General features: G+C 46.3%; 2 protein-coding genes and 2 non-coding genes across 4 annotated transcripts in view; 1 reads left to right on the top strand and 3 right to left on the bottom strand.

Annotated features, from left to right (window-relative positions):
- Nucleotides 1-4102: 4102 nt before the first annotated feature.
- LOC146190759 (uncharacterized) lies at nt 4103-22239 on the bottom strand. Its single transcript, XM_084599837.1, has 3 exons — nt 21543-22239; nt 19334-19598; nt 4103-4312 (listed from the first exon to the last, which is right to left on the bottom strand). The coding sequence occupies exons 1-3, from the start codon at nt 22237-22239 to the stop codon at nt 4144-4146; spliced, it is 1131 nt and encodes a 376-aa protein (XP_084455963.1). The 3' UTR covers nt 4103-4143.
- An 18132-nt stretch (nt 22240-40371) lies between these two features.
- TRNAT-CGU (transfer RNA threonine (anticodon CGU)) lies at nt 40372-40443 on the bottom strand. The gene has a single exon. It is a non-coding gene; the product is annotated as a tRNA-Thr (tRNA).
- Nucleotides 40444-56742: 16299 nt separating this feature from the next.
- Nucleotides 56743-56814, bottom strand: TRNAT-CGU (transfer RNA threonine (anticodon CGU)). Its single transcript has one exon. It is a non-coding gene; the product is annotated as a tRNA-Thr (tRNA).
- Nucleotides 56815-57797: 983 nt separating this feature from the next.
- LOC146190762 (uncharacterized) overlaps nt 57798-72089 on the top strand; it is a 137671-nt gene continuing 123379 nt past the window's right edge. The window contains exon 1 of the mRNA XM_084601143.1: nt 57798-58293. The gene's annotated coding sequence lies outside the window, so the exon portion shown is untranslated. The remainder of the gene's footprint in view (nt 58294-72089) is intronic.

Genomic DNA, 72089 nt, shown 5'->3' on the forward strand with positions numbered 1-72089 from the left:
ACTAAGACCAAAACCAATTGAACCGGCTTCCCTAACTTTTCATGTCTTTCAACCTATTCGGTACCACAAGTAATCCCGGCTGCCGCATACTTTATGTTATGTACTCCTGTCTGCAGACTGCCGCAACGTTCGAATTTTTTTTTTTTCATTTCTCACAGGAGAACTTCTACCCAATCACTGTACGCTCGTTACACGACGTTCAAAGTTATAAGGCAATCTTCCACTGAATAGTTTCCTTTCTTGCCATCCATAGTGCCCGGTCACCAGCACGGGAGATAGCGGGGAGCTGCGTCTGAGACAGTTACGAAGGGAGAAAATAATCAAATAGCACAGAGTAGGAACAGAACCGAAGCTCTTCGTACTCTACTATCGCGCAGTTCCTTTTCCAGGGTTCTAAAACAGCTTTACAATTCTCGAAAAATCAAAAGCATACCCTCAGGGGCGAGCGGATGAAGTATTATGAAAAGATGTGGGGTCATTTGATACGTGGCCTAATGAAAACAGCACATCGCAAGCGAGACAAAGAACAGAAGGCACGTACACACAAAAACTGCGCTGACCATCGTTCACCACACCAGAGAGATTAGAGAAGTGCAAAAGGAAACATGATAATAATTCATCTACTTGCGACACGGAAGTAATTAACCGAATTCCACTGACTTGCTTAATATGTTTTGTGGGTCAGACAGGATGATGCATAAATGACCACTTAAGAGAACATGCTAATACTATTAAAGTGGGATACGGCAGCACGTTGATTTTTTATTGATTGATAAACTTTATTGGGGAAAATTGGGGTTAGGGGTTGTGGGTTAGGAAAGAGCAGTAGTCGGCACGAAGCACGTTTCGATCTTCAAGTGCATTCCACACTTTGCTCAGTTTTTGGGCGGTACAATAATCTGTACAAGCGGGGGCAGCGTAATGAAGCCTCTGCTATAGACAATAGATGTGCGAAGTACTTAAACGCTCCGTCGATGGTGCTGACAAGAAAGGAAAGTGGGTATCTGGACACTCATGATGTCAATGCATCACAAACAGAAACATTCACTGCTTTCTCTTTGCTCTTTGTGTTTGGGGTTGGGTAGCCGTTTTCTGGATTTCTCTTCTTCGTTCTTTTGTTTTTCTTTCTTCCTTCTGTTTTTTTTTTTTCATCTTTCTGGTTTTCCTTTTCGCTTTCTGGTTTTCTTTGGAGGCCTTCTGGTTTTATTGTTCTTCTTCAGATCGAGGAGTAAGAAGATGCAGTACAACCACCACTTGACAGTCAGCGCAGGGTTTTTATGTACATGTCTTCTGTTCTTTGTCCAGTTTATGGTGTGCTGCTCTAATTAAGGATAAAATATGTATGCCCTATATCACAGTCTTTCGATGTTATTAAATATTCCCTTCTTCGCTCCAAGCTCCCACTGTAATTTTCAGCCATCCCTGTCAATAGCCGTAAAGTAATAAAACAAAAGAAAACTGTAGCCACCAGCCAAGCCAACCATCAGAACGTTTACCACTTTGTATAACGAACGATGAATCGCCCAATCATGAGCATTTCACAGTTAGCGCACTTTTCGTAGGTAATGCTGCTGACGCAGAGTGCGCTGCAAATTTTGAAAAAATAAGAAAGAGACCACATTGATACGGCGAATATGATGGAGCCGAGCACGCATTTTGAATTCTGACGAAAGTTTGTAATTATTATTGGCTTGGTTTGTAGGGTTTAACGTCCCAAAGTGACTCAGGCTACGAGAGACGCCGTAGTGGAGGGCTCCGAAATTTTCGACCACTTGGGGTTCTTTAAGGTTCCCTGACATCGCCCAGCATACGGTTGTAACTATTTTTGGTATTCCGAACAACTTATGACCGGTCGTACCTAGCCTAAGCTAACCTTCTGGCCGAGAGATATGCTCCATTTTAGTTTTTTTCCTGTAGTGTTCGCTGCCTTCTGTGGCTGTGAAAACTGATTTCCCTACATGCCTTTCCAAAGATGTGACAAGCTAAAAAAGAAGGCAGTCGTCCGTTTTGATCCTTTTTACTACGCACTCGTATTGTAATTTATTTATTTTCTTTTGTTCCCGTAATTATCCGCGTGAAATATCCAGCTAAATGTTACTTCACACTCACGAGTCTGGTTCTAGCACCTGACTCTAGCACCTGGCTCTAGCACCTGACTAGCACCTGACTCGTGACATATGAAATGTCTATTGCTTCAATAATTGATGATGTTTTAACTAAGTAAAACTATTTTTTAATGTAAAAGGAAAATTAAGTCGCTATAATATCGTGTTACCGATGCACCGAATATTTGTGACATGTAATGTTTGCCTCGTTCCGATTGTCTTTGTGCGTGTGCGTGCGCGCGCGCGCGCGCGCGTGTGTGTGTGTGTGTGTGTGTGTGTGTGTGTGTGTGTGTGTGTGTGCGTGCGCGTGTGTGTTGCTAATTGTATAGCGCTACTGTGCCCGTAATCCGAGTTTGCGTCGTTATCGAAAGTGTGGCTCCCAAACCTCGAGTCATCTGATTGGTGGAAACGCCGGAACATGATTTTTCCACCTCTTCCGGTTCCGTAGTGGCAACACCCGGTCCCGGCGTTTCGATCAATCAGATGACTCGAGGTCACGTGAGATAGCGACACTTCGATAACGACGCAAACTCGGAACACGGGCCCTGATGTTTACTTTGTTTACAAGGTCGTGTGTTCTAATTTGTAACTATGCCAAAACATAAACAGATGGATTTTGATTTTTTTTTTCGTCCACCCTTCTGCCGTTGATATGCGACCCAGGGTGAGGCTTTGTCAGGAAGTGCGCTATTAGCTTCTTCCTTTCGCCTCATTCCGTGGGCATGTTTTGTGTGCACATGTTCATATCTGAATAAACTGATTTTATTTGGCTTCACATAGAAATTTATACCCGCGGAAACGCCATTTCATTCCTTGCACTGCACCCCCCCCCCCCCTTCCCCTTCCTCAATCCTTCGCTTTTCTCCTTCGGGAGCAATAGTGTATATAAACCCTGTCATTGATGATCACGCTGCCCAGACGATGGCAATCCGCCTTGTTCACAAAATGTGGTGCCCTCTGGGAGTAGTTGAACATTGGTCTGCTACTGGTTGAAAACGTCCTTGGGAGATGCAACCGCCAGCAAAATGACTGTATGTGTTCTTGACAGCTACCGCCATCTCCCGTATACGCCTGTCACGAATATTAACTACACATGGCCTCCGAGATCGGCTCCGGCTGCGACGATCACAGAGGCCAAGAACTGCGCATGCGCAGCTTGGGTTGGTGGTTTGTTTTCAACCAGGGGAGAGGCGCACATGCGCAGAGCGGCCTTGTGAAAAAGGCGGATTGTCCCCTTATCGAAGTGTTGGCTTGGGTTATGAACCGAACGCCATTGGGGTTCCAGATTAGGAGCTCCACCTAGATTTGTGAGAACCTTGGCCAATTGGGCCTGGGTCCAAACACTTCCTTGCACAAAATAACTTATAAATGCGTACCACCTCCTCTCCACTACCTCCTCAACCCTTGTTCGGTTCTCAACACAGCTGAAGGCACATGTGTTGTAGGATAAAATCCATGTCGCAAGGTAGCCTACAACTAGCAGATGTATGCTTATAGTGGGAAGCGAAATAGTATGACGTCCCCATGAACGACGCAAAGAGAACGGTTGCGTCACAGTTTCGGTCCGAAACCATGTGCGAATTTTTTGTACTTTTTTCAATTAGGGGTTACGGCGACCGCGAAACATTTTCTACCGACTGAGCTGCAGGTATACGCCTCGCGTAAGGCGGGTCTAGCTCTTTCTACACGAACACGGAATAATTTCCCATACGGCATATTTGTACGCAATATTTCTGCATCCCTTTCTCTTCCTGCTCCTCTAACCACCAAGAAAAAAAAAAACGCTCCATCGAAACGACTTCTACCAAATGATCAACATCGATGGTCTGGTTTCGGGCAGCGCAAAGTTGACTCATTAGATAACAAAAAAAAAGAGACAAAAATAAACTTTTCTTTTTAAAGATAGAAGGAGAAAGGCCTTTATTTCTTTCTGTTCGAACTCACAATTCCGTTCTTTTTCATTTTTTTTTTTCTCGCTAGTGGCAGCGATCCTGGTTGCAAAAGGGACGGTGTCCTCTGCCGGTCGGCGTCTGTTTGATCAGAAGTACACTGGTGGGTGAGTGTCAAAACTGGCCGGTTCTCCGTCGTCCTCCTCTTCGTCCTCGTCCGGTGTCGGAAATAACGGCTCACCGATGTCCCCGATGTCGCCGACCAGTTTGTTGACGTTCGGCTTTTCGTTCGACTTGGTCGTCAGTGGCTGGGACCCCCTGCGAGTCACGCAAGCGCGTAAATGTAAATTGGTTTACAGGAAATGAAAGGTGTTGAATCTGTCACACTTCTCCGTGAACACCTGAACCGCGCCGTGAGGGAAGGAAGAAAGATGGAAGTGAAAGATCTAAAGAAGAAAGAAAGAGGCGCCGTACGTACTCGATGACTCTGGATATTTTAGACCACCTGGGGTGCGTGATGTGAGGCTAGTTGGTAAGGCATTCTGAAGACATAAAACTACGCAGACTACGCTCGTCCTGCCTGCATCTTTTCTGTGTCCTGTCTCCTGCGTAGTTTTATGTCTCCACCTGGGGTTCTTTAACGTGCACTGACATCCGAGCGCTGTGCGATGTCAATGCACGCGAAAGAACACTATAAGCGATCGGATCGTCACGCCGTTATCACACCGGTCAAGAAACCGGAGGCCATTCCTTTCACGCCTGAGCTCACAGACGGATGGCGCATGTGTGCTTTCGTTTCAGGTAAAAAGAAAATATGAGAAGAAGTGACTCTTATGCGAATATTTTTAGCCAGGAATTTCTGTTTCGTCAAATACAAACTAATCGTTTATACAGAAAACACATATATTCAAGCTGTATCGTCGATCTATTGGTCACTTTCGGAGCCTCTCAATTAACGGAACTAGGCACGTTAGGCTCTTGCATCTCCTGTAACGTTGGCGATGCGTTACTGCAGCGATATTGTTGTGACAGTGTTTGTTAGAGAAGCTGGGCACTAGAACCAAGCGCAGCACGGAAGAAGCACTGCGAGGGTGGCACAAGTGTTGCAGAGGCCCTACAACATGGACGCGAGCACCGTGCACGAAATGCCACAGGAACGGCACAAACGCTAATCACGAGTGGTGCAAGAGTGGCACAAACGCCACAGGAGCCCTACATGAGCGTGACCAAGATACTACGACTCGCGAGAGCTCAACGAGAGGGGCACGCCCTTATAAAAGCGCTGCGAGAAGCTTGGACGCTAAAGGTGATTTCGCACGATGGATGAGGTCGCGGACGAATTGATGACGTCACGTAAAATCTGGGAACCATTCCCGTGTTGAAAGCATTTACACTACGGATGAAAACAGTTGATCACGAAGCGAAAAGAAAAATTGGACGACCCTTATGCTCCATTTTCTTAAAGGTATGATGCAAAAGCGCTAGTGGTTTCCGCTGCTGCTCTACTTGCAGATATTCTCTACAATAAAGTCGTAAGTATAGCATTATGTGGAATAATAATGATAATAATAATAATAATAATAATAATAATAATAATAATAATAATAATAATAATAATAATAATAATAATAATAATAATAATAATAATAATTGGTTCACAGTAAAGGAAAGGCGCTGTATCTGTCACACTTGCCCTGTGGACACCTAAGCCGCGCCGTAAGGAAAGGGAGGAAAGTGGGAGTGAAAGTGGAAAGAGAGAAAGATCCAGAATATTATATAAAGCCCCGCTTTAATCCAACTGTACTAACTTATGTGCCCGCATCGCTTAGAAGTAGGATGTGGTACATCGGAGTCCAACGATCGCGGTAAGTTTAATTCCTCTCTCAAAGAAGAGGCCCGATCAGGCAGCGCCTACCCTTTCGCCATGTCGTGTGGCCCAGTGACGTCACACAACCCACCGACCAATCAGAGCCCGGCAACGTCACCTACCAGCTACCATCTGCCAGAGGCACGTTTTCCATCATGGCGCCGATGCAGGTGCCGTCGCCTACGCCAATGTCGCTTTTACTATAGAAAACGGGTGTTTGACTCCATCGCGTTAATTTTTTTTTTTTTTTGTACGCAAACTTGCCAATTATGCACTCCTTTTAGTCACCAGCTTTTAGTTATCAAGCACGACTGCAATTACTATTACTGCAACATGATACAAATAATGCGTATACTGCTGCCAACGTCACACTTACTTGATTCTGCTGACTGTCGCTATCCACGCTTCGCGCCTCTGCTTCTCATATACCAGTTGTCTGGTAAGCGGCAAAATTTCACCGGGTTATCGGTTCTTCGTTTCGCGTAACTTTCTGTGCCACTCCCGCTGCACTGCAGTAAAGCCTACCTGCCAGTTGCAAAAGCTTGAATAATATCACACACGATGCATGTTTTGTACAGCTAAACGTGCCTCCGTATACCTGGCTGGACTCCGCTACTGGACCCCGACAACTTCTTTGAGACGATGCAGCACTACTGTGGCGTCTGTGTTTGTTTGTTTTTTCTTTCTTTTTTTTTTCGCGGGCTATGTGAGTGATCGAACTGGTGGTGATAGCTACGCTATATCAAAATGTGAGCCATCTTCAACCAAAAGCTATATCGAACTCAGAGTGGTAATCCAATCTTAAAACTGCGCAACTCTCATGTCCGAAAAAAAAAAACTTTTTTTTTTCCACTGACCATAGCGCAACCATAACAATGGATATTATCGTCATTATCCCCGGCCTGACTACACACTGGAGAGCAAAGGCGTCTCCGGTTTTCGTCCAATTAACCCGGGAATGTGCCTCTAACCCTAACCCTCGCACGCTTCCTTGTCTCGTACGCTCACCCGACATTCTGCCGCCTGTTGCTGCGTTTGCCCCCCCTCTCAATCCAGTCAATCAGACAAGGACATAGAAATACATATACACACACAAGCTTTCTCTGTATATGACGACAGTGCTGTTATCAGCAACAATATTAACACACGAAATGAAAGTAGATGAAGCAATTTCAAGAGCATTCTATAGCAGCAGCGCAGGAGTGTAATGAAAAAAAAAAAAAAAAAAAAAGCTATATCGCTACTATGATGCTGCGGATACGGCCGACATATGTTAATTTTCGGCAATTTGGAGCGTCCAAATCGAAGTCGTCATCCGCAGCAAAATCGCATGATGGCTTTGCGGCTTTGGCAACAGGTTTGGTGATGTCAAGGTTGTTCGATCGATTCCCGGTCGTGAGGACACATTTGGACAGAAACGAAACGCGAAACACCTGCGTTCTCTGAGATGTCAGCGCACGCTATAGGCACTGCTGTCGCAGCGTAGGCGGTCTAATTAATCCGGAGTCACCTATACGGCGTCCCTCGTAGCGCACGGGTCGAATCTGAACGTTAAACCTCACATGAGCCGCATTTACATAAGGACATTATTAGGACCAATGCGTGATTGCTTAGAGAGCGCTGATTAATTTCATGCATAACTGTACTTACTGAAGTGAATTAAGAGGCATCAACGTGCACGCGAGACGACTCGTGTTCTTCTCGACCGTGCGACTGCGCAGATAAAAGCAGAGGCACAGTGAGTGCTACAGGGCCACGCCATGATTGCACGCTAGAGAAATTGCTCCTTTTGGAATAAGGACCGTTCGTTCCCGGCCGTAAGCAGCAGGCTTTCGTATTAAGCCGGCCGGTATCCGCACATAATCTGCTTAACGGGCAGGCAGACCGCGAATCCGCATCGCGACCTCCGCAAGTGGGAATCGAAGCTCTCGGATTAATGTGTTAGAACCTATACTAGGCCTTTTTATCATTTTACTACGATGAAGAGGGCACACTGCAAGCTGAAAGATTTTTTGGAGGGAAGAAGGGGAGGAGGGGGGCGGGGGGCTAACTAGCATAAAAGGAGAAAAGTTTTTCGCGCTCCGTGTGACAGTTTTTCATTAAAAAAATTACTCTTTAAGGTATTAGTAACTTAACATAGTCGGTAAGATAATGTCTGATTGGTTCAGCTTTTGATAATCGCGGATTATCGTGTTCAATCATGATTATAGGCCTGGTTTTGCATGGCTTACCTTGACTGTCCATGGTTATACTTGATTTGCACTGAATTACCTCGATTGACGTATAATGGCACGCTTCCCAAGTTGGCAGCAGCGACACACAAAAAAGCCTCGCTTTAACGAATCTGTACGAATGGGCCTGCGTGGCATAAGAGCAGCGTGTCTGACTCCGGGCGTCAAAGGTCCTGATTAGTTCGATTCTCGCATCAAAAGAGTAGCCTAAGTTGGTAGCTCCTGCCAATTCGGACACGTTACGTTGTTTCGTGACGTCACACAACCCATCGACCAATCAGTGTCCACTGCCCAGCCATGTCAACTGCCAATTCATGCCAACTGCCAACTGTCATGCTCATGAGGAGGGCCGGACAGAAGAATTGGTAGACGGATGAACGCAAAGAGAGCGGATTTGGGAGTAGTAGAAGTCCGGTACTGGCGCACTAAAATTCTCTGTATATATTTATTTTTGTCTCTTCTCGCCACTGTTGCTGTAGACTGCGTGGCATCAGCGCCAGCACACACAGCTTATGTTCAACTTGGATGTTGTACGTAGTGCCGAACAGTAGTGAAATGAAAAAAAAAAAAACGAATAGCTGGAATTTAGCTTTAATTAAACCCGGTAGTTTGCGTAGGCAAAGCCGACGTAACTTCTGTTTCTGTTATTTCTTCTTCTCCTCCTTCTTCTTCTTCTTCTTCTTCTTCTTCTTCTTCTTCTTCTTCTTCTTCTTCTTCTTCTTCTTCTTCTTCTTCTTCTTCTTCTTCTCTTCTTCTTCTTCTTCTTCTTCTTCTTCTTCTTCTTCGCGGCGTGGCTACCGACCGGGCTTACCCGACGGCTTGAAGAGGGGCCCCATCTGCGGTCGCTCTAAAGGTCAAACGTGGCTACCGATCGGGTTTACACGACGGGCTTAAACCTGGCGTAGTATTGCTTACGCAATAAAACACAGAAAAATACAAACAAAATAGTGGTAAAATGTGACAATTCGTCTGCATCAGAGTGTTCAACAAATGACATTGTCCCTAGAGTGTCCAGTCTGCAAGACGCCATTCATTTTTTTTTTTTCAGTATAGTTCATATGCCTATCAGAAAAAAATCGATAAAGACTGAGGGTTTTAAAGTAGTTAAACCGAGTAGGACGGGCAAAAGCTTTTGCGCCCAGATGGAGGATAGTAGAGACAAGGAGGTGCAATGCACAACATGAGTGAGTCTGCAAGCGGGGCGATTGGCTGCGGCGAAAGCTGTGGCAGTTTTTGTTTTGTTTTGATTTTTCGTGAAACTGCGAGCGGACATACAAGCGTTGAGCGTTAGACGGTTTTGATATGCTCTGAACCTCCGCGAAAATATGCTCTGAACCTACGCCTATAACACTCAGCAGCAGATTCCTCCTGGAAGTGGGCTTCTAAAATAATCTTCAGTCAGTGCAGAGAAGTTTACCTCCCGCTCCACACGGTGGCGTCAATAATGCAGCTTACCGTGCAGTTTTCGCCGTTGAACGATTGGCAGAACCACATCGTCAATTATTTATCGTTTAAAGTAAGTTTCTGACGTCGCGGCAGCTTCTGTCATTCGCTCACATTAATATGAGCGTTCAGGAAGAACGATGCTGCTGCCCAAACAGTAAATACTGCATTCTGTCAAGGAACTGTGAATACCTTTTCGCATCTTGGATGATTCGTATAAAACCGCTGAATCAATAATTGCAGCTAGCGTGCTTCTGTAAGGTGTCTGTGACGCGTGATGTAAATGAGCGTACATGATGGCCATATTCTGAGCAACTGCGTACATAAGCAGGATTCCATACCTTCCTGCGGTTGTCACTTATATGTCGTTGTCGAAGATGCGCTTTTTCCCTCACCAAGCAGTGACTAGATTTTTACCACGTCAGGGTGGCTTCTTTACTCGTTGAAATAAAGTGGCATCTCACAATTTTGCTTGAAGAAAGCTGGCTCATAAGGTGATTTGTTGAGAGGAAAAAAAAAGGGGGGATCTGTAATTCACCCAGGCTTTAGAGATCAGTGTGCTCGCTAGAGAACTTAGCAGTTTTGTTCGTTTACGCCTTAACTTTCGATGAAAATTAACTGAAGTAGTCAACTAACTTACTGTCATTTCGGTAGCTAGGTAGCAGCTTTCAATAAGCACAAATGACAAAACAAAAAAAGCACTTTCATTGCATATATATAGTGCACGTCTCATCAAAGTTCTTTCTTCTCATCTGTAGTTTCTTTATCGTTGTTTTTCAAGTGCTAGCAGCCATGTCCGGGTCTACGAAATGTATATCATTACCTTTTAAGAAAACTGACGAATGAGACACACGAGACGGTCTTGAACACGCCCGAGCTGGTTCTATGCTCGCTAACCGCCTGTACACGGTCGCGAATGTCGTTCTGTTGAATGAAGATGGGGGGGGGGGGGGGGGGGGGGGTGCAATCCTCAAAACCCAGCGCGACACACCGCATTGCCGACAAACTTCTCGGTGAGAAAAGTTTTTGCGACGTAAAGGCGAGGGGGGATTCCTTTGCAGCCACGGCAGGGAAAGGGCAGCCTAGCGCCTCTTGATTGATCTGCGCAGCACTTAACGTCGGCCGTAATTGCCCGAGGCAGCGGGCTCTATGGGCCCGACGACGGCTTTATGCTCGCCTGATTCCCGGCCTCACGGCGATGAGTGATGGGCCCCGTACAGAGTCGCGATGCCTTATTGATTTTACATAATGAGCGCGCGCCGCGGTTTCCAGATAGGCCCTCGCCTCCGCCCGCTCTATGCCCTGGGCCATGGTGCGCGCTCCGTCAATACGTCCCAGCGCGCACTTTGCCGGCATGAGACGTCGGCACCTGCCACGGGCTATCTATGAGTGACCTTGTAAAGAGCACTGGAAGCGTGCGAAACATCTAAACAGTGGTGGTTCGTTTGGACGAAAACAGGGCGGTTTGTTTGGACACAGTTTGTGGTCGAGCTCAGGGTAATGAGCCGTGGTCGCTGTAAACATGGGAGTTGACAGCATCGGATCGCCAGCTGAGTTTAGGCTTTCGCTTTATGGTACAGCGCACTCACTCACTCACTCACTCACTCACTCACTCACTCACTCACTCACTCACTCACTCACTCACTCACTCACTCACTCACTCACTCACTCACTCACTCACTCACTCACTCACTCACTCACTCACTCACTCTCTTGCCACTCACTCACACTCACTCACTCGCTCATTCGCTCGCTCGCTCGCTCACTCACTCACTCACTCACTCACTCACTCACTCATTTTGAGTCAGTCAATCAATTGGTCGGTCGGTTTTATCACTCAGTAAGACAGCCAGTCAGTTTAACTGAGTCATCACTTTGCTTTTGTCCACTCCGTTTCAGTAATGTTCCACGGAATCAAACCTACCATCGGGCTGAAGGCTCACTATTTCAGGACAGACATGACAGTAATTGAATTACAGTAATGCAATTGCTCTAACCTTGTTACTTTTCATAGTAACTTCTAATGCAATAAATCGCTGACTGGTCTAGTAATGTAGTAGTGCAATAAATTACTTTAGGGCAAACAATTTCGAAATTACGTTTACTAAAATGTACCACTGCAATTTGTTAGGCGCAACTTCCTACAACCGGTAGGACGCCCCTATAGCAGGTATGAAGCATACCTGAAGCATGCTTCAGCGTATAAAGGATCGGCAGGAAGACCCAGAATTGGGTAGAACTGTGTGTTTGGGAGTCTCCTGCAGCCGGATAATTCACTGACATTATCCGGTGGGTACTCTGAAAGTTGGAAGAGCTCAAGCCTCAATTCGCGATCATTTCCGAAGAGAAAGATGGCGCGGGACGGAGTTAAAACTAGTCAGTAGCACGCAGTGATATTTCCTAGGTTGTTTCGGTTAAGAGCACTGCGGCGTTTGATTACACTCGTCGCTATGAGGTGAGAAGGGGCACAAGAAGTGCCCCTCCAAGCTGCTGTGGCCGATGTCTGGGACCAACGAAGTAGTAAATAACCTGTCTCGAGAAGTTCAGACGATGGAGTCATCTGCTGGCAGCAAGACGTTGGGTTCGCCGCTCGCTTGTGCTTGGTGCAATGGAAGTGACGATCGAGCGTTCGACCGTGTTTCTGTTTTCGTTGTTGTCGTGCTTTTATCTTATATCTTTTTTTAAATGATCGTGCAGCAGGAATAAAGAGGGAAGCAATATTTGGCTGGGACAGAATTTTGGCAAGGAGACGAAAAGATGAGAGTGTTTAGTTTTTGTGTGTATGGAAACCAAGAAGTAATCGAGAAGAAAATGCCCAACTCTTCGTGAGTATTTATAACCTAATGTAATTAAATTTGGTAGCAGTAATTTGTAATGTAATTTATTTATATCCGCGTGACTTTTAGAAAAGTAATCAGTAATATAAATTAGTGTTTTTAAATAATTACCTGCAGCGGCTTGAAAACACCATCATTTCGGAAACAGCGATACAATATCGGCTCTTTAGAATTATTTTGAAGCGCGCAAAGGTCCCTTTTCTCCTAATTTCACCTCTCAAGTTCCTGGAAATAAAATTCAGCACATACACTTAACTGCTTACTTAAGTTAAGCTTAAGTAAAGTGCATGAATGAAAAACCACTACAGTCCTGCTGGTGAAATGTTTGTAGAGTGAGGCTTTCGACATGTAGTAAAGCGCGTTCTACCATTTCGTATTCTGGTTTACGTATATTCGACTGTCATGCATCACGCATTCTCTGGAAGCCATATTGGCTGAAACCGCAGTTTTAAAGCATGTAATTGGAGGTATTTATGTCGTTAGCTCGAATTCCTGTCGCAAGCAAATCACAGACATGGTATAAAACATGTATGCTATATGCAACGAGAAAGCCTATGTTGACACCCAGAACACTCACAGAAAAAGGATTCATCAAATTTTTCTATGTTAATCTCGCAAAAACTGGCCCCACAGGGCTATAATCATATACGTCATGTATATGGTTGAGTGCAATGTGACTGTATAATGACGGGAACGTGGAAGCACAATGCGTCAGTAGCGGTGAAGACAAGGTAATCTCGGCAACAGCACTAACTAGGGCACGTCCAGCAATTTTTATAGCCTCGCTTATGGTATAACGGGCTTTGTAACGCTAGCCTTTTTTTTTTTTTTTTTGCATCAAGAACCGTCATTGATATTAGTTGCAGGCGGCTTTTGTTATATCTGCCTCACTTTCACTTCAATATGCGCTGTAAGTCGCAACTTTTATTCCACTGCAGTGATTGAAAAAAATTACGCCATAAGAAGCCTCAACTATTAAGCGGTTGCACTCAAAACCCTAAATAAAAAGGACCAATGACTTCCAACGCGATGCATTAGTTTTAGCTTCCTTGTGCGACAGGCTAGATTCAGTCCGTAGTAATAAGCAGCAGGTTTCTTGCATGTAAGAAACCCGGGTAAAAAAAGAAGAAAGAAGAGGCCTTACCGGCGCGCGCAATTTCGAAATGGCTCAGTTGCATATGACATAACTCGAAAGCGATTTAGACGGCTGGGACATCGTCACCAGGGAAGCTAAAAAAAAGTAGCGACATCAGCAACGCTGTGTCATATGCACACGCCTTAAATGATGAGCCTCGAAAAACAAAAAAGAACTGGATACGTGTCTCTAACGTTCCAATATAAACACCAATTAAAATAAAAAGAAAGCATTCCTGCCGCGCTTGAGCTGCAATTCGATTGATCGCGCTCGCTGCAAACAAGCCATCTGCTGCTGCTCTTCCGATTCGCCGGCGAACGCAGGAAGCCCCGCGCGTGCCGTGCGGTGCAGTACGGACGAGGCCCCGCATCCACGGAGACGTAATTTCGTCCCAAAGCCGAGTTTCAGCTGGATGTCGCTGTTGCTTCGGTGGAATCCGTCGTGCTGCGACGATTCTACTTCCGTGCAGCACTGCCGCTGTCGCACGGTACGCGAACGAAATTCGGTATAGGCGGTGTTTGGAGACGGTTCACTTTTAAGCATGCCTGGCGTTGGTCCTCGATGTTTTGACATTTAAACGGCCCGCGCCGATAACCAAGAAAGTTTGACTAAAGTTGTTTGCTCACATTTGTGTCACTGAAAATATCTTGCTCCACGATGTTCTTCAGAATGCTTCCTACATTTCTATTTTTTTTTTTTCAACGTGGCGAATTCATTAAGACTGGCGTTCGAGCATCTGTGTTTCTCCGACAAAGGTAACGATGATAGGTGTATAGTTAGAACACAACGGGCATAGCGAGAGAAAAAGAACGAGGTTCAGGCTCAAATAAAGGCAGCGTTATGAAGGCCTGCGCCAGAGCTATAAATTTTAGTTGCGGCTGAGTAAGCGGACGCTGTAGCATCCGTACAAAATGTTAGGCCGGGAATATCTCAAGCAGTTGTACAGAGTACGCGAGTGTTATCTTGACAGTTCGAGCGATGAAGCCGAAACCTAAGTAAGGCTTACTTTGGCAGCTCACATGAAGGTTTACGAAAACTGCACAATCAAAAGTGACTTGAGCCGACATGCCGCAGATTTCCAACGTGCGATTAAGTCGATTACTTGAGATTTCTAGCAGAATTTGGACCTTCGCATTTCCCTAACTAAACCTTCTCTGAATATAACGCAGATTACGGCGCCTAAAAAAAGGGCTCCAGCGGCATTTGTCGGGTGTAACGCAGTCGCAGGAGACTTGTTTTTATGGAAATTCTTTCTTTAATTCACTTTATTTACATATATTTAAAAAAAACGTACATGATAGATGTGTGCATCAAAATGCAAGATTGCGTTTAGTTGTGAAGCACTAAAAATGGGACCTCAACAGCAAATATTACTAGTGCTAGAGCAACGGAAACATGGATGCGGTAAAAGCTGATCACAGACCGTTCGCGATGCTTTTAGAGTGTCACAGATGATGGAAATCGCTGAATGCGGTCGAAAAGGGCGCTTCCTGTCTCGACGCTGCAGTGAACTATAAATTCTCCACCTCCACCCCACCCTCCTTCCATGCGCGCTCGCGCAGGCCTTCGGAAGCTCGGCAGCGTGTGGCGACCGGACCCCGCTGCTTCGTCGTGAGTTTGATTGCGTCGTCTCGGGATTCGCCGTGCTCCGCTCCACGCCGCCGCCGTCGAAGACGCAAAATCTAATATCCCCAGGATCTATCTGGCGGCAGCGGCGGACGCGCTGCAGATACATCTCTTTCGAGGTTCACCCCTAAGCAAACACAGACCCCCACTGCCCACCCATTCCTCCTCCATCCTCCCCCATTCCTCGATTCGCTGCTCCGCTTTTGAAAACTGGGTCAGAGAATGGAAAAAAAGAAAAAAGTCACCAAGCTTACAGATAGCAAAAGCCGGCAGTGCCTGTCTTTTTTTTTTTTTTTTTTTTTTAGTCGTTTTCTTACGCCAGATGAATTCTTCGGTGACTCGGACGGACTGCCCTTATCGGTTTGGCTTTCCTTCCAGAAATAAGTTTTTTATTCATTATTTTATTGCACAAGCCTCTCAATCGCCTAGAATCCTCATCTCCGCTCTGCTCCTCAGTCCCACCCCTTCCGCACTCGACGTTCCGAGTCAAGAGGGGGCGGGGCGTATACATCTTTTGCTACATAGTTCCCCTTCACATTCAATTGGGCGCGCCGTCCACTTGAGAGGAATTAATGCCGTTGTCCGTGCTGCGACGAGTCTGGGAGCAGCGAGCTGAAGACCCCTGTTCCTATCTACTTCGTACGTCTCTCTCTCTTTCTAGCTCCAACTGTGCGTGTTTGCTTGGGGCTGGTCGCTCTACACGTTCGTCGTCCGTCGCGTGAGTGGATTCATTTCCGCTGTTTGCGACGTCCCGGCTAACCTCGTGGATCGCTCCCCTTTCCTACCTGCCCACTTTCTTTGTTACTGCAGCGCGGACGGCACGCCACACTGACGCACACAAAAGTGCACATATAACCACGGCAACCTAGCAAGTACACGAGTCTATATGTGTTGCCTCCCGGTTCTGCCGATACTCTGCTTGTAACGACACCGCCCTGCAACAGCTTGACTCTAATATTTCCGTTTCTTTTGATACGTATATAATCTCGCTGCCACTTAAATAATTTATCTTGGCCCCTCCATCCGTTTATTTCCTTTTCTCATTCTCAGCGCGTGGTGTAGGTGCGTGGCGGTCCTCGAATCACGTGACCTCGAGTCACGCGATAATCGAGGGACGCGAAATGAAAAAGAATCTTTGTAATTTCAGAGCAGCATTCCCCTATCCTCTCTCGGTTTTGTCCTTTGGTCGTTTCCGTTCACGAGAGAGCTTAATAACGAACTGTAGGAGCGTCTCCGCTAATTAAAAAAGAAGAGTAAAAGAGGAAAATGAAGCCGCCTTAGTCTGATGCGTTCGATGTACTTCTGACGAAGACGGCTCTCGGTGATTGGGGACTCGCTTCTTCGAACGAAGCGGCGCCTATGTGCTCTTTGTAGCAAGTAGTACACATGGAGAAAGGAATGACGCTGTTATCGAATTTTTTCTCATTTGTATAAAATTGACCTCAAGCTAGTTATTTTCAGGAGTTGACAAAGTAGTGTTTAGCAAGTTTCTATCTGAATTAAAGTTGCCGCCAGCCTCAATGGTCGTTATTATTGTTATTTTTGAGCCGCATTCTTTGACGTATTCGAACTCAAGTGATAATAACGCATATATAACGTTCTTTTACTTTGGGTGGTTGGGGGGGGGGCGGAGGGAGTAGTTTTTCATTGCTCTCCTGGCGTGTTGTGCACGGTTAAGAGATTTGACTTGACTAGCTGTACACGCGAGAAAGCACACTGAACGCCCAGACCGTTGTGGTATCGCTCTTCCCAATTCATCAACGATAATCGGCTTCTAACAAGACCAACCACGAGAAAGATACATTCTTTTTTCGGTTTACTACTTTTTACGAGCAGCGTGCTTGTAAAGTAGTCCTCTTTATTAGCACGTCTTCCTTCTTACCCTATTCTCGCTAGCGTACGCCGTTGCCTAGTGCCGCACGGCTGGTCATTATTTATATGGCTTACGCCACCCCGATGAAATTGCTTTCTTGTGAAGAATACATATATTCTTTCTCGTTGTCGTTTCTTTTCATCGTCGCCGCTTACTCTCACGAGGCGACCGCAGCAAGCACAGCTTGCCGTTAGTGATGCACGTACTGAAATAAATCCATGACTACCGTAACGATTGGACGGCTGCTTGCCTCAAGCGCGGTTCACAAATCTAAGCTCACGAGAGTGCTGTAGTCTTTCGGAGCGGCTGTTGCAAATGTTCTCTCGCGGTTCCCTTGAGCAAATTGTTTGGAAAAAGAAATTCCATTCGCGCACTTCGCTGTGTATTTAATAAGGCAACATTCTAATTTAAGCACTGTGCAAATTGCGAAATTCTGTCGATAGCATACCGCGGCTACGCAGGTGTTTTATCTCGTCTCAAACACTGCTTCTTCGGCCAATTTGCATAGGACACTTTAATGTCCCATGACAATAAGAACGACTTCGCTACAGGGTTATAGAGCTCTCAAATGCAGTATAAAAGCTGGATTTGTTGGTGTGATATCATCGAGTAAAGTGCGTGCAGATCATCAAAAAACTCCAAAAGTGGCAGAGGTTAATTTTTATTAAACCTATTGCAGTATGAATCACGGTAAGCTGTAGCTTTAGCTGACCTTGTGACGCCGTATACCTGGAAGCCACCGCTTCAAATGGCGAGGTTTAACCGTAACTTCCGCGACCAGCTCCGGTGCGACGGCACGCTTGATCGCGGAAGCAACGGCATGAACCATACTGAGCAGCGTGGAAAGTTTGGCGAGTTGGTATACGTTTATGATTTGAAAACAAAGCGCATAATAGCGCCTGTCTGCGTCGTCTTTATGTCCTCGTGTTTCTTTTGCGCTTTGTTTTCAAATCGACACCTGCACCACCAGGCATTACAAGAAGGTCACAAAATAATCTACCAGAGGATGCCAGGCCATAGTGGAACTGTTGGCAACAACTTAACTGACGATGCTGCTCGATCGGCTCATGACACAACCAACATTGTCGAGATACCATTGACAAGACCCGACGCAGCAAGGTACCTTCGACTGATAACCCGAAACGTGACTAGACAATCATGGTCTACGCCTGGAGGCTGGACTTCCCGTCCCCACCACTTTGACCATTTACTTCAACTGCAGGTATCATTCGGCCTACCCCGCTATGATGCTACAATGTTGTGTCGCCTGTGGCTGTGAGTGGCGTTTACAAACGCCTATTCCGGTCTGATCCTAATGGCAAACTCTCCAGCGTGTGAGCAGTGCGGGTGAGTTGAAACTATTGCGCACATACTTTGTGACTACCCACAGTTTGAGCGTGAGCGTGCCTTCCTGGCTGCTACACTCCGCCGCTTGGACTGATCGCGTTCTTCTGGGCCCTTGGATGGCACCTTCATCAGAAAGGAAAGCAGTGAAGGCGCTCCTTAAGTTTTTAAAGGATTCGAGGTTGAGCTCAAGTGTACGTTATCTGCCCCCTTTCACTATACATCTCTGGACATGTGACCGATTCCTTTCCTTGGCTCTCTTTCTTTCCTTTGCTCCCTTTGTTCCCCTCCCAACGTGCAGGGTAGCCTACTGAGCATTCCTGCCTTTCTATTCTATTTTATCTCTCTCTCTCTCTCTTGTTTTCAAATCATGAACCATACTTGTGGCGCCATCTGTGAACCGCCACGTCAAATCACGGATGTTTAAGCCTACTTAAACCTGGCTATAACGGTGACTCAGTGGTTAGACGCTGGGCTGCTCAACTCGAACACCCGGGTTTGAGTCCACTCCGATTATTTTAGTTTGATAGCAGAGGCACAAATAAAAAGAAAGATCGGAGGATAGTTCTAGTCGGTGGTGGGGGAGAGCATGAGTGCTTCCGCATTTGCAATTTTGCCCTTACCAGGGCAGAAGTGACAGTTGATGGCTGTGCCGCGTTTCGTACCATACCATACCATACCATACCATACCATACCATACCATACCATACCATACCATACCATACCATACCATACCATACCATACCATACCATACCATACCATACCATACCATACCATACCATACCATACTGTACCGTACCGTACCGTACTATACCGTACCATACCATAATTCTGTACCCTTTTTATCCCTCCGTTCCTTCATCAGTAAGCTTGTATTCACAGAGTCAGAGGGTCATTCCATCTTTTCCTCTCTACCTCCTCTTTATAAGCCTTCTCTTTCACCTCATATACATTCCCCCGTACAACGCGGCGGAAAGCTCACCAAGGCTGTTTGTCGTGGAGCGGGTCCATATCAGCGGGAACTGCCCCTGGAACCTCAGCCACGGCCACCAAGAACTTTAGAGGTCCTCCGATCACGTTTCGCACACTGTAGAAGACGCTCTCTTGGGGCGCTGACTGGGACTCAGGGGGTGTCGCGGTGAGGTCGCCGCCTCCGCTGCCGTCGACTGGCGGAGGGCCCGTGGAAGTGACGTCGCCGCCTCCTGGACCAGTGCTGCCGGTGCCGTTAGAGGAGGGGCCTTTTTTGTCTGGCGGGGAGAAACATCAGCAATCAATGAGCGTACACCTTGTCTACTGTTCGTGAAGTAGTTCATGTTTCCTCACCCGCCGTGGTGGCTCTGAGCCCGAGGTCGCGCGTTCGAACATCGCGGCAGTGGCTGCATTTCGCGGAAGGCGAAAAGGAAAAACGCTCACACGGGGCACGTTAAATGCCCGAAGGGGTTCAAAATTAGAGGTGTCTTTCGCACGGCAAACCTCATAGCCCGAAGGGCTTTTCTCGCCAGTAAAAATGAATGAATGAATGAATGAATGAATGAAATTTCTGCTGGAATGTTTTCTTGAGTTACAGAGCTAGATCGATACACAATATGCATTGTTATTCGCCATAAGAATAAAATTAAGTCAGGCTTTTTATTTACAAACAGGAAAATTTTCGACATTTCTGCTAAGGAGAACAAATTTATTAACCTGAACCAGAAGTCAAGAGGTCCAAATTGAATCTTTTAACAAAACTTCTGTTTGGGCTAGATGGTGCATAGCTTATTTTGAAATGAATTCAAGCGCACAAGAACACGCACACAAGAGAGGTGGATCTTGTGGATCTTGTAAATTGGATGTTGTGTAGATTATTATGCCGACGTTCAGTCTTCATGATGCAATTGTAGAAGGATTTATATGAATTACAAATCGTCAATGAAGGACATAAAGAAACACACTGTAGTGATGAATCACTTCAACGCACATGCAAACTTGTGGTAAGGAATAACAAAAGAATGCAAAGATATATATCTCTTCTGTAAATGTTGGATAATGAAGCAGGCATGGTAAGGCAAAGCCTTATACTGAACGTCAACACCAACATTTGTAGCGGTGTCTAAACAGGACAAAACAGGACAAAACATTTAGCGACAGTAGGTAATCGGGACTGAAGAAAAGTTTTGGGGACACGTGGCTCCGTATTTAAGTATATGACCCCATAGCGTTAATAACGTTTCAGTCTGCGGCAACCCTTTATGGTTATTTGTTCGCGTACTTGTAGTCACTGCTCGCCTAATTGCGTGTTCCTTAAGAACGGGGATTTAACGTTATTGCGTTAAAAGAATTTGGTTCACTTTGCCGAGCTTATGGAGACATCCCGCTTCGATGGGCGGAGATCAGAACGTTCACTTAACCACCCCCACATATAGCGTGCAACTGAATCACCAGTCTTGCCTACAGATTTTCCCCACCGCAGTGGAACATTTATGTAACACTCTTCTGCTGCGGTTTGAACCCCGGCCGCTGCGGGAGCATTTCGATTGGAGCGGAATGAAAAAAAAAAAAAATGGAAAAAAAAGCAATTGGGGGAGACTTAAACTCCGCCTTGATTGTGTGCCGCCAAAGAGCTAATGGCTCCTGTCTGAGACTCCCCTTACGGATCCTCGTACAGTGATGAACAATATGAGCTAAAGCAAAGTTTGAGCATTCATTTATTGATTACTTATAATATTGTTCGACAAGAACAGATTATTTAGTTTTTTAAAGAAGTTTCCTGTGGATGCATAATATCCGTATGTCGCCATCATATTTGTTACAGAAATACTGATAATGTTCGCAATTTTGTGCAAAATGTTTGTTCTTTCTCATATTGCTCATAACTGTACATGCACGTTTCTACACCCCTAAGCGCTTATCAGTTAAATTGTGCATCCATAATCTCACACATACTCATTAGTGTATTGTCGTAAGCTACCACATTGCGTGACACATATTCAGAGGTATGACACAGCCCATCTTTAATAAAGCCGTATGAATGGCTGAAAGCCTATAGAATTAACATGTCTGACACTCAGAACTAAAATGCATCGGGAGGAGATGGAGGGGAGCTCGATTTCCAGGTTACCCTTCCTATCTAGTTTTAACCCCACACATCAAATCTATTCCGTACTTTTACGAAAGTGAAATCGGTTTAAAGCCAGTGTTGTGCTCCTTACTTTTGACCGTTCCGGGTTTGGCGCTGACGATGCGTGTGACGACACGAAGGAAGGCGTCCAGCACGTAGCCGAGGTTGGACGCCCTCCGGTAGCCAGGTTCTTCGTACGCCTCGAACTCCGGTTCAACAAGGTACTCCCTCAGGTAGGGCCTGTACGGCCTGTACGGTCTGTACGGCCTGTGTGGCCTGTACGGACTATACGGTCTTTGCGGGCGGCGATTGGGATAGCCGTAGCCTGGCCTGTTGTAGCCAGGGCGGCGATTCGGGTAGTAAGGCCTTTGATATCCTGGATAGCGTTGACGACCTTCCAAGGTTGGGTCTCCCTGACCTGCTGATACAGGTTTCTCCGGTACAAATGTCGGTGCCCTCAGGACGTCGTTTGGAGGTTGTGTTGGATGGGAATGCGTCACGAAGCCTGGTAAGGGATGGTGAACTCCGTTATGCGCGTGTGACTGTATGTGGAGTGCGGTAGAGGGCGTCGGAGTGTATGTGGTGGAGGCATGAGGAAGCGGAGAGCTGCTTCCCTGAGGGACCACGCTGGCAGGGTCGCCGCTATGCTGGGGGACAGCGGGCGGCTGGGAGTTGGGATGACCCGGGGTCACAGCGTCGGAGTGGTCAACGTGGAGAGGAGTGGCCACTGCCAGATCTTGACCGACTAGGCTTACAAGCAGGAACACGACGAGGCCCCGCGGGCCCATTCTGATGATAGAAAGAAGAAATCATCCGGTTATAGCATCGTACGAATATTTAAGTCGGACTTGTAATGGTTCCTTGTACGTTTTGGGACAACTGCTTTTTTAGTGCGTTTATTCTAATGTGCGAATTGCGAGAGCAATATTCGAATCATAATTTAATAGTATTGCTTTATGCTCTTACTCTACGCGCGTAAAAAGCATTATCATAAACTATGGTAGCGTTAGGGAACGCAGTATCATTTTGATTCTTGTCATGTGGAGCAATAACTGTGTTGCCGTACTTGTTAGGACCTTTGGAGACTATAGATACGTTTCAAAAGCTAGTAAGCGGCACTCTTGATTTTACGCTCGGCTTTGAAAGCTGTCCACTAGTTATCAGAAACACGTGATCACGTTGTAAAGAATGAGCTGCAGACCTAAAGGATGGTCGGAAATGTGCTTACCTTAAACTTCTTGGGCCACTTGACTGACGAAGTACTGCCAATTTAGTGTTCTTTCTCACCTTTATATACGGTCTCTGTCACTTGACAGTGACGTTTAAGCCTCTTGTGTTTACCGAATATCCCAAGCGAGCTCTTGCTTAGTTTCTTATTTTTCTCAGCGACCGGTTTCTTACTTTCGGGTAATTCTTATCTCTTGCCGCTGTCTTGTTTCTTTGTTTCAGATTCTCGAGCGCGATAAGGCGTAACCGTCGCTGTTAACGATTTCTGCGCCGACGCGACTTTACGACGCCACCTTGTTATCTTCACCCATGGGGGAAGTTTCGCGCCCACATATGAAGACTCCCGACAGGGCTGAACTGCTCTTAGCTTTTGTGTACCTTTTTACTAGTGGTCAAGCGTCGAGGTTACTGTCCCGTTCATTTTTCTTCTCTTCGCTCGCCTTGTTTCTGCGAAAAGGGCATTCTTGCAAATGGCTCCATGCTGGCTTTCCGGGCTAGCCACAACGCTTGCCTTACCGGAGCCGGTCGGTGTTGGAGGCAATACTATGAGTTCATACCTTGTTTGCTAAGCCCCGCGTTGCAGTTGGGATGATTGCTCGAGGAGCTGTTGTAAAATATTGTCGCCATGTCTATATCGGCAGGGGCGGCTGCAGACCATGGGCTGAGAGCATAGAATACCTCGTTTAATAGCGGTGGCATTGCAAGCCCCTACTCGGCCTTTTAATGGCAAGCGTCGAATATTGTGCTTCGTCGACAGGACCTATCTGACAAAAATGAAACCGTTGATCTTCGTGCTTTACCGTGCGAAACAAAGCCATTATACTTCTTTTCCTCCACTGGAGCGACCCGTATTTGATGCAGCTCAATACTGCGATCGCTCGCTAAACATGGTCAAGAAAAGGCGACTGCTCAGTAACAACAACCAGGTTCCGGCAGGTATTTTTCGTGTCGATGCGCATTTTCCTTTGACGACTCGGCCGTGTTCACTTGGAGGACAGACCAAGCAAGCGAAAAAAAAAGAAAACAGAAAGCAAGGAACACGGAAAGGCGATAGGGAAGCAATGCTTCAACGTCTGGCGCAGGTCTTTTCGAACCGTGCGCGGTCCCGTCCTAGCACTGGCCCCGGCTGGCACCGCAAGCAAAATGGCCTCAAAGTGAGAATAATCTCCAAGTCACAGGCGCCTGCGGGGTGCGCGCGCGCACCTTCCCTTCGCCTTCCTGCTTGGCCGCCCGCTTTCTGCGAGAGTCTGTGTTTTTATTCCGTCTGTTTCCCTTCCATTAGGCAAACGCACGGTTAGGCGTCCAACGTTCACGTCGGTCGGTAGTGCAGTTCTCGCTCTTTCTTTTTCTCCATTTTCACAACGTGTTTCTTTTTTCGTGCCCCGTGCGTGTTTACGGGCCTCTCGTTCTATTTTGATTTCTATACGTTTGGAACTGTTTAAAGAAAAAAAAAATAAAACATTCCACGGCCCCCTCCGCCTGCCGCTGCTTATACAACTCCGACCTCTCCTCTAGGTGGCGAGCGAAACCTCCACTTTATCGTTAAGTTCTCCCCTAGGCAGGAATGCATTAAATGAAGAGAAAGTGAAAAGGCCGAGAGTGAAAGTTGTGATAGGGAACGAGCAAAGCATGAGAGGAAGAGGAAGGGCTGGATACGTTAGAGCTAGCCCCCTCGCATTTTAGCCTTGAATGCTGCAATCTATGGAAAGAGGAGATAGAGAGAAGACAGAAGTAGAAAGAAGGAAAGAAAGCTTTTTTTTTTTTTTTTTTCTTGAACTACCCTTCGCACACCTTGCCCTCTCTTCCTGCCATTTTCTAGGCTCCCACGCCACAAATGTATACCTCCAAATGCTGTCACTCTCACTCCAGCCAGCAACCGGCCAGTGTCCTGTTACCCCGCGGGTTCCTCAGGTCTCATCCAAAACGGGATAAGGAAAAAGGGAGAGGGCCGCGGCAGATGTGAGAGCGGGCGGCGCTACTGTAGCGGACGCTTGCGAACTTTTTGCTCCCGATGTGCGCTGCGGAACGCGAAACCGTTGTCGCCTTAATCGATGATGAAATGTTAGAGAACAGGACGCGAAGTCCATATGTCCTGACGGGCCTTGCAGGCTTGTTTATTTACGTGCTTCTGCAGTTGTTTCCTTATTCTGCAAGGTTGAAAGTGTTGAAAGCTTATTCTGCAGTGAATATTCCAGATGTTTCTATGGTTTGATTCGACAGGTGCTGCTTAACTGATGGGGTAGTAATAATATGGACGACGTTGACAAATCTCTCGCACATTCTAGAAATTGTGGCCCGTAAACACGTTATCTGGTCTCGCGTCGCTCGCAGTTGAGAGGAGTACAATTACTCGACGCTTATTATGATAACTCGACATCGCGAAAACCTGAGTCATCTTTTCTATTACTCGAATATTTTGCGATGCAGATGAACAAAATTTGACGCACCTGTCTTTAGTGTGTGTTTGTACCAGTTCAACATCTTCAAATGCGAATTTAACATTAGACAAAAAAAAAAGGCATACAAACAAACATTTCAAGCACGCGCTGCAACATGTTTCTGAACGGCCACAATGATGCAGACATGAATGCATTTCAGAATCCAACTTTTAGAAGGAAGCGCTGTTTGCTTGCTATGGCCAAAGTGCATATTGCGCTGGAAAATTTTGAAAGGTAAACTTCAAAACGTTTACCAAACGTCGACATTGATACACTCCAATCTGAGTCACTTTATTTTGTAGCCAAGCTGGTTCAACGCATTTCTTGTCTATCAATACGTGACCTTCGTTCGTGCTTGAAAATACTCGTACCCCCGAGAGTATATATCCATGCTGGCCGCCGGCGTCGATTCCCGCTCTACGTGTACCTTTTAAGCTCTCGCTGATTCTCTCCAGACTCCATAATCGTCCATCTGCGAAGTTTATGCCCGCAAGCGCGGAGTGCGTTTTTCTAACAACAAATCCCGAAAAGGACTCCACACACTACGCGCGCAATTTTCCTTTCATAAAATTCGAAAGTGCAACCATCCATCCGCCCACCACCGGCCACGCACAGCGCCTCTCTACGCTGATCCAGCCATCCTCAGTTTTTCTTCAACGTGGATTTGCGAGGAGAGAGAGAGTGCGGGCCTAGACGCTGAACGGCCAATAAATGTACACACACACACAGGGGACACGGGAGAGCGCACGCTGCACACATCCGTATTTTTCCTCGAAGACGCCGCAAGGCGTCGCTGCTCAACCTCGTTAGCATAATCTCGTTCTAGGCGCCGCCGCGCCCGCTCTAGCTAGCTGCTGGGCCTGGGAGAAAGCGTTTTGCCGAGCTATTTTCCGTGAGCTTATTTGCATCGCTGGCAGATATATACCGCCACCGCCGCCGCAGCCGGCGCTTTTCTCCCACCACCTCCATCTCCCCTGGGGCTCGAGGTTAGGCTCTATCGCCCTGAGGACTTTGTAACGTAATGAGCGTTTCCCTTCCACTGCCCTCCTCACCTACAAGCCTCCCCTCCATCTCTTCTTCAAGTCCGCGTCTACTTCTGCGCCCATCTCTTTCCTCCGTCCATGTACGCGTGCTATGCACCTCCCCAATGCTTTCCAGAAGATCCATTGAGTTCCTTTTTGCCCCCTCTTCTACGCATTTTGGGGGCACCTCGTGAGAAGACGTACACGTAGATGCGAGCCGCCGTGGAAACTTTCTTGGCCGACCCGATCTCCACGACCGCTGACTCGATCAGCGTGACGCCGAGTTGTTTCATAGTTGAGTGCAGGCCCAGGCGTCTTGTATACTATTGACCTGAGTTATGCAATGAAATCGAAAGTTGGGCGAGTTTTGGTGATAATTCGTCTCGAAGGTACGCAGCGCGAGCGCTTGTGTGGGGCACACAACCGAGTGACTGAGAGTCGGCAAAGGCGTTGGAGAGCGTGTTTTTTGCGCTGGGTCTACGCTCGAAACGTCGTGCACTGGTTTTGCTTCGACACCGGGTGAGCAAAAGCTCTGTCGCAATACAGATGCACAGATGGGGTCGTAAGTAAACGGAGCACGCTATCTAAGCTTAAAGGCAATCACAGTTTCCCCGTCGGATATCAACCTTTTTGTCCAAAATAAAACGCACTAATGTCATCCACCTGTATGTGCATACCATAGCTAAAGCTTTCAATTAGGCAACCCGGGACAAATGCTCGAAAGCAGCAGTCTATACCCTATACTTTTGTCCACATTTGTGCGTGTTTGCCTATACCCAAGGCTGTATATATGAGTGCATCGAGACAATTCAGTTTTTGTAAAAACTTAGAAGGGTAGTAAATAAAAAAAAAAGGGGGGGGGGGGGGGCTAGTGTGGCTAGATATTGTTGATTTTCGAAAGGAGCAGGAGAAAGTCACTGCTTGCTATGCAAGTCAGCGCACCGCTGCACTGTGTCCCTTTAAAATGCGATGCGTTACAAGAAATTTCATCAGTGTTTTATCGTAGTTCATGCTGTTTAGTGTTAGAAATGGGAAATAGCGTGATTGCCCTCCCCTTGACCAAATGACGAGGCGGCAGTAACAGAGCAACGCTAAAAACACGCCTCTCTGTCACTGAGCCCCGTCGCTCCGTGCGGTATGCACCAACGACGACAGGCGTTGGCGGCGGCTTCGCGCGACGGATCGCTAGGGGCTGGCGCCTCATGCGGTTACCGCTTTATGCTATCAGAATAAAGTGTGGTGCAGGTGGTTCAGAATTAACTCTTTCGCTACCGCGCCATAGGCCATCAGACATATATGTCCGACGATTTGAAAATGCCGCCAAACAAAAATTGAAGCCAGTGCCCACATCTGCATGTGCCCACATCTGCAGACAACGATTCTGTCATTGTATACTGTCTACAGTAAGCCGTTACGAACAAGCTCAGGTCAAGTAATGTTAAGGCCGCGGTCGCCCTATAGTCGGTCGTGAGGGGCCCCGGTCAGTGAGTGGGCGGCTATCATTTGGAAAGCAGAACGCCACGGTACTGGCCCCGCCGCGAGATCAATGGGCCTACTAGTTCAGCACACCGAGCACGCGAGCAGGCGGCTTGCGGAGACGTTGACAGCAAAAAGGACGAAAAAGATGGGTTTGGGGAGAAAGAGGGAAGGTACTGGGAGGGAGGCGAAGGGTACACACGAGTGACTGGATCCCTCTCTTCCATTCTCTCTATCTGCAAGCGACGTGCTAAGAAAGGGTGAAGAAATCTCTCGGGCTCTGGCCCCACGGGGATTTCTTCCGTGGGCTGCAACAACCGCTGTAGCTGTTGTAGCCAGTGGGACCCACCAGAGTACGAACGACTGCGGGAAGCCAAAGTCGGCTACCGAGCTGCAGGGAGACACGTCGGCACCGCGGGAGAGGGAAGAAGGGGTTCCTCTCTGTGGACTCCGAATCAAAATTCGGGTCAGATGTTCCCCCTCCTCCCTCTTTCCCACCAACGCCGGTTTTCGCCGGCGTTGTTGCACTGCGCCTGCGGCTGCCGCACCACTGTTACGGCCTTTGCTCGTGCCGGGAATCTCTCGGCTGCATTGGCGAAGGAGCTGCTCACTCCAATGGCTTACAAGTCGCCTCCTCTTGTACGACATTGCTCGCTTCTTGTCTTTTCTGAATCAGCCTCGATTTTCTCAATATGTAACTTCGTCCAGTTTTTTACCGCGACGCTGTTTCGTTTGGCAAAGCCACGGGGAATTCGCAGCATACGTGGCATGACGCAGTGCCGGAGAAGGGTGGAGTAGGAGAGAAGGAAGGGGCGCTGGCATGCGCTCGCTCTCTTCGGCACACTGTCAGGCGAGCCCGCTGGAAATTTGGTAAGCAATGTAGGAAACGTCGCACGCTGGAGCATATAGATGGACGCCCATTGAGTGAAATTAATATTTTAGGTCATCTGCGGTGAAGGCCTCCCAGGCACTGTTCCGCTTTATGAGAACCACAGGCCTAATCGAAAGACTATGAGTTTGCTATGACCTGACTGTGACGTGATGTGATGTGGCGCGTCTGTTATGTGACTGTACTAACTTCAGCTATCCCTCTCTCACAACTTTTATATCCACTCATCCCCTTCCCCCAGTGCAGGGTAGCAAACCGGTTGCTTTTACTGGTTAACCTCCCTGCCTTTCCTTCTCATCTTCCTCCTCCTCCTCCTCCATGTAGAAAATGAATATAACTTGACAGTGCACATGAGAAGAGAAATGGCTTTGACGGTGCCTCCGAGTGCTTTAAGCGGTTTTGGGTTTAAGGGTTTTCCTTTTCTTTAATATAAGCAGAATTTCACAGTAGATGCAAATACGTCGCGATTGCATCGCATATATAATGAATAGCTGCGTTCTTATTGACTTGGCCAAAGCACAAAGAGACGAAGCCATTGTCCAGGCTCATTTTTCAAGAAACCCCTGGAACTCGTCGTAATGAGGGTATTACAGAGGGGGGTGGTAAAAAATCAAACTTGAGAAATCAAGAAGCAACATCAAACATGAGGAACCGACTAAAAAAGAAAACAAGAAACGCACAATAACTGAATAGTTAACGAGTATGAAAATGTGGTGGAACAACAAAACGAAAAAAGAACATAATGAAAAAAAAAAAACAGATATAATAATAATAAAAAAATAGAGAGAGAACAGTGTGCCGGATGGCGCCACTACACGGCTCAAAAATTAGCAATGTGACCTGAAGACTTTTGATCAAAGCTGTATTCTGTAAGCACTCAAGTACGCATATATACAAAATTTCGTTCTCGTGTCATCTTGCTCCTTCCATTCAAGGCCGAAATCATATTGCATAGTCCTAAACTGACAACTCCACCTTGTCCTTTTTAGAAACGAAGAAAATAACTACAACCACTCAACACGTTGATCTGAAAGTGCAGCTGGCATTATCATTCGTAGTCTTCTATAGCGAAACGCTGCAAGACAAAAAAATATGTACATCTAGCGCGTGCAAAGACGAGTTCGTCGCATTTAATAAAGAGACAAAACAAGTTAGATAGTACTGAGAGTTCAACGTTCCAACGCTGGAAATGGGTACTGTGGGACACCATATGGGGGAAAGGGGGGGGGGGGGGGTTAACGTCCCAAAACGACTCAGGCTATGAGAGATGCCGTAGTGGAGGACTCCGGAAATTTCGACCACCTGGGGTTCTTTAACGGGCACTGACATCGCATAGCACACGGGCGCTTTGCTTTTCGCCTCCATCGAAAAGCGGCCGCCGAGGCTGGTCCCGCATCCTTGGGAACAGTAGTCGAGCACCGTAACCACTGCGCCACCCTGGCGAGGGGGGGGGGGGGGGGGGGGAGGGGGGGGGATTTTTGGGGTTCTCGATAATGCAGTGAGAACGCACAACACACAGCCGCTCATGCGTTTCACTTACATCGAGAGGCGGTCGCCGTGGTAGCCAGGATTAGATACCTCTACTTTGCGTTCATCGTCTGAACGCCCAATTCGCATAGTTTTAGTAGCATCAACAGAGCCCTTTCAAGGGCCCTTATAGCTTTTTTTTTTTTTCTTGCATTATCTTTCTTACGTGATGAAAAAAAAAAAATCTTCTTTCGGATGCTGCCCGTTGCTTTTACTAATGCTGAACCTAAAAAATTAGATACCAACAAAAACTATTTACTACAAATAGAAAACAGGCACGAACAGCCGGTATTCTATCCGTCGTCTCCGCAACGCGAAAATTTTTGCGCTAGCTTCCCTAGCGCCGACGATACCGGCGATTAGGAATCTGCACACGCAGTAAGCCGGCCGAAAAAGGCCATATCACAAGCGCACACTGAAAAACTGCGTCTTATTCAGAATAAATTGTATATTATAGTACAGCTCGCTTGTGTTACGGTCTTCGTCAGTGTCCCGTGTGCGCAGTTTCCCAGTGGCAGTGCGTTGAACCCGGCAGTGAGAATTGAGGCCTTGCTCGAAACAAGTTCGTGTGCACTATAGATGCCGTTGAACTTTACAGTTTGCTTTCATTAAATGACGGTCCCATTCATACCTTTAACGAATGAATCAATCAAAGAAGGAAAGAAGAAATCAACGAGCGGCCGACTAATAAATAAATAAATAAATTCATTTTGTCAAGCCGGCGGGCATAAAACATAAAGAGTTCGATTTATCCTCTTTGTCTTGTTTTTCAACGCTTCAGGGAACCAATACTGTTCGATACATTCAGCGTCTGTCTTTCAACGCAAGGAGTATCTGTGCGGTAATGCAGCGCATCCAGGGAATTTCATGCGAGTCTGCTCTTTCAACGTCGACTGCGTGCGCTCAAGCTACATTGCATTTGAGGTTCGCATTGAACTCTCCCTAGCGTCCCAGTGTATGTTTATTAAATTTTTCATCTGTTTGTCGCTGAACTTTAGCAACACAAGTACGAGCGAACTTGCAATAAATCATCTAAGAGAAAGTGCAAAGCTTTCAGGCGACAATTATTGATTCTTTCGAAGCACACTTTAGAAAAAAACGTTTTTTCTGCTGTAACGTTTACTTTTCTCGCAAAATATTTTCACATGTGTCGAAATTATTTACCTAATGTTGAACTTCGCTATACAGACACGACTAAAAAGAATAAATGCAATGAGCTCTTTGATCCTGCTTTCCTGGCGCCATTAACATGTGTTTTCATTTTGTTGTGTACATCAGGTGAAATTTTTCGTTGAATAGCAGCAGCGGAGCACGAGAGTGCATAATATACACTAGCACGGTCAGTACTCTTGCTCCGTTTTCTTTGCTGTCAAGCTTGTCGTAAGGGCTGTTAGCTGTATTGTGTCGTTTACAGTGTATTTTAGGGGAGATTAAGTTAGTTTAATATATAAACGATTAAAATACAAAGCTATTTGGAAAAACAAACACTCTGACGCGGGGGACATAAATGCTACAGTACTCCTCTAGTTATTCAACTAATTAACCAAGCCCATTTAATAACATTTAATTGTCACAGTTTGGTAGTTAGTCCCTATAGGAAATTCGAAGCCGTGAGGACGACGATGTCATATCAACTTTCGAAAGAAAAAAAAGGAACCAATGTTCTGAAATCCTGCAGGGAGAAAAAAAATCCGACGCTTCTTTTTTTTTTTTTTTTTTGTTTTAGTAAACTGAAACAGCGCAAGATGCGCGCAGGAACTTCGGTACAGAAGCGATGTCCGGTAATGACGTCATGCAGTGGATGCATATGATTGCAAGAACATTACTATGCTACAACAGAGACAGTGACTAACCACGTAAAAATTAGGACATGAGAAGACTCACAACCATTTTTATTTTCGACAAACCAAAGGAACGTATACAGAAAAAAACATCAAGGAACCACAAATACAAATAAGACGTACGCTAGCTGCAAGCAAGTCAAGGACACTGACATTAGGTTTAACATGTTGTCCAGATGTGGAAATTCGTAGTCTGCAAGTGAGACAGAAGGCTCGCTGCCGCAATTATATCACCTCTTTCTTGATAAAATAAGCCACCTTTATACGTATTCCTTTATACGTCTTACGTGAACCTTATAACGAAAACGTATGTGTGTGAAAACAGCAGGGGCAGTCTTACTTTTACGCTTATTTTCTTTTCCTTCTTTGAGGGAGGTAAAGATACCTTACCCTCTTCTAAACTTACTAACACGCTCTGATCTATACACGAAACGATGAAAGCAGCAGTCGATTACAATAGGCGATTGCGTATACGTGGCGACGCGTATTTGCCAGGCACCGATCTGTGCCTTTATTCCGGACGTTACTTATTCTCAGAGTGTCGCTACGGAACAGCAATTGCCAGAATATCCACAAGATCAATCCAACCAGTGAATAGTAACAACCTTAACCTCTCAACACATCTCCCAAAAGATCAGAAATTCGTTACTACTTCGAAACATGGCAAAATTACTTAGCAAGGCTGCCCCTTGCTAACATATTCCCAGCTCTTGTGCATTTGAACTCTGCCGAGATTCTCTGCAAGCATCGAAAGTGCCTTGCTTCACTTCATCCTTCGCCCACCGCTAGGATGGATGGATGGAATTGGAATATAGCAGCGTCCCCTTTGAAACGGGGTGGTAGCAGTAGCTATCATGCTCATTTTTCTCCCTCTATCTTAATTATTGTTTTAGATAGGTTAACTATTCCATCATATATTAAATTTTTGTTTCTACATTACTAACATTATCTCATTTCTCTGCTTGTAAGCCACCAATCTTCCAGTCGTTTTTTGCTGGCTTCCACCGCCGGTTTATTCACCCGGCCACTGGTATCTCTAAACCCCAGAGCTTCAGGAACAGTGACTGCGCCTGCATCGACTTCCGGATGGATACCATTACATTCGAGTATAATATGATCAATTGTTTCACTGGAGTTGCCACATACATCACATGCGCCATGTTCATTGTTAAATTTCTTTTTGTAGCTGCGTGTTCAAAGGCACCCTGATCTAGCTTCAAAAAGTATGGCACTGCCTCTGAAGTTATCAAAGAAAGCTTCCTTCCTGATCTTCCTTTTCCACTTTCGGTATAATTCCACACTCTGTTTCTTTTCCATCGAATTTATCCAATTTTTACCTTCTGTGTTTTTCACCTCTTGCTTCAACGCTCTTTATTTCTCCGTCCTTGTGACTAGCATACTTACTGGTTAGTTTCTTAGTTCTTTTCCTCCATTGTGAGTCAACGCTTTTAAGGTATAGGTATTTAAATACTTTAGCTGCCCATCTGTTACAGTTCAATTTCCTCAGGCGTTCGTTCATATAATATTTTACTCTGAGCTTCCCGTACTTCGAAACATGCATCGTGTGCGCCACCTATGGCTATACCCAGCAGTGCAGTCCATCAGCGAGGATCAGCGTATAATGCAACCGGATGCGCTAACGGGTGCTTATGGTCAGTTCTTCGAAGCACTGCGTGAATAGGCGTCCATCTCACTTCGTGAGCAGTTCACGCGGAAAGTTTTCATGGACTCATGGCCCGAAGAGATACGCCTCTCATGAGGAGCTTAAGGAGAGCGCATCCAGCCTTATTGTACAGCATTCACTCTAAGGAAGCGGGGTTTCCAGTTACTAAACCTAAACCGGTGCCTATTAGTTTCGCTGTATGCAAATAACCCCGCCACATATCTGCAGATATGCCTGTGCGCGATTTTCCAGAGCCCACGAATGCACGCAGCCTCTCTCAGCCCACTTCAGCGCAGATTCGGGCATAGACACACAGGGAATGTATTTTCTTTGAAGTGATAGCAACATCCTTCCCGTAAATAAATTCAACAGAAGGTCGTCAAAGTTCTGCGGAGTCAGGGGACAAAGAAGGGAATGCGCAGAAATCCATAAAAGTCCGCATAGGCGGCTTCCGAACACAATTACACCGACGCTAGAAGATAGAGGGGTAAGGGATTTCGAGAAGGATATGGACTTAGTAACAGTCAAACTCAGTGGGTGCCTCCACTGCCTTATCCCTTTAGGTACTGCGTCTACGAATGTGAAGCGTGAAATTTCGTAAATGTTTGCGAAGAGATTAGAGCTGTACACGCGAATTCAGTGACGCAGTATGCGGGTAGAATTCTTTGTTCGTGGCAGTTCTTTATAGTTTAGAAAGCTTAAAGCAGTTGCAAAGTGACTCAAATTACGGAGAGTTAATTAACGTGCGCAAGTAGATTAAACACTCAGGAAAGGGAATTGGAGTGAGCCCCAGGTCAGACAGATGAGCTACATGATGATGTCCGAGCTAAAATGAAGGAAATTAAATTTAAACCGGAGGAACACGAGAGAGGGGGAGATCAATCGGAATAATGAGATTAGGAAATCTCCAGAGATATGGCGGCCGCTGCTGGCAAGGAGCAAGGCTTATTTAAGTTAATTAAGAAAGTCATTTGTACTGTAGTGGACGTATAGTATGGCCATTGCTGATGGTTATTATAATCAACTGCGAAGTTGTAATTGATCGAGAATTCTATACAGTTTAGTCATTTCATATAAACTATCTCAGAAGTCAAAGCTGCGAGGCTAGCCTGAATCTTTAGCAATGTATAAAACTGTACTGAGGATCTAAGCTAGTCGTTGTCAAGCGAGACGGAGGGGGGATTTAAAACAATACGTCATTAAAAAGTCGTTAACTTACTACAACGCGCAAGAAGGCACACATTCAGACTTAATGCATTGCGTGAAAAAGATGACAAGTTGTTGATCTGTACCGACGAATAATAATGACATAACGAAAGTAGATGCTGGTTTCGGCAGATCATTTTTCAAATATGAGTTTTTTGCTTTCGAGCAGATAATAGCGTTTGCAGTAGTGCTGTAGAAGGGATATTTGTATTCCGCTTTTTTGTTCTGTAATATAGCTGATTGTAGTATGTGTGATACTTTCTAGGTTGCACACGGAGTATCCACAGACAAAGTAATATGAACCACATCAACAAAAAACCCGCCTCATAACCGATATAGCTATACCTTTAGAAAGTTATGGCCGCATTTTGTTTAACTTATTACTACACGTTGTATTTACCTGCTCATTTAGTGCGTTCATAATGCCATCAGCACAGAAACCTGATCGTTATTTGAAACCTCTCTCACAATAAGCTGACTGACTTTCAAGGCAGTATGAAAAAGTGGATAGGGATAAGAGTGTACGCGAAAACTATGTGCTCCATGTGCAAAAAGATTGAGCCCTATACAGGCAGTTATGTGGTCTACACCCTGGTTTTGGCGGGTAATCAGTCATGCGTTATATGCTGTGTAAATAGCAACAAGAAAAATTTGCCTTTATTTCGCTGCAAAAGTTACGGAAATGGACTGATACGAAGTCTTTAACCTTCCGTCGTCCCCCGGGGTTGCTCAGCTGGCACGACTCCTTTTCCATGAATCGACCCGTTGTTCAACTCCCTTTTCCGTGCTTTCCGATGCGCATCGTATAACGTAGATGCAGTCTGCTGCCGTGGTTCCACTCCACGTTCGAGCTTCTCTTTTTGTGCGCTAGTCGCTCTTGTTCTATAGGTGTCAGAACATTGCGCCTTCTGCCTTGGTGTTGACCGCGATGGGCGGCTTATAATGCGGTTGAGCCGAGCCTTTCCACACTAACACACCACCCGCGCGCGCACACACTTGCGGTGCCCTGTGCTAAGCATTTTGCTCTTCGCCTCCTTTACTTGCCGCGACTTCTGAAATCGGAAGCCAGAAGTATACCAAGTGAGCCCTCAGCCGGTGCAGACTCAGCATTTCATCGTTTGCTGTAGGCGCCTGCCGTTGCTGTGTAGTTGTTCATCGCTGGCTAGGGTTCTCTCTTTGCTGCCGTCTTGTACGTTTGGACGTTTTATGCTGCTTATTGGTCCCTGCTCAGCTATCGTCTCTGTGTTCCCGATTGTCAAAAAGCGGGAAAAGAGTGAGCAGAGGGCCGGGTAGACTTTCTCTTTTTCGCCTGGAGAGCTGAAAAAAAAAAAAAAAGGCATCTTTATTTCATTTCTTCACCTTCTTCTCTAGCAATGCTCGTCCGCACGCGAACTGTGTCAGCGACAGTTTTGACACTCTCAGCACTATCAGCCTAGAACGGGAAAAGCAATGTTGGGTGTTCAAGCTTTTTGGAACACAGCGGGCGTCACGTGCCACCCTAATTTCGAAAATAGAAACCACGTTTTAGACATGTATTTTTAGCTTTGATGACTGGCGCTAACCCACTTGGGTCTATTGGGCGCATAGTAGCGATTATTTTTTCCTTCCGATGTACAGCCTTTGTCAAAATTTTAGAGCCCAAATGGTTTGCTTTTAAGCCGTATATTATGACTACTTTCGTAGAAGTCCTAGAGAGGATAGGGCGAAAAATGTTCTTGCCTTCAGCATGTTTGGAAACCTGGGAATACATTACGAGCCACATAGTATGGCTCAGAGGTAAACCCTCTGGACTCTGAAGTTTTGACAAAGGGTGTACATTGAAGAGGAATAAGTGCAGAGAGAACTGCAGTTTTTAGCCGTACAAAGTTCGATATGATTCTGCGTTTACTAGCTTGGACTGCAAATCAGTCACATGAGCAAACAGGACCTGTTATGATAAGCCAGGAAATGTTGCTCAACTTTTCACAATTCACAAGTATAGCTCTATTGGCCATGAGGCGAAATTTGCGTTGATGAGAAGCGTATGCTACGTACTACGCCGGTAACAGACGCTGATGCTACGCGTACGTAATACGCGTACAACCAACCATTGCACTACGATATCATATGCCTGTGAACAAGAGGCTCAGATATGAAAGGCTCTCCACGGTCTGAAAAATAAGCAGTGCCATGGTACTGTTTCCTTCTGTGATGTAGTTATTCACCGCTAACGCTTTTCAACATCATCCACTTCCATGACATCGTCTTCTGTTTACTACGAGCGCTATACAGTAAGTTAAAACGAGTGCCTCCTTACGCGCCGTCGTGTTTAAGCGCCAGACGAAGAGCACCTGTGGCTACAATAATTATTTGCATCGCTTCTGCGTTGTGCGTTAATTTGATAAATCATTTCCTGGTGTAGGCGCAGGTGCCCCAGTTTATTAAATTATTCAGCTGTTTCCTGATCCTCCTTCTCCATTAGAAACTTCATGTTTTCTTTATAGTGTCCCCCACGTCGACTTTCTAAACCCTAACTGTCTTGACTTTTTCCCCCATCTGTCTTCAGCAACCTTTCCAGTTTCGTTAACTGACACCGTGGGCGCGCAGTTTGCTTAATTGAGTTCTCTCCTCTTTCATCCAAACTCGCCCTCTAACCCTTCTCCTCCGTGCGTTTCTCTCTCCTGGGCTCTCTCCTTCCCCGTGAGACAGTGCGTTGGGGACCTTGTGTGCGCTTACGCTTGCTGCGGCAACAATGAACCAGGAATGACAAGAAATGTAAAATGTTGAGAGCTAAGAATGTGAAAAAAAAAAAAAAAAAGCGCGCGCTACACTCATTTCTCATTTCAGCTGAAAACAAAAATAAAATTATTAAAGAGAGAGAAGAAAGAGAGGCAGGACGGCACGAAGAAAACACGAGTCAAGGCGTGGCGGCGGCGGCGGCGGCGACGAGTTGCCGCGGAAAAAGCTGAGAAGGAGGAGGAAAAAGAGGGGGGCGTCTCCACAATGGCTTCTTATTGTGAGCGTCGGCTTCCGCTCGTTGAGCATTCAGAGCCCGCTTCGCTCGGCTCATCCATCACCGGGCAGAAAAACCACCCCCCTCACGAGCTGCGGACGCGAGCGCAACTCCTGTCCCGGGCCGCGGCGGCAAAGTCCTTTCGCCGAGGAGCGCGCCCTTCACGGAGCCGAAGAAGCAGGCACTTACTTTGCGAAGCGACATAGCTGTGCAGCGCTGCTCGCTTCTGCTCTAGTCACACTCCATCGTCGCTGCTTCACCCGTTCTCCTGCATCCGCTAGCCTGGCCCGATACGTATGCTCCGCATCGCTCTCCCTCTCAAGATCGCTTTTTCCCTCTCTGCCTGGTTTGTATGCACGGTATCAACCTTAGGCATCAGTGAATGCAGCCTTGCCTCGGATTTGCTGGCGGTACTCACTCGATGGCGGAGATTGCGGTGATCGAACGGTGCATTCGATGAATGCTGGCGCGCTAACCGGCGTTGGATGCAACACGAAGGGCGCTAGTTGCGGCCGCGATCAGTTCAATGAGGTCTGCCTGTGGCGCGCATGCCTCCTACACTTCGCGTCTCGCACCTCCATCTTTCTCTACCTAGCTGTCAATGTTTTCAAGGGGTTAATGCCCCTTGACCCCTTCAAGAGGTATGTCCTGCAGTGCATAGTATACCTGGATTAGTCTCTGTGCAAACGTATGTGTTCTGGTGAGGAACGATGCTCCAGCCGCCCCTTATTCACTGCAGTGGATTTTTCTAACATCGCTTTATTTTCTCGCATTTAGTGCCCAAAGAGCTCAACGCCTATCCTGTGTCCTCCTTGACAGGATGACGTCTGGCGTTTTGCTTCTTTATTCCATTATTTCATTAGCACTAAGAGGCACACCGCCACGAAAAAGAAAAAAGCGTCGTGTTTCTGAAGTCTGCCACTTTATATGGTTCTTGCACGGAGGAGCCACTTTTCATCTGCAAGAAGCAAAATGAACAAAGTGAAATCACTAATTCCCTCTTGGCGAGGTGGTGGAGACAGGCGAATACAAGGAAGGTTCGGATATAATAAATGTTCGTCAATCGTATTGATTAATTCAAGAAGGTGGCGCACAGGTAGATACATACACATCATTATTACAACTTTAATTGCCTACGAAGTCTCACTCAGAACTTTGTACGCAGAATACCACAACTTATACATGCTATTGCTTAAAATATCATCATCATCAGCCTGACTATACCCACTGCAGGGCGAAGGCCTCTCCCATATTTCTCCACTTAACCCGGTTCTGTGCTAACTGCATCCACTTGACCCCTGCGAACTTCTTAGCCTCATCCGCCCACCTAACTTTCTAGCCGCCCCCTGCTACACTTTCCTTCCCTTGGAATCCAGTTTGTTACCCTAAGCGACCATCGGTTATCCTCTCTTCACACTACATGTCCTGCCCATGTCCATTTCTTCTTCTTAATTTCCACTAGAATGTCGGTAACTTGAGTTATTTCTCTGACCCCCTCTGCACGCTTCTTATCTGTTAATGTTACCCCTCCCATTTTTCGTTCCATAGCCCTCTGGGTTGTCCTCAACTTAAGTAGAACCCTCTTGGTTAGCCTTCACGTTTCAGCCCCGTAGGTGAGTACAGGTAAGATGCAACTGTTGTATACTTTCCTCTTGAGCGATACCGGTAAGCTGCTAGTCATAATCTGCGAGTGCTTGCCAAATTTGTTTATTTAACCTTTGTAATATTTGTATTATGTCATCCAGGATGCCCCGTAAATATTTTTGCTTCTGCGGTTTAAGACGGTGGCTCACGGATCCAGTTTGTTAACTAGCCCTTGTGTGGTAGCGTTTGTTCCAGTTAAATTGTCCAGTGATAGTTAATTAGTCCCTACAGCCGTTGCACGCCCCTTTGCTGTGCTCTGTGGCTTGCAACACTGACTTTATACCGTCATATTTGCTTTGGCTTAGTTTTATTTATGGGGTTTAACGTCTCAACGCGACTCGAGCTATGAGAGACGCCGTAGGGGAAGGTTCCAGAAATTTCGACCACCTGGGGTTCGTTAGCGTGCGCAGACATCGCACAGCACACGGGCGCCTTGCTTTTCGCCTCCGTCGAAAAGCGGCCGCCGCGGCCGGGGTATAGCTCCTTAATTCGGGTTGGGTTGTGGGGTTTAACGTCCCAAAGCAACACAGGCTATGAGAGACGCCGTAGTGGAGGGCTCCGGAAATTTCGACCACTTGGGGTTCTTCAACTTGCACTGACATCGCACAGCACACGGGCGCCTTGCTTTTCGCCTCCATCGAAAAGCGGCCGCCGAGGCCGGGATTCGATCCCGTGTCCTTGGGAACAGTAGTCGAGCGCTGTAACCACTGCGCCACCCCGGCGGGGTACTCCTTAATTCCTAACATATTTAAACTTACGGAGAGTGGGACTACTGTGATTGGTAAACGTCGCCTTGACGCTTAGACTGATACACTTCAATTTCGGCAAAGCGAGGTGGCACGAATGGCCTGAATTGTTACACCTACATATGTCGTCGCTATGTGTGTTGTTCTCGTGCACTTGCACAATGTCTGAATTCGTTCACCAATCAGGCCAATTAGGAATGCACAATTCTTCGCCGAATTGAGCAACGAAAAAATGGTAAAAAAAATGCCTGCCGCCAGTGAGGATCGAACTCACGACCCCTGGTTTACGAGACCAGTGCTCTACCACTGAGCTATAGCGGCGGAGATGCTGTCACTTATTTCTATATTTGTATTTCATAGACGCATTTAAGAAGTAGGGACAAACGGTGTACACATACGTTTTTGCGAAGTAATCCACTAGTGGCTGTACTGTAGCAACTTAACAAATAACACGATAAACACATCTAATAAAGCTGAATAGAGGCACCGAAATCGCTCCACCTGCTTATACATCGGTTAGAGGGAACTGAGAGCGAGAATGATCGATGGTGCGGTTCGTCTGATGAAGCGAAAGGTCGTTTTATAGCGTGACCTCTGCAACTCCCAAGGTGATCCATTCGCGCTTTTAAACCTTGAGCCACCGGAGCTGAAACGCTATCAGTGACGTCACAGTCACATGACCCTCTGCGGCGCTCGCTCTCGGAGGCTCCTTGCTGTGATACCGCGTGATTAAATTGCTTCACCGAAGCTTGGTTGCTCAGTCCCGCCATGGATGAGGTGCACACCGGTCCGAGTGTGACACCGTCTCGGCGCAGGCGTTAGGATGAGCCTGGTTATGCAGCCGAAATAACTGAAATAGTGAATAATCACGTCGTATTCACAGATATAGAGTGTACATATTGTGAGCACTGTGTGGCGCTTCATCTTCCACACGACTGAACGTGCTGCTTCATCTTCATCCTGCTCCCTCTTGTAGATACCCATCGTCATCGCGGAGTGTGTTTGGCTGCAGTGTGCGACCAAGGCTTCAGGTCTGCAATAAAGCCTGATCCCCCAAGTCCGACCTTCGCGGTACCTTACACGTGGTGGAGGTGCGCCTTGATTTCCCCGCTGCTTCGTCACCTGCATCCACCTGGAGCTTCGTTCTGGCCGCCGTTTGACCCCGACCACCATCGTCATGACTCAAGAGGGCCACTCCGCTAATTCGGCTTCTACCAACTCGACTCCAGCTCCCCTTGCCACTTGGACTGTCAGCAGCCGTCAGCGCGACCCGCAGATGTTCGCCGGTCTCCGAGGCGACGACGCTGATGACTGGCTCGACAGCTACGACCGGGTCAGTGCTTTCAACCGGTGGGACGATTCGCTTAAACTAATTAATGTGTCCTTTTATTTGACGGATGTGGCCAAAACGTGGTTCCTAAATCATGAATCGACGATTCCGGACTGGGCTACCTTTAAACAAAAGTTACGGCAGATTTTCTGCGCTCCTACTGTTCGGACGGAGTCCGCCAAGAAGAAGCTAGAAGCCCGACTTCAGCGGCCCAATGAGACCTACACCTCTTATATAGAAGATGTACTTTCACTTTGTCGGCGCATCAATGACACAATGCCAGAGGCCGAGCGGGTTCGGCACGTCCTTAAAGGTATTGGGCCACTCGCCTACAACGCCCTGGCCGTGCAGAACCCTACCACAATCGATGCCATCATATCCACTTGTCAACGCCTTGACGAACTACAGTCAATACGCCTGCAGCCTGATCCCACTTCATTTGGTTTCACTGCCAACGCTGACCTCCGTGCACTTATTCGCGAATTAATTCGTGAAGAGCTCTCGGCTCAAGGTAATTTGTGCCGCCCTGCATCTGAGCCACATCCTTCAAGTGCCGGCCTGCGTAGCATTGTCAAAGAAGAGCTGGCCTCAATGACCTATTCGCCCCCAACATCGGTCGCTCCCACCATCTGTCAGGTACCAACGTACGCCCAGGTCACGACCTTACCGCCTGCAGTTGGAGCGTCTACGCCACCGGCGCCTACCACTGCTCATGTCGCTGCATTGGCACCACCTGCCGCGGCGCCGACATACTACCCCAACTGGCGCCCAACCCGCCCTGTTTGTTATTACTGCGGGTACCGAGGCCATATTTCCCGCTTCTGTCGTCGCAGGCTCCAGAATGAACGCCGCGGCTACGACACATTTGAAGCAGACTACCCTCCTCGCTTTTCCGGCTCTAACCCCCGTTCATTCCCTGATTATCCGCAACGTTCATCACCCCCGCCAGAAAGCCCCGCTCCGCCTGCTGGTTACAGGCCTTCAAGACGCCGTTCTCCTTCGCCTTTTCGCCGCTCAACCTCGCCTCTCCGTCAAGCTTCTCTGACGACCCCCCGCCTATCGGAAAACTGACCACTGCAGTTTTAGGAGGGAAAACTGCACTCTTCGGCCATCCCAAAAATCCTCCGGAACGTCCCTGGACCATTATTTTAGTGTGGGTTGAAGGTTTATCTGTTGAGGCTTTGGTTGACACGGGCGCCGCTGTTTCTGTGATACACACTGACTTGTGCTCCCGCTTAAGAAAAGTGAAAACGCCTTATGATGGACCCGAACTCCGTGGAGCTAATGGGGCAATAATTCGGCCTTTTGCTAAGTGTACTGTGCGAGTTTTTGTTGATGGTGTCCGCCACCACGTACAATTTGCCGTGATGTCACCGTGCGCTCACCCCATTATTTTAGGCTGGGATTTTCTGTCTGCCGCATCAGCCAGCATTTCGTGTCGCGACAGGGTCATCTACATGAACGAGAGCGATCCGTCTTCTGAACCTCCCGTGCCCCGTCATCGCCTGCTTGCCGCTACTAACTCAGTGTTTCCCCCTGGATGCGAACAACTTGTCGCGCTTACTTCTACTGACATTGATAACGGAGATGTGCTAATCGTGCCTTCTGATCGCCATCTGACCCGTGGAATCGCGCTACCACCAAGTCTTGTCCGGTTTGAGCATGGCACAGCGCTTGTCGCTGCTTCGAACACTTCTCCAGAGCCCATTGTACTGACTAAAGGGACATGTTTTCCTTGTGCCCTGGACATTCATCCGGTGTCCCTCACCACCCTTACCGCCCCCTCTTCCTCACCAGCAGCTTCTTCCGATGCCTCTCTCTGTGTTCTCTTTGGCACCATCAATCCTGACCTTCCTGCGACTCACCGCCAAGCTTTGCAGGAATTACTTCGAAAACACCAAGCCTCCTTTGATGCCACTTCTCCGACCTTCGGCCGAACGTCTTCTGCACAGCACCGCATTATTACAGAAGGTACTTCTATTGTTAGGCGCCGCCCTTACCGTGTTTCCTTATCAGAACGCAAAATCATAGAAGATAATGTGAATGATATGCTCCGACGAGACATTATTCGGCCCTCAGCTAGCCCCTGGTCATCTCCGGTTGTCTTGGTCAAAAAAAAGGATGGGTCCGTGCGTTTTTGCGTTGATTACCGCGCACTTAACAAAGTCACTCGCAAAGATGTTTACCCTATGCCACGAATTGACGACTCCCTCGACTGTCTTCAGGGCGCCGAATATTTCTCCACTTTGGATTTGCGTTCCGGTTACTGGCAGATACCGATGCACGAAGCCGACAAAGAAAAAACCGCATTCGCTACTCCCGATGGGCTTTACGAATTCAATGTCATGCCTTTTGGACTTTGTAATGCCCCCGCTACGTTTGAGCGCATGATTGACACTGTTCTTAGAGGACTTAAGTGGAAAACATGCTTGTGCTACCTGGACGACATAGTTATCTTCTCTGCGACTTTTTCTGATCATTTATGCCGCCTTGATCAAGTATTAACGTGCCTGGCATCCGCCGGTCTCCAGCTGAACACAAAAAAGTGTCATTTCGCCAAGAAAGAAATCAAGATCCTGGGCCACCTCGTCAGCCGCGATGGCATTCGACCCGACCCTGACAAGCTTGCTGCAGTTTTGAACTTTGCACGCCCTCAGCGGACTAAGGAACTACGCAGTTTCCTTGGCCTGTCTTCGTACTTTCGCCGTTTCATTCGCAATTTCGCTACCATTGCTGCACCGCTCCACCGCCTCCTTACCGACAGTACTACTTTCAATTGGTCCGAAGAATGCGAAAAAGCTTTCCAAACCCTAAAGAATGCCCTCACTTCGGACCCTGTTCTCGCTCACTTCGACGACACTGCTGCTACCATTCTCCACACCGATGCCAGCGGCCTCGGTATCGGCGCCGTACTTCTGCAACGTGACACCGCTTCTCGGGAAAAAGTAATTGCGTTTGCCAGTCGAACTCTAACACCAGCGGAACGCAACTACACTATCACAGAGCAAGAGTGCCTCGCCGTCGTTTGGGCAGTTCAGAAATTTCGCCCCTACCTCTACGGCCGCCATTTCACGATCGTTACCGATCACCACGCTCTGTGCTGGTTATCAACCCTCAAAAATTTGACTGGACGCCTGGGCCGTTGGATTCTGCGTTTGCAGGAATACCACTTTGATGTCATATTCAAATCAGGTCGCAAACATCGAGATGCCGATGCTCTTTCCCGCTGCCCGCTCCCAGAATCTCCACCTAGTGCTTCTTCGCGCCTTCCTGCGTGCACCCTCGGCGTCGCAATGTCGTCCAGAGCTCCAAACATCCCCTGTGCTACTCCTGCCGCTGCTCCAGATCGCTACGCAATTATTTCACACCAGCAAGCCGATCCCTACTGTCTTTCCCTAATCAACCTTCTCACCGGTGCTTCTCACCCTCCTACCGCTAGGATGCGCAGACAACTCCAAAATTTCAAACTTGACAACGGCGTGCTGTCCCGTTATATTTATTGCTCTGAAGGCACCCGTTGGGTCCCCGTTATTCCGAGAGCGCTTCGCACCCGTATCCTGGCGGCTTTCCACGATGATGCTACAGCCGGTCACTTAGGCTTTCATAAAACTTACCACCGCGTGAAAAGCCGTTTCTTCTGGCCAGGCCTCGCCTCAAGTGTGGCAAAATACGTCGCCTCTTGTCTGCCATGTCAGAGCCGCAAACGGCCCACTTCTCCTCCTGCTGGCCTACTACAGCCGCTACCTTGCCCAGCTACTCCTTTTGCCGTTGTTGGCATAGACTTATACGGGCCACTTCCATTGTCCGCACGAGGTAATCGCTGGATCGTCACCGCCGTCGACCACCTAACACGCTACGCTGAGACCGCTGCTCTGCCTAATGGCTCAGCACATGAGGTCGCGACCTTCTTTTTGGAATCGCTCGTACTACGCCATGGGGCCCCTCAAGTGCTTCTCAGCGATCGTGGTCGGACATTTCTGTCGACGATTGTAGCCGAAGTTACTGAGGCCTCAACCACACATCACAAATTGACCTCCAGCTATCACCCCCAGACCAATGGGTTGACTGAGCGGTTCCACCGCACGCTTTCTGACATGTTGTCTATGTACGTCGACCAGGACCACCGAAACTGGGACGTAATACTTCCTTTTGTTACGTTCGCCTACAATACGGCTGTACAGCGGACCGCAGGTTACACCCCGTTTTTCCTCGTTTACGGCCGTTCTCCTGCTACCTTTCTTGACGCCTCTTTCCTTTCTACACATGCCAGTTCCTCACCCTCTCTTCCTGACCAGTTCCTTTCCCGAGTGGCCAAATCTCGCCGGCTTGCTCGCGTCAACACGGAAGCCAGCCAGGAAGACCGCAAGTGCCGCTATGATGCAACCCATCGCCAAGTTTCGTTCCGTCCCGGCGACGAGGTGTTACTTTGGACCCCATTACGCACTCCTGGCCTTTCTGACAAGTTACAGCACCGTTACATTGGTCCTTACACAGTTCTTGCAAAAACCTCCCCGGTCAACTATCGCGTCTCCCCTGTTCACCCTCCTCCGGACAGTCGTTACCGTGGCACTGAAGTTGTCCACGTTTCACGTATGAAACCTTTTATTCGGCGCAATCCTGCGGACTAACTGCGGCCAGGCTGGCCGCTTTAACTGCGCGGGCGAAATAGTGTGAGCACTGTGTGGCGCTTCATCTTCCACACGACTGAACGTGCTGCTTCATCTTCATCCTGCTCCCTCTTGTAGATACCCATCGTCATCGCGGAGTGTGTTTGGCTGCAGTGTGCGACCAAGGCTTCAGGTCTGCAATAAAGCCTGATCCCCCAAGTCCGACTTTCGCGGTACCTTACAATATATTATGGTGAGGCTACCCAAAAGTAATAGAAAATAATATGCCTCTGCCCGTGCTATATACAGTGTACAGCCGGAGCTCCGATCTTTCCTTTACAAGGAATACCAATGCTAAATATGAAAGAGCAAGGCAGCATTACTAGGCGATTTTAATCAGCCGGCAATTGATTGGAATTACTGTGTGCTACGAGACGCGTAAGTTATCTGTTCTAGGGTGTTTATGGACTTGCAATTTGCTTATAGTTTAAAGCTTGTTAATGAATATACATGGGCGTGTGCAACCTAGCCTTCAGAACTGGTCTTATTTTTATCTCCAGTCATTCGACAATGTTTGTGAATGAACGACTTGATGAAGCGCTATCTGTTCATAAAACAGTTATTTTGTCTTTGAACGTTTCACCGTATACTCTTCGCACTAGGATTCAAATATCCAGAGCCTAAACTTTCAAGATGCAGTGAATGTTAGAACCTTGGATTATCTTGAAAAGTCGCTGACTTGATTCGTACCTATATATGTCAAACGGTGGCACATGTGATATGTGGGGTCTCTCTGCCAAGATGGCATGCCATTTATCACAAAAGTAGAACGCATGCATATTTTTTTATTTTTATTTATTTCGGATACCTCAAGGGCCCTTGGGTGAGGGCTTTACATGAGGGGTGGGCAAACAACCTGGTGTTAATAAAACAATGTCTCTATGGCTTTCTTGAAATGGTTCGGGCTTGTATGAAGGATGACACTTGTGGTAAGATTGTTCCTGTCACGACCTGTTTGAACAAAGAAGGAGTGAAGATGGGTGACGGTGCAAGCAGGTGGAGGGTAAACGGCCTTATGGTGGCTTGTGCGGGCAGAAGAACGATGAGCAGGCTGAATAGGACAGTTATAAGAAAAATGGTGAAACATTTTATAGTACGAAGTCTTGCAACCATACGGCATTCATAACATGGCAATTAAACGTATGTAGTATTCTAGAAGTGTCGGTCGGTCGGTCGGTCGGTCGGTCGGTCGGTCGGTCGGTTGGTTGCACAACTTTTATTTCCATCGGAAATGGGCGTCCTCTTTCCCGCCTCCGGCACGCGTGCCGGGGAAGACGGGGAGTCGTGCGCCCGCGGATTAAAGGCTGGCAGGCAGCCCTTGGCTTGTTGCGGCCACTTCCGCCAGATGGACGTTGCGGTGTTTGATCGCAGGGTTCGCGCTTCGCAGCAGGGTATCCCAGGCTTCTCTACGTGTTATATTTTTCCTATCCCTGGAGACTGTGGCCACTCCCAAATTATGTTGTCGAGGGTCCCTTTCGCCCCACAGCGTTTGGCTGAGATAACATGTCAGTGTATTCTGTACGCTTTGTCGTTCATGGCAGGAACACGAGTACGTGCGCGTTGTCGTCGTGTGTTAATTCCGTCCAGTTAGGCAAACACCCCGCAGTGCGCCTCTTGCCTCCAAGCACTCCGGGCTCCCCGAGCCACCTCCGCATCGCACTCCGAAGACCGCCCAGGGCTCCGGAAGGACCATCGCCCTCGAGAGCTCCCCTTCTGCGTGGCCTTTGTGAGTGGACTGCCGCCGCGCTCGCTGGATAATAAGCCCGTTTCCTATTTCACTCTGAACTTTCTCGGCACTCCTCTCCTGTAATTTGAAATGTCTCTGTGCAAGTTGCATGTAACTCGATCGATAGTGAGAATTTGATGCATTTGTAATTGCTAGTTTTCATGTATGTTACCTCCACTGTGTTGTCTTAAATGCATGTAAATGCCTGCGTCCTATTCTCCTGTGTATACTCCTGAGATTATGTGTAGTGTTTTTTTCCATAATTGACTTCGTGTCTCTGTTCTCATTCGCGGCGCTGAACATAAATCGGCTAACGCTGGGTGTCAAAGTTCCAACCACTTGCCTCGATTCGGGAAAGTGTCTCGCACTCCTTTCGGAGCCTTGACAGTATTGTATCACGAATTCATGCATAAGCTTAAAGAATACAAAGGAAGAGCTCTTTGGGTTTTCAGATTTCTCTGGTAATGCTGCTCTAAATAGAAACATTTACTTGCAGCTTCCAAAGCCTCGCTACCTATTGTAAAATGTTGTTCCTTTCGAATGTTATTAAATATTACTTGTCTTCAGCCTAGTTGGTAAGCCTACCATTCTGTTTTGCCTTTATAGGACATTAATGATCGCTTGCGATTCGTCACCTGAATTCAGTCAGTTCAGTTCAGTCGTTCAGTCGTGTCCGACTCTTCGTGACTCTATGGACCATATCACGCCAAGCTTTCCGGTCTCTCACTATCTTCCTAACATCACATAACTTCATCTGCAGCGCCTCGAGGATGTCATCTAACCATCGCGTTCGCTGCCTACCCCTTCTCCGGTGACCCTCAACCTTTCCTAACATCAAATCTTTCTCCAGCGACTCCTCTCTTCTCATCAGGTGACCAAAGTAGCTGAGCTTTAACTTTAGAATTTGACCCTCCAATGAGCAGTCAGGGTTTATGGTCGACAGTATCGACTGATTTGATCTTCTGGCAGTCCAAGGAACTCTCAAGAGTCTTCGCCAGCACCACAATTCAAACGCGTCAATTCTTCGGCGGTCAGCCTTCTTCACAGTCCAACTCTCGCATCCATACATCACAATTGGAAAGACCATAGCACGAGTTATACGGATCTTGGTTGGCAGACTAATGTCTTTGCTCTTTACTAGGCGGTCAAGGCTAGCCATGGATCTCTTTCCCAGAAGCAGGCGCCTCCTAATTTCATGGCTGCAGTATTCTCCCGGGGTAATCTTGGAGCCCAAGAAGAGAAAATCTGTCACAGCTTCCACTTCTTGTCCCTTGATGCTCCAGGACTTGATAGGGCAAGACACCATGATCTTTGTCTTTTTAATGTTCAGTTTAAGCCCAAACTTCTCACACTCTTCTTGTACGGGCATCAGAAGTCCCTTGAGTTCCACTTCACTTTCTGCCATTAAAGTGGTATCATCCGCATATCTAAGGTTGTTGATACGTTTTCCAGCAATCTTCAATCCAGCTGAAGACTCGTCCAGACCGGCCTTCCTCATGATGCACTCTGCATATATGTTAAATAGGCAGGGCGACAGTATGCAGCCTTGTCTCTCTCCTTTCTCAATCGGAAACCAATCAGTAAGACCATGCCCAGTTCTGACTGTGGCCTCTTGCCCTTCATACAGGTTCCTGAGAAGACAGATGAGGTGAATTGAAACTCCCATCTCTTGGAGAGCTTGCCACAATCTGCTATGATCTGCGCAGTCAAACGCTTTCGCATAATCAATAAAGCAGAAGTAGATGGGTTTCTGGAACTCTCTTGCTTTTTCCATGATCCAGCGAAGGTTGGCAACTTGGTCTCTAGTTCCTCTGCCCTTGCGAAACCCAGCTTGCACGTCCGGAAGCTCCCGATGCACATACTGCTGCAGCCTACCTTGGAGGATTTTCAACATTACCTTGCTAGCACGCGAAATAAGCGCGATCGCGCGGTAGTTGGAACAATCTTTGGCACTGCCTTTCTTTGGAATGGGGATGTAAACTGACCTCCTCCAATCCTGTGGCCACTGCAGGGTTGTCCAAATCTTCTGACATAATGTATGCAGAATGTTAACAGCGTCGTCATGGTTGAGGTTTTGAAGCAACTCAGCTGGAATGCCACCAATTCCGCTAGCTTTGTCCTTAGCAAGGCTGGCTAAGGCCCATTCAACTTCACTCTTCAGGATGCCCGGCTCGAGATCAGTAATTACAACCGTCTTATGTTGGGTTTGCACATCCGGGTCCTTCTTGTACAGTTCTTCTGTGCATTCCTGCCACCTCTCCTTTATCTCTGAGGCTTCAGTGATAAAGTCACCTGAATTACTTGCTAGCAAATATTACTAGCTAGCAAATACCACCAAAAGTCATTTTTAAGTTTTCTTTAACGGAAATGTGATTTGAAATGCCGAATGTAAAAAATGCATACTTCATAGCTTGTTGAGTCTGCTTTCCCACATTGCATAATTGTGTAATGGTATTGTTACGTAAGGGAATGTCGCCAAAACTTTTCTAACTTAATAATAATAATAATAATAATAATAATAATAATAATAATAATAATAATAATAATAATAATAATAATAATAATAATAATAATAATAATAATAATAATAATAATAATAATAATGATAATAATAATAATAATAATAATAATAATCAATCAACCTTTATTTAATGTGCGCAGGAACAACCATGTGGTCATTGTGCTGCAGCACAAATAAAAAAAAGAAACAAAAATGAAAAAGCACAAACATGTTTACACACACAGAGGGAACACAAAAAAATAAAATAAAAAATACATGAAATGAAACTGAGACGAAAAGTATCAAGGAAAGTAAGCAAACAATGAGTAGCATCACTTATATACACAGTGAGAGAATTTTTGAGCACACCAGGAAAGAAAAAAAAAAAAAAGAACGGTAGATAGAAGAGAAAAAAACAACAACAAATAACTGACATTGATTATAGTAATATAGAAATATACATAAAATAAACAACCATTCCAGGCGTAACAAGTGCATGGTACTTAAAACACAGGCTAGAAATACAGAATAATACAATAAAGAAGTAAAATTGAACAAGGGACAGTAAGATTCGAATATAAAGTTTAAAGTTGAAACATAAGTAAGAAACGGATAAAAAGTAGTTCAAGATACAGACAGCATTGAACAGGAGAAAAAGCAAAAAGTGAAGTAAATACAATATTAAGGCTAGAAAGTGGGAAGTTATATGTTATAAAGTACTATTTAGAATACAACGCTACGAACATCCAATGTAAATGAACAGAGCGAGTTTTGGAAGATGTCAAGGTGAGGACAAAAAGAGTTAAATAACCACTGCATCCTGTCCAGAGGGGAGTGGGAATGAAGAGGAGAAACCTGAAATGGTCTGAATTCCCTCATGCTCTTTCGCGGAACGCGCAGTGGGATGTACTTTAAGAGCTGAGGGCACATAATGTGGCCATGAGGGAGTTTGTACAGAAATATGATATCAAGTCTGATACGACGGCAGTGAAGAGAAGGAAGATTTAGTTGGGCGCTCCTGGTGGAGCGAGAGGGGGAAGTTGCGCAAGGAAAGCAATAATGAAATATCCGTAATTTTTTTTTTTTTTTTTTTTTGGACTCTGTCAACCTTGTCCAAGTTCGATTTGCAAGTGCCATTCCAAACAACCGACGCATACTCCAAGACCGGCAAGCATATGGACAGGTACAGTTTTAGGAACGGAAGTGGAGTATGGAACTCTCTCGAACCGCGCCGTAAGGGAAGGGATGAAGGTGGGAGTGAAAGTGGATAGAGAGAAAGGGGGGTAGTAGTGGAGGGCTACGGAGTAATTTCGACCACCTGGGGATCTTTAACGTGCGCTGACATCGCACAGCACACGGACGCCACTTCGTTTCGCCTCCATCGAAACGCAGCCGCCGAGGCCGGGATTCGATCCCCAGGTGTCCACAGAGCAAGTGTGACAGATACTGCGCCTTTCCCTTCCTATGAACCAACCAACCAACCAACCAACCAACTCTCTCGAAAGTCTGCAAACGAATCCGAGTGTGCGCATAGCCCGCTGAGCAATGCGTTTAGTGTGAGACGAGAAGCTGAGGGTGCGGTCAAAAAGTACACCAAGGTCATTAATTCATCAACCCTGTCCAACAGCATAGAATTCACAGAATAATGGTAGAGAAAGCTATGTGTTTTACGAGTAAAGGACACAACCCTAGTTTTGAAGAATTGAGGGTGAGTCGATTATTCGCACACCAATCAGAAAAGGCAGATATGTCCGATTGCAACAACAAGCAATCTTGAAAAGAATGTATTACTTTGTATATTTTTATATCATCAGCATAAAGAAGAAACGAGGAGTTCTTTATCGCCGAGGAAACATCATTAATAAAAACGGAGAAGAGAAGCGGGCCTAGTACTGAACCTTGAGGAACTCCACTCGTTGCAGGGTAAACGAAAGAAGTCTGTCCATTGACACTGACAAAGCAGAAGCGATCAAGGAGATAGTTGCGTAGGAGGGCTACGAGTGAGACTTAACGCCAGAGAGTAGAAGTGTTTCAAGAAGTAGTGAGTGAGTAACAACGTCGAAAGCTTTGCTCATATCACAGTACAGTGTCAACCTGACCCCTCGGAAGGACTGCTGCAGAGGCATACGTCATACACGTGACTAGGTTGGTAGAAGTAGAGCGACCCGACATGAAGCCATGTTGATTCGGTACTATGATATGTTTGAGATGGAAGGAAAGTACGCTGTGCAAAGCTAATTCGAAAAGCTTAGAGGTTGCACATAGAAGAGAAATCGGACGACAATTGGAAACATCAGATTTGTTTCCAGACTTGAAGACAGGAAACACGCGTGCCATTTTCCACACGCGAGGAAAGGCAGCATTTTTTAAACAGTTATTAAATATGGCACTCAGTACTGGTACAAAGATATAACTGAAGGCTTTTATTATGGCAGCTGGAATGCCATCAGGTCCAGGAGACAAAGATGGTCTCAGGCGCTTAAGACTCTCAGTTATCAACTCCTCGTCAAAGAGAATGGAATTAGATAGTGCACCAGATGGGAGGCAAACAGAATCACAATGTGGATGTTTGTAAACCCTGAGAGTCAACTAAGCTGATACTTAAATCTGATTTAATGGAACGCTTGCGAACGTAACGCCAGAACTGACTAGGACGATTTGAGGCACTCCTCTCTAAAGACTGAAGATAGGAGTCGTAGTCCCGCTTGTATAAGCGTTTGCAAAGAGAACGCACACGGCGAAACTCATCTGCCCAATTGAGAAACCCAGGGCGTTTCGCTTTACGATGGGCCCGTTCCTTGAGTTTTAACGCCGTTATTAGTTCTCTTGAAAACCAGGAAGGGAACTTCCTACGCGTAGGAGTATGCAAAGGTATGTACCGACGCATACCATCAAGAACTATTTCTGTAAAGCGACTGACTTGTCCATCTGAATCATTAATGTCATTTAAAAGGGACCAGTCGACGGAAGAGAAGAAATTGAAAAGACCGACATAATCACCACGTGCATACGTGAAACGGGGCGAATTCCTCACCCGATCTGAATTAGTAGAAGGTGAGGCAGATACAGCAGTAGTAACTAGAAGCGGAGGATGAAATTTGTCACAGCGAGTCAGCGGTATGTCTGAACTCGAATACTCGAACACTTTCAAAATTCGATAGACAGATGTCAAGAATATTAGCACAGCAGTTTTCAATGAAATTGTGTTGCTGCAAAGAGTTAAAGGCTATAAAATCAAGTAGAGCGTTACACTTACTTAATATGTAATGATTGTTGTGAGAAGAAATAAATGAGTTCCAGTTGATACCAGAAGTATTAAAATCGCCTAAAATAAGAAGTTTGTGTTTGCTATGATGGGTTATAACATGTACGATTGAGAGCAGAACATCATCATAGGCTGAAGGAGGAAGATTCGGAGGAATGTAGAAAGCTGCAAGTAAAAGTTTTTCATGTCGATTTAAAGTGAGCTCGAGCCACACACATTCTTCAACAGTTTCCAGATCGGAACGTCGAACACACTTCACAAAACTGTCAATAGCAATGAGCACTCCACCTCCTCTTGATTTGGGACCTGTTTCAGGGCGGTCGCTACGAAAAACAGAGTAATTATTTGGAAAGAAATTATTGGAAGGAATATCACTTGACAGCCAGGTTTCGGTAACCACAACAGCGGTATAACAAGAGGACAAGACGCTAGAAAAAAAATTCAGATCCCTTAGTCCGAAGACCTCGGGCGTTTTGATAATAGATATCCAAATTAGGGGCCACTGCAATAATAATAATAATAATAATAATAATAATAATAATAATAATAATAATAATAATAATAATAATAATAATAATAATAATAATAATAATAATAATAATAATAATAATAATAATAATAATAATAATAATAAAGAGCACTGCATTGGAGTAATGCGAAAGCACGGATGCTGCTGTTGGTTGCTTTGGTTGCTTCTAGTAGCTTAATTCACTTCTTGTTTGCCCATTTTAGTCTTTGGTACTTTCAAATTGCGCGCCAAACCCTTCCTATGCCCTTTTTCGGCTCTACTTTCGGTTGCGTGACGTCACACCCTCTACCTCACATTAATTCACTTCTTGTTTGCCCTTAGTCTTTGGTACTTTCAAATTGCGCGCCAATCTCTTCCTGTGCCCTTTTCGGTTCTATTTCCGGTTGCGTGACGTCACATCTTGGCGTCATATTCACTACCGCTCCCGTTTCTCTCTTTCCGCTTTCACTGCTTTCACTCCCACCTTCCTCCCTTCCCTTACGGCGCGGTTCAAATGTCCACACAACAAGTGTGGCAGATACTGCGCCTTGCCTTTCCTGTGACACAGTTATTCAAATGAATTTACCTAATTAAGTTATTGGCCTAATTATTTTTCTGCAGCTACAATACGTCAGCCTCTATTGATTGACACCACTCATTAACCTCTACCACTTCTCAATTACCCGCAACTGCTGCGGACACGATTTTGCGGACGCGGTCTGCAGATACGGTCTGCGGATACGGTCTGCGGACAGAAATCTGTGTACATAGCGAAGTAACGCTTTCGCGTTAATAATAATACTAACAATAATAGAGTCACAAGAAAGGAAAGAGCAGTATCTGTCACATTTGTGCTGTGGGCACCTGAACCGCGCTGTAGAGGAAGGGAGGAAGGGGGGAGAGAAAGTGGAAAGAGTGAATGAGGAGCCGTAGTGGAGGGCTACGGAATAATTTCGACCACCTGGGGATCTTTAACGTGCACTGGCATCGCACAGTACACGGACGCCTGTTCGTTTCGCCTCCATCGAAACGCAACCGCCGGCGGTCGGGGTCGAGCCCCGGAACTCCGGCAAATTCACAATGTCGGAAAGCCAACTGAACGAGCTGTTAAATGCTTATTTTTGTAGTTCGATAATTTGAATTTTGGGATAAATTAAGAAAATTCAAGAACGGACTTACCGTTGCTGCTGACGGGTTTCAATTTATAAATCATTTTGCCCCTTAAAGTCAAAAATAGAAAAGGTAAATAATTGTAGTTAATTAATCGTGTATCATCAACAGTATCACGTACATGGTGCCCGCCTTGTTGTAAAGTCCACCTGCACGAACGTATATTTCGTAATTTTAAAATAAATGTCTGTACACAGTAAAAAGTATTATCATGCGTTTACATCTTAGCCAAGCTAATCAGTTGCTTAAATTAAAAAAAAAAAAACGAAAAATAAATCAGACATTTTAGGTATTACCTTCGGTGTTGAAAAGTTCGGTTAGTTGAAGTTTATCACTGCTGCCCAAAATGGTAGAAAGAGCCCCAGAACAGTTGAATTAATCTATGTGGATCTGCAACGTTTTCCTTTTTTTTTTTTGTTTTTGTTTGAAGCGTTAAAAGCGTTGCAGATGTCCCAAAGCTATAAGTTAGTGATCCACACACATTTTTGAAGCCTACTTTAAACATTAAAAAGTAAATCTTGACTCCTGAGTTCTATTATAGCTGGTCGCTGTTTTGGCGTGTTGAGCGTGAATTGTTAACAGGACAATAAAGTATGTTCAAGTATGTTTTTGCATGGTACATCTCTGCTTCTTTCTGATGCTAATTTTCATTTCTATATGGAACACGACATGAAAGTCTCCAACATATTAAATATATTCTTGCTAGGTTCTAACGTGTTGTACGAATGTTTAATTGCTAACGTGCGTTAGTATTCAGTTTTATCTGAAACATTGTGTTAACGCTTAAAACGCCACAAATATGGTTGCATGTTAACTTTTAGAGCTTCTTTTACATTATTACATAAAAAATTACTCAATTTCAACGTTCGAAATAACAACAAATAAAGTTATAGTAACGTTTCGTGCTACTTGGGTAGTGGTGACCTGACAAGTTCAAATCAATGTATCGCTGCCGATTTTAGCTTGTGGCGAGTTATTTACTTTAGTTCTCTAATGGCATTTATCTTCTTATTTTAGACCGAGTGTTAATTGGTAAGCAAGAAGCCAACTACAAGCGCTAATAGGCTTTCATGCTTGAAATAATCCTCAGTGATCTCAACTTTTGTTGTGGTAGGGCTGTGAACGTAGCTAGGCGTGAACGTGAACGTAGTTCCTTCGAGTACTTAGTGAGCGCTGAGAACAGTGCATTCTTTCGCCGGAACGCGCTTAATTAGTGACAATGTCTAATTTGTTCTCTACGAATCTGTAGCTTTCAGCGAGCATAGTAAAGAGTACAGCAGGGTTGGAGGACGCCTATACTGGGGCAAAATGGGGAGCAGAAGGCAACACGTGGTGCAGACGTCAGCGAAGATTTTTTCTTTTTCTTCATGTTTATGCAGCCGTGCAGAGAAGACTGAGGCATATTTGACATAAAAAACAAAAAAGAAAACATAAACGAGAAAAAAAAAATTGACTGCCGCCAGTGAGGTTTGAACTCACGACCCCTGGTTTACGAGACCAGTGCTCTACCACTGAGCTATAGCGGCGCTGGTCTCGTCGGTTTTAAAAGCACATCAGATACTGCTTCACTCCTCTTTCGCTTCTGCCTGTTACTCGATTTTGTTATTTTCGTTTCTCTGCCCGGAACAGTACCATAACAACATTTAGATGCCCACTCTTTCATCCACCGTTCCCATTATTTGCGCTTGATGCCTGGAGTTCGTTGAGATACATTGTCGACTTAAACTGTACTTAGGCTTTTTCGCGTTGCGGCAAGAACTGAGTATAGCGACGCTGCTATGTGCTACTTCTGCAAGCATGCATGTCTCACTTGATCAGTTTTAGCGGTTTCAGCAGATAAAGTAAACAGTCAAGCCTCTCCACCTGAACTGGTCGGCTTAGATAATGGCTTAAATTAGTAGTTCGCATCCGATTTCAGTTCGTGTTGCGCTGCACATGTTATTTTCACGATTTATTCAAGGATGTTGCGTGATTTGTGCCTTGGTTTTCTCATTACCGCACTCGAAGTAAATAACGTCAATTTCACAAAAGCTCTGCGCCACCCGTGAAAACTTGTAGTAGTGTAGTAGTGGCAGTAGTTTGTCGCGATTTGCGAAGAGGATAATTTAATCAATGACATACGATTATCTGAAGTTTCAGTTAACTTCCACGCCAAATTATGATATCAAAAAACATTATTATTATACTGCCGTACTATCACACAAGAGCAGTTGTCGTTACGGCAGCGTACTCGGGGTTCAGTGGTTCAGTTCAGCTCTCCAAAATGTGAACGAGAAAATAAAAGCTGCTGCCGCGCCACGCTGGAAACAACTGGAAGAATCGAATCTATGCACAGCGACTTTGCGAATTACCTGAACGGGCGGAAAGCAGCGATCAAACGCAAAAATCACAGACCTAAAAAAAAAAAAAAAAAGTAGACAACTTTATCGCAAGCGATTGCCGCGCCACAGAATTTGCGGCGGCCGCGCCTGAAAGCTCTGTCCGAGTCGTCTGCTTCTGGGCACAGTGCGGCCGATACAACGTTTCACATCGGAGCGTGCGCGCCGGCTTGGAGCCAGCGTTTTTCGACCGGCAGCTTTTTCTCCGCGTTGTCACTGCGTGCTGAAAACTCTTGCTTTCTTGAGAGTGCTGCGTAGCCGCTACAGGCCAGCGCGGGTGGCGTTTCTGACAAAAAGTCTCGTGGTGTTCACCACTCGCTCTTTTGTGTGTTGCCACTGCTCCCGATCGTCTGCTTGGTGCGTGTTTTCTGACGTGCGTTCCGACAAATGCAAGCGCCTGTTCTGGAACGACGTCGTGAGAGCTCTCTTTCCGAGAGATAGACGACAACCGCCGCCCAGCAGCGGTGGGCTTGCCGGGCTTCTTCTCCCCCGCTGTGGAATTCGGGAGATAAGAAGTCATTTGGGAACCGTCGTCTCTCGGCCACTGCTGCATTTGTTTCCTCGCTATCAGTCTCCTGGAGACGTGGATGCGGGGACCGTCTAGAGACCAACAGCGTTCGCCGCTAGGTGAGTGCAGCGCAAATGTTGGTTTCCTTATTCTATGGTTTGTTGGTTGCCATTTGTTTTTTCGACAAGCTCATGGAGGAATGCAGAACCGAGACTTACGAAACGAAAAGGCACGCATATGAAAGCTCGTGGCCAAGCTTTGGCGGCTAGGCCGTGCCTCGTGCAGTCTTACAAAACCTCGATTCAGTCAAATGCAGTTTTCTTCGAAGCACGATTAATAATGAGACCTTTTCCTCGTGTAGAGTCAGTACTGTCACATTTTTCTGGTTATTTCTTAATAGCGATAAAGACTTGCCCAGGACACCTACCGTCATGTGAAATACGTCACCGTCAAACAGTGGGGCACTATATATATTCTAAAAGCATCTCTAAATATTACCGTGGTAGGGTTAATAGTGGATGAAGTGTTGATTCTGGCGGCAGTAATTTAAACATTGTCAGCTAGAGACTTTGAATAGTGAAGTAAATTATTACAAAAACAATATTTATTTATTTATTTCATAATACTGCAGGCCTTATGGCCCAAGCACTCTATCACTCCTTTAAAATGCGCTGACACACGACGCATTTCCTTCTGTCATCCTCCGCCGTCACTCAGATTTAGCCAGACCTGGCGCTGTCCAGATTCATGTGCCCCGGTCTGGTCAAGACAGAGGGAGTGGCGTTAGCTTCATCCGTCGAGCCTCTGTTATAGTTCGTTGGTATTTTCTTAGCGGCGGAGACAGCTCCACTTCGTCAGCGAAGAACAGAAAGCCGACGCCATCCGTCTCTGCGCATACGTGCCTTCGTATACAATGGCTGTGCTGTACGTGCGCACGACTGGCTCATTTCTTTGTGGCCTTTTACGGGCCATCTGATCGCTGTCATTCCTCACGAGCCTCGGTTCATTGTTCTCGCTCCTTCACAGCGCACTGCGGCCTTTGGCAAAAGTCAAACCGCCTTTCTTTTCCTTTTCATTTATTGTTTGAATTCCAAACAGTTAAAGGGAGAAAAAGAAGCCTTTGCTAGCAGTCGCGTCATTCGCGTTTATTTTTTGTTTCCTTTTTTTTTTTTTTTTTTTCCTTAGCGCGGCACGTTACGTTTAAAAGCCGCCCCAACGGTAAACGTGTCACTCGAGGGTCTGTCGAACGTCGCTCAACGTCTCCCGTCTCCAACGCGCTTGTCATTCATCAGTTGCTTTTGAGCGCGTGAAGGTGAAAGCGAACACGCGAAAGCCGATCGAGGCTTCCGCCGGGGTCGACAACTGCGTAGTTTAGCGTTCGTCCGCCGAGTGCGGGGCCTTCTTTTGTCTTTCGCCTGGCGAGGCCGCATAAAAGCCATTCAGCTCTCTCTCGCTATTTTTTTTTCTTTCGTTATCATGCGGTCATTTTGTGGAACTGCGCTGTGGACGATGGGAGTTAAAAGTAACTCCCTTCGTTGACTGAACAGCGCGTGACATGCGCTTTTGCTACGTCGTACTATACTAGCCACTGTAACCATTGTGCGCATATATAGGTTGGTAGATCTTCAATGATTCCTTGTCAAGATGTGCCATTTGAACGTTATAGACAGTACAGACTGAAACCTTCTTGCCCTAGCTAAATATCATCGGCCCCGAACAAACCAAACACCTCATGTATTTACCCAACTCTCCGCCAGAAGCCGAACTGCAGCGGCGACCTTGTAGTCTAAGCTACTCGCTCGCACTCTGGAGAGGCGAGGTTTGAACCACCGGTGCCGCTAAACACTCGCCAGTGACACAACACGTGAGGCACAAACTTTCCCATGGCCTAGAGTACGGCTGCTCTGGGATGAAATACTTAAAAAAAAATTCGTCGTTGACCCTTCTATTCGTAAAACAGAATACCTTACCATGTGCCAAAGGTGCGCTACGTCGTAAAAAAAACAAAAAACTAAACAACAACACTGTAATAATAATCATCATTGCGACAGTATGCGAACGCTCCAAGAAAGATTAGAACAGCGAGACTTTGTTCCCGCCTAATTCCGTATGCGGCAACATTGTTCTTTCCAGGGGGCCCAGTTTTACACGCCTGTTGAGCCTTCAGCCCCAGGGAAATAAGTCTGCGGGGCAGCATTGTTTCCGCTGACCCGGTGGCGTGCGTTGGAATGCAGTGTCAAAGCCATTCGCTTCGCGTACAGTGTCAAGCCGGCAGCATGCCGTCGATCTCCTTCCCTTTGTGGTTGCTGCTGCTCTGACATCGGAGGCCGCGTTCGCCAACGATGCCGAGGTGACGGGCTTGGTTGCACGCTCTGGCAGAAAATCACGCGCTTGCTTGCACTGTAGCGCAAAACTCCTCAAAAATATATACATTTATGTTAGCATTGTAATGTGGTCGACTGGCGTACTCTGTGTCACGTGTTCGAACGCCGGCGCATATAATGTCTTGCTTACTCTAATTGTATGTGCATTCAGAGAGTCTGATAGAAATCTTGCTCAGGCTACTCGCTATGACGAGGCCTAGGTACGACTAATATATAACAACAATAAGAAACGGAATACGTTCCGTCCGCATGAAAAAAAAAAATATATATTGAGCTGAAAACCGAACAGAGCTTATTATTAAGCACTAACCGCATGATGCGACTCGGTGGGCTGAGGGCCGTGCGTCGCTCAGGTTCTGTGTGTACGTTTCACCTGTTGCCCGGAAGCAGCTCGTAAGGCAACCAATTGCAGAAGGCTTTGGGATGCATAACTTCCCTTCCAGCTTTTTCTTTCGAGTGAAGTTTGTTTTCCTGGTCCTATTTTAGCGAAGAACAGGACCTGCAGACGCTCACTTCGTCTGATCCGTGCGTATATATGAACGCACCGAGACAGTTCAGTAAATGCTTGGTAGGGTAATGAAGGAAAAGAAAGGCTTGTGTGGTGAGATATTGTTAATATTCGAAAGGAGCGGGAGAAATCCACTGCTTGCAATGCAAGTCTGCATCACAGTTTGGTTTGGTTTGTGGGGTTTAACGTCCCAAAGCGACTCGGGCTATGAGAGACGCCGTAGTGGAGGACTCCGGAAATTTCGACCACCTGGGGTTCTTTAACGGTGTAGTAGCGCATCGCTGCGCTGCGTCTCATAGAAACGCGATGCGTTGCAAGAATATTCAGTGTTTTATCGTACTTCATGCTCCCCTTGACCGAACGACGAGGCGGCCCGCTCTGTCGTTGACTCTCATCACTTCGTGCGGTGTGTATACCAGCGGCAACGACATACGGTGGCGTCGTCGTCGCGCGACTCTTCGCCAAGGAATGTCGCCTCATACGGTTACCTCTTTAAAACTCGAAGACAACACAAAACAAGAATAATCGCGGCTACCAACCATAGCCCTCCTTGTTACTTTGTGAACTAAATTTGTTTAATTTGCTCTGCGTCAAGCATGAAAATTCAATAGAAGGATCACCTGTTTCTATGCGGATCGTGTATGCACAGGTTTACTTCTTAGCCGAATGGATGCGTTTCTTTCAGTCGATACTAATTAGGAATTGATCCGTTATTATATAACCTCTTATTCCGCCTGGGGAAGTACACTGGATTAAGGTAAACTGCTTTGTACAGGCACGTTGCTAGTCTCTTATACTCACCATTCCCTTAACCTACGCCTCTATTACCTCGTGCATGCTCATTAGCATACATTCATAAGCTGCCCCGTTATTTGAACCGCCATTCGATAAATGTACAGAACGCCACTTTAACCACAAACGTCCTGTGGGCAATGTTTCTGATTCGTAATCCAAGGGTGCCTGGTTCCATTTTCCATTTCTTGCCCCCGAGCCAACTTGGCCGCGTCACGTGGGTCGTGACGTCACACAGCCACTGAGAGTCGTGTTAACTGCCAGAGGCATGCTCATAAGGCTTTGCTCACAGCGTCGATTTTGCCGACGCCGGATTTTTAAGGCGAAAGCCTTACGTAGCTATGTTTGCGAAAACGTGTCCGCAAAACCTGGAAGCGAGATGTAACGTGTGATATAATGTCACATTAAGATGAAGCTGGTAGTTATGAATGTGTATCAAATGACAAGTGGTATTAAATCTCATGTCTTGTTAGTCATTATAGTTTAGTCATGAGTCATGGTCACTTCTCATGAGTCAGATCGGAGATCCAATGTGCATGACTATGGAGTCCATGGCTTGTGTAAGTCGAAGTCATGACAATGACTAGCGTCTAGTTATCACTCTAAAGTACTGAGTCATGGCATTCTATGAGTTAGTAAAGAGCAGCCAAAGCACATGCTTTTACATTTCCCCAATGCAGGTCTCTGCAATTTTCTCAAAGGTTTTGTAGAAAGGGACTGCTACGCTGTTGCATTAAAAAAGTGGACGTTTCTTTTTTTTTTCTCTCTTGGTCGTTGACTGAGCGCTCGATTGCGTTCTCGTTATGCGTATGCACGTGCACGTGCACTGGAGTCCCGTGTGACGTAGCTCCGCCATATGTCGGGCTGATTCCGAACTTAATTGGATTAGAAATCGGCGAGGTCATCTATGCGTGTAAAAGCTACGACTGGTCGTATTGTGGATATGGCTTCGAATTGCTGCATTGGGTCCCTCCTGAACGCGAGTACACGGATGTATTATATATAGCATATTTCATCGCCGCGGTGCCATACATTGCAGTACGAACACGCCTCTCCCAGTAATATCCGGCTATCCTTGTCTCAGCCGATTTCCTAACCTCATCCACTTACCTGGCCCTCTGTCGCCCACAGCCACAACGTTTCGCCATATTACGTATACGTTCCTCTACTAAGCAAGTTTTCTGCGCCAATTTCTGTGGTAGGACATCATTAACACGAGTTTGTCCCAGAATCCGCGGTGCCTGATAGGAAATTCAGCGCCATAACCGCCGCCCAAGCCATCGCGGAGCCGGGTGAAACGGCGCCGATGTTCTCGAAGCGAACGTGTACACATCGTCAGACTCTCGAAACCCGCTGCAGATGTCCGACCAGTCGTTGCGAATCGCGAGTGGTGACATTTCCGTCAAGCAATGCAGCGCGGCGCGTCACAGATTAGCGTGTCGTGTTTGGCCTTTCAACGGTATATGTCACAGATTCGCAAGTGGCACCGCCTCCCGCATTAAAGAAGCAGAAAAATGCCTTCAACATTCTCGCACTGCCTTATTTTTCAGCGTCAGCTTTCTTTTCGTTGTGCTCTTTCTTGTGCACCGAGGGACGTCTTTAATTTAGCATTATTTAGTCTTGAAATAACTTCGCACAACACACCGGTGGGACGCACTGTTGTCCGAAGTGTAATGCACAAAATGAAATTTAGAGTTGTTCTTGCACGGAAATGACTTGAAAAGCTCGTTCGGGAAGGTCAGTGTCATCTCATATTAGCTTACGCAGAGACCTCCGTCTACAGCCATGGAAGAGAGCGGCGGGAAATGAGCAATCCAGTTCTGTCACACCGGCCGCACGTTCGTCGAGGACAAAGCCGGACGGGGACATATCGCATTGTTGCTCAAATCCGCTGTTATACGTTATATACATTATACATTTTCTGTATAATGTATATAAATCTGTCGGCAATCATCACTCTTTACTTGTATTTCGTTAATTATTTTCAGTGTTGCTTCATAAATTTTCTTACAATGTTATTATTCTTTATGTTGCCTATCGAAATCTATTACCATGCGAGGTCCCACCTGCGGCCTTGTACCATGGGACCTCTCGCTGTATATTCTTGTACGTTGTTTTTGATTCGAAAATAAACTTTCAACTTCATTTATACTCCTGACGTAACTGGTAGCCGTGTCGTCGGTTAATTCATTTGGAGTCACGCAGTAACGTCCTCGTCGGCTGTTGTATTTGCATATTAGCGCGCCTAATTTCAGGGCTACAGGATACAGCACATCTCGTCCAGCGGATGCCGGATTCCGGTTGGGTCGCAGGCAGGGTCGGCGCATTTCCCTGTAAATTGCACGGAAACCAGTGAAGAGGTCCGATTAAGATTAATTTATTTTGCCGCTTTGGATTCATTCCGCTTCCGGCCGGTGCCGCATTTCGGTCGAGCAAATGATGGGCACATCGTCGGTCTGTCATGGGTGGCATATCGGTGCCTATATAACTTGGACGTTGTTTGGACGTTTGTTTCCTTCGAATTTGCTCCTTATATCCCCTTGAAGCAGGCAGACATCTTAGTCTTACGATGGTTTACGACCAAAAATGGATATACGGGGATATACACGGCAGGTGCTGCCGTCATTTTAGGCATTGATTGATTGATTGATTGATTGATTGATTGATTGATTGATTGATTGACTATAGCTGAGGGAACGATCGATTCATTTATACGTGTCAAAGTAACATCGTGGGATATGTTAGACACGCCTTTGAAGGTTCAAAGGCCTGGGGTGGAATTCTTGAACATACCTGAACTCTCAGTGCACGGGCGTTTTTAATACATGGGATGCATGCCTACATTGGCACCTTATCGCGTGTTCAAAATGTTCAAGCGTACTTCCTACGGTCATGTCGGTGCGTGGTAGTCAGCCGGCATGTTCTTCTGACCGAATTTCAGGCGCTTGTTCACGACCTTGGGCCAGCCTGAACCGGATGTGCGGTGTTAGCAGCTGGTCTGGCCGCTCGCACGCGCACACTCAAACATGGTGCACAGCGCTGGAATAGCTGTGCGCTTATATGATGACGTAGACTGATGAAAGACACAGATAATAGAACTGTGTGCCAATTCCAGGTTTAGTAGGCTACCAAGGCCATCGCAAGCCTCTACAACTGGTAAAAAATAAAAGGGGATGATAGAGGCATGGCAATCTTAGAAAAAAGAACAAAAAAAAAAAAAAAGGTAAGCTCAGAAACTGTCTTTCACGTTCTTCTTTTTTTTCTTCTTTTTGATCATGAACCTTTTCATATTCCCAGCACTTAACTTTTTTCTTTTGGTGAATATAAAGGCCCGCCTCGATTACGTCTCGTAATTAAAGCAGGAATTACTCCCCTTATCCTGTCATCTATCATTTTTTCGGTCTACGACAATTACGCGCGTAGTTATTTTAATGTTCGGAATGTTGTTCGTATATGTACGGAAGGGGATGAACTGGGCGAAGTAGTAGCTCACCGTGATGAGAACCATGCTGACAATGAAAGTAGAGACATCACGTGTCGTGCAAACTTATCGCATCACCTCCAAGTTTGGGCGGAACGAGCGTGTGTGTGTGAGAGATAGAGAAGGGGAGTGCGCTCGCTCGCGAGCAACCCAAACAGGTGGTGAAAAAATTTACTAACACATTGTGGAAGACAGGCCCTTAGCCCAGGGCTTGGGCTGGCGTTTTGTGCCGCGCAACTGTACATGCACTCGTTTGCAGGGGAGGAGGTCAGACTGGCGCCGGACGGGCGGCTAACAACAAAGGCGAGGCAGCTGTAGGAAAGGGCGTCGACCTCGGAAGGGACACCTGATCCTGAAGATTCCGTGTAATATACACAGGCTCTTTCCTTCCCGTTGTCTTCTTTCTTCAGGCTTCTATGTTTACTGAAACGTTTATTTACATGATATTTACAACGACTTGCAATGCACAAATTTTCTGTCCGCTACACGGACCCTCTCCGTGGTTACTTGATCATCCATGGGGTCTGCCCACCTAGCTTCGGACACGAGTTGACAAGTTGCAATGGACGAACTTTCTGGTCGCCCCGCGAACTCAGCGTGGCTATACTCGAGCCTGGGCCCTGCCCACGCTCCATACAGGTCGACAATTAAATCTATTGAGGTGGCGGTTAAATAGGTAAACATCCGACGTTACCTCTGAACATAAGAGTAAAATATATGAACTATAGACCTTTCCGTAACATCAGTTTTGGAGATTTTCAATTCGTCAAAATTGATGTCAGGGGTCTCTCACTTTCATTCGTATTTGCCAGATCCAGTTGCGTAACATCGAGCAGCACACGCACATTACTGACGGTGCGAATATATTTGTACGCTCACCTTTGGATTACACGACATCGCGGGCTCCGCAACCATGCATAAGGCGGAAGGGATGAAGATATGAGTCGCACAAGAACAGACCGAAATTTTTAACATGCGCCAACGCGAGAGAATTTGAAACCTCCGCCGCGGTCGCTGGCCGAAGCGATCGTCCAGTCTATCATCGTACGTTCACTAGACAAGCTAGAACGCTATACATTTCACGTTGCGAGAAATGTGTCTTATTTCTCGTTCTTCTTGCGGATGATTCCATAATAAATGACAAGACACATAAAAAAATCATGAACACTTAAGCTCCGCCTTTCAGAGTATGACGCGATAGCGTAGGCTACCAGCACTTTAACCAAGCTGTATGAACGTGCCTGCGTGGCCTAGGGGTAACAGATGCAAGGGTCCTGACAGGCTGATTCTGATATCATCCTCTCAAATGTGAGGAGAGGCCCGAGTTGGCAGCTCCTGCCAAACGTAATGTCGGGGAACCCTAGGTCCAGTTAGCATGCTCGACCATGTCTGCTACCAGCTACCGCCTGCCAGCGCCATGCACGTGATGCTAGCAGAGTGAAGCTATCGCTTCACAAAGGAGATTATGACGCGCCGAACCTTTCCGAAGCGATTAATCAAATGTGAATCTGATGCAAGCACAACTATTCGCTAATTGTGGAAGTATTCGCATAAGAGGCGCAATCAAAATGTTATATACACCGTCCACCTAACCGAGTGTTGCTGTGGCGCCTAGCCTAGTTTTGTTAGCCTATGACTTGTTATGAGTGACCATGACTGCCATGCGTATCACGACCAATATCGTTGTCAAAGCTACTTATACTTAGGCCTAATTAAACATTAAAAAAAAACCTGCGGGAAGCACAGAAAAAAATAGAAGTTTTAACGTGTCTGAACGCACATTGGCGTAATTACGCCTTCCAAAGCCCAATTCAGCGGGTTAGGGTTAGTCAAGCCTAAATGGCCTATCAAACGTCGGTAGGCTCACCTTACAGTTACCGCCTGAATACAGTAGTCGTAATTGCACCTTCTTAGGCCCAACTCAGCCTAATTAGGGAAGACGCACTTTTAGCGTCCGCACGTATGCTTCGGCTTCGCTATGGTTAAACTACTGTAATTTTTCCACTTTAAAATGCTGTCATTTCCATGCCCGGTTAGTCGCTTTAGCTTGGAGAAAAGCCTCTAACCGAGCCTCTAACCGACAACCCAGGCCGCTATCCTGCTACTTATCTGAGGTCGCCCATTGAGCAAGATCTCGCAGAAAATGCAGTTTATGAACGGCACACTTACTGCGGTCTTAAGACAGAGTACACGAGACGAGAGCCAACTATTTCATAAAAATAGATTTTTTTTTCATTAAGGACAGAAGCTATAAGTCCTCGGAAAGTGTTGCTGCAAGGAAGAAAGAAAGAACACTGATGAGTTTGTTCGTCAGTGCATACACGTCTCAGTTAAAATGATAAACATTTCACAACGGCGGACTTCGCGCTTATACTTTAAGCTCCAACGATGGACGAAAGCTTAGCGCATGGTTAGAGTACAGCTAAACACATAGCTAATAAGTAAAGAGCAGTTACCCATCCCCTCACCGCACCCTTGCCTAAAAACTTTACGCTAAGAGGTAAAGGCATCATTTGATCGTCCCATGTCCTTGCACCGTTTTAGAACAGGCGGTTCTATAAAGAAGGCTGATGTGGTCATCATGATCATCATCATCATCAGCCTGATTATACCCACTGCAGGGCGAAGGCCTCTCCCATATTTCTCCACTTAACCCGGTTCTGTGCTAGCTGCATCCACTTGACCCCCGCGAACTTCTTAATCTCATCCGCCCACCTAACTTTCTGCCGCCCCCTGCTACGCTTTCCTTCCCTTGGAATCCAGTTTGTTACCCTCAGCGACCATCGGTTATCCTCTCTTCGCACTACATGTCCTGCCCATGCCCATTTCTTCTTCTTAATTTCTACTAGAATGTCGGTAACTTGAGTTATTTCTCTGACCCACTCTGCACGCTTTCTATCTCTTAATGTTACCCCTACCATTTTTCGTTCCATAGCCCTCTGTGTTGTCCTCAACTTAAGTAGAACTCTCTTGGTTAGCCTCCACGTTTCAGCCCCATAGGTGAGTACAGGCAAGATGCAACTGTTGTATACTTTCCTCTTGAGCGATACCGGTAAGCTACTAGTCATAATCTGCGAGTGCTTGCCAAATGCGCTCCATCCCAATCTTATTCTTCTTGTTATTTCCTTTTCATGGTCCGGATCTGCGGTTACTACCTTTTTCTGAAGCAGACATATTCGCCTACTACTTCCAGTATTTCGCTACCTAATGTAAACTGCTGTTCCTTCCCGAGGCTGTTGAACATTACCTTAGTCTTCTGCATATTGATTTTCAAGCCTACCTTTCTACTTTTCCTGTCTAGGTCATCAATCATTATTTGCAGTTCATCCCCCGAGTTGCTTAGCAAGGCAATGTCATCAGCAAATCGCAGATTACTGAGGTAATCTCCATCTACCCTTATCCCTAACTGCTCCCATTCCAAGTCTCTGAATACTTCCTCTAAACAAGCTGTGAATAGTACTAAGGAGATTGTGTCTCCTTGCCTAACACCTTTCTTTATGGGAATTTTGTTACTTTCTTTATGCAGAACTATGGTTGCAGTGCAGCCACTATATATATCTTCCAGCACTTTCACGTATGGCTCGTCTACCCCCTGATTTCGCAATGCCTGCATCACCGCCGAGGTTTCAACTGAGTCAAATGCTTTTTCGTAATCAATGAATGCTATGTATAAGGGCTGGTTATATTCCGAGCATTTTTCTATCACCTGATTGATGGTATGGATATGATCGATAGTAGAGTACCGTTTCCGAAACCCTGCTTGATCCTTTGCTTGATTGCAGTCTAAGGTTGTCCTGATTCTATTAGCGATTACCTTAGTAATATACTTTATACGTAACAGACAGTAAGCTGATTGGTCTATAATTTTTAAGGTCCTTAGAGTCCCCTTTCTTGTGAATGAGGATAATGTTTGCATTCTTCCATGGTTCCGGTACCGTCGATGACACCAGGCACTGCGTATACAGGGTGGCCAGTTTGTCTAGCACGATATCCCCCCCGTCCTTCAGCAAATCTGTAGTTATCTGATCCTGTCCAGCTGATTTCCACCTTTTCATAGTTTCTAGTGCTTTCTTGACCTCGTCCTTCGTCACTGGTGGAACGTCTGACTGTTTTTCCCTACCGCCAATCTCATTACGGTCCTGACTACTTTGGCTACTGTAGAGATCTGTATAGAACTCCTCGGCTACTTTGACTATCTTTTCCATATTAGTGATGACGTTGCCCGCCTTGTCCCTTATCGCATACATCTGGTTTTTGCCTATGCCCAAGTTCTTCTTTACCGCTTTAAGGCTTCCCCCGTTCTTTGCAGCTTGCTCAATTTTCTCCATGTTATACTTCCTTATATCGGCCACCTTGCGCTTATTGATTAGCTTTGATATCTCGGCCAATTCGATCTGGTCTGTTGGATTGGAAGCTTTCATACTCTGGCGTTTCTTAATCAAATCTTTCGTCTCCTTAGACAGCTTACCGGTATCCTCTCTAACTATCCTACCGCCTACTTCTACCGCGCACTCAGTAATGATATCTCTGAAATTATTGTTCCTTGCCTCTAGGGTATGTCGCCATCCTCAGTTAGAGCTGAATACCTATTCTGTAGCGAGGTCCTGAACTCTTCTGCCCTCCCCCTCACCGCTAATTCGTTGATGGGTTTCTTTCTTACTAATCTGTTGCGTTCCTTCTTCAGATTTAGGCTAATTCGGGACCTCACCATTCTGTGGTCACTGCAATGCACTTTCCCGATTACCTCTACATCTTGCATAATGGCGGGGGTTGAACACATTATGAAGTCGATTTCATTTTTAGTCTCTCCGTTAGGACTCTTCCATGTCCATTTCCGGTTCTTCCGTTCGCTGAAGAAGGTATTCATGATTCGTAAGTTATTGCGCTCTGCAAATTCAACTAGTAACTCCCCCCTGCTATTCCTAGAACCAATGCCATAGTCACCTACTGCCTTGTCTCCTGCCTGTTTTTTCCCTACCTTGGCATTGAAGTCGCCCATTAGTACAGTATACTGCGTCTTTACTTTTCGCATTGCCGATTCTACATCTTCATAGAAGCTTTCAACTGCCTGGCCATCGTAACTACATGTATAGGTGCATAGGCCTGTACAACCTTCAGTTTATACCGCTTATTAAGCCTAATTACGATGCCTGCAACCCTCTCGTTAATACTGTAGAATTCATCTATATTACCCGCTATATACTTATTGACAAGGAAACCTACTCCTAGTTGTCGCCTCTCTGGTAAACCTCGATAGCACAGTACATGCCCATCCTTCAGTGCAATATATGCCTCATTCGGCCTCCTAACCTCACTAAGCCCTATGACATCCCATTTCCTGCCCTCTAGTTCCTCTAACAGCACTGCTAAACTAGCTTCACTAGCTAGGGTTCTAGCATTAAACGTTGCCAGGGTCAGTTTCCAATTGCGGCCTGTCCAGCGGAGCCAGGCTTTCTTAGCACCCCCTGCTGCGTCACAGGTCTGACCACCGCCGTGGTCAGTTGTTCCGCAGCCGCTGCCGATGTGGTACCAATGCACTATTTGTGATTGCATCGCACTCTATTGTATTAATCATGAGCGCATTTATCTCCGGTTCGAAACTGGACACTAAAAACCGCGGCGAATGATGGACTGCGTCAATTGACCAATTGGATTTTTAACAGGGACTTGCAGCTAAACAGTACTAAACTAAAATATGTAATCTGGAAAATAAGAAACATCAATATCCGCGAGATTAATCGCACCTTCCGCAATGGGAGCATGCAGAACAAGAACAGTATAACATCCATTGGCGAGCACTTTGAAGAGCTTCAGGCTGGAATGAAAGCGGGGATTATTTAAAATTACAGTCGCTGAATGCAGCTGACGCATTGTGGAAGATGAAAACTTTGATTTGGTATGTATCATTATGCAATGCTTCGGTCTCAATTAAATCACTGTATTTTGATATTGGGGAAATCAGCTTGCTATACCTTTCATAAGGTAACTGCCACGTAAAACTCAGAATAATCAGGAAATGCCAAGTGTGGTCGAGCTTCGTCGGAGGATGCCAAATGCTTCGCCGTGGGCATTGCATGAATCGGGGGACCTTGTAAGGTATTCGCAAACTTTTGTTCCCGGCCCTTTTACCTACGCCGTGGGAGCTAAACGGTTTCAAAACTCAGTTCAGCATGCTGTTGGTTGGAACACGAGAAAGACGTGAGTTATACAAAAACTGCCCACAGTCACTACAAAGGTTGATACGCAGTCCAAGATACTTTGTTGGGCGAGTTGGTACTTATTCATTATTAATATAAACAGCGCGAACACGAAGACAAAGGACAAGATAAAAGAAAGCCACAGTACAAGCACTGACTCACAACTATATCTAAGCCCTTTACTCCAAGACCCAGAAAAAACAAACATGAAGAAAACGAAACAATCACGTGAAACAATCCCTGGGTTCACCTGCTGCACAAAAAATCACTTAAAGAAGACACCTCTTTGCTTGAAAGAGCAAGGTTAGGATTTTGTATCGCCACAAAGAGAAGATGACGAGAGAGATAGTGGAATCATATTTTATTTCAAAGGTCAATAAGTGTGTCAGCAAGACTTCTCTTGCTCTTTCAAGCAAAGAGGTGTCTTTTTTCAGTGATTTTTTGTGCAGCAGGTGAACCCAGGGGTTGTTTCACGTGACTGTTTCGTTTTCTTCATGTTTGTGTTTTCTGGGCCTTGGAGTAAAGGGCTTAGGCATAGCTGTGAGTCAGCGCT

Source organism: Amblyomma maculatum, chromosome 4 (genome assembly GCF_055883805.1).
Source record: "Amblyomma maculatum isolate TAMU_Amacu chromosome 4, ASM5588380v1, whole genome shotgun sequence".
Taxonomy (NCBI): Eukaryota; Metazoa; Arthropoda; class Arachnida; order Ixodida; family Ixodidae; genus Amblyomma; species Amblyomma maculatum.

Bases quoted from the DNA above. Each gene is read 5' to 3' on its own strand.
- LOC146190759 (XM_084599837.1), bottom strand. From the start codon at position 22,239: ATGGGCCCGCGGGGCCTCGTCGTGTTCCTGCTTGTAAGCCTAGTCGGT. The intron at 19,599-21,542 runs GTAAGGAGCACA...TCTCCCCGCCAG, and splicing joins CAAACCCGGAACGGTCAAAA to ACAAAAAAGGCCCCTCCTCT. The intron at 4,313-19,333 runs GTGAGCTTTCCG...CGTGACTCGCAG, and splicing joins CTCCACGACAAACAGCCTTG to GGGGTCCCAGCCACTGACGA.